The 72,089-nt window shown below is 33.1% G+C and overlaps 1 protein-coding gene across 1 annotated transcript; it reads right to left on the bottom strand.

Annotated features, from left to right (window-relative positions):
- Positions 1 to 27,408: 27,408 nt before the first annotated feature.
- On the bottom strand, positions 27,409 to 54,901 carry LOC123537028 (uncharacterized). Its single transcript, XM_045320569.2, has 2 exons — positions 54,590 to 54,901; positions 27,409 to 29,534 (listed from the first exon to the last, which is right to left on the bottom strand). The coding sequence occupies exons 1-2, from the start codon at positions 54,648 to 54,650 to the stop codon at positions 28,513 to 28,515; spliced, it is 1,083 nt and encodes a 360-aa protein (XP_045176504.2). The 5' UTR covers positions 54,651 to 54,901; the 3' UTR covers positions 27,409 to 28,512.
- Between the last annotated feature and the right edge of the window lie 17,188 nt (positions 54,902 to 72,089).

Here is a 72,089-nt window from a genome sequence, read left to right as displayed (position 1 = left end):
ACATCGGTTTCATGAATCTTTGATTGAGTTTTTTGGGGGGTTTAACGTTGCTACGACACAGTTATAGGTCACGTTGCGACTTTCCAGCTTTGATGGTGCATGAAGACCCCTGGTGCCCCACCGTGCATTATTCCATCACGGGTAGGTACCACCGACTTTCCGTAAGCCAGCTGGATAGCTTCCTCACATGAAGAATTCGACGCCCCGAGCAAGGCTCGAACCCACATTGGTGAGGTGCAAGTGATTTGAAAACTTTAGCAGGAAAATACACGTAATTATAATTATGATAAAAAACGATTCTACTATTCAATAATTAAGTATTCAGAGCTGACATAGTGTTTCAAAGCATCTGTTTAAATGCTGATAATCATGTCATCAATCAGAACGTCATTTTTCAACAACACTTTGTATAGTTAGAGCTTTAATCAAGTTTTCAATTCACCTTTTTCCATAAAATGTTAAAAGTGGATGTTACTAAGTTATCTTCTCAATGTTATTTTATTGTGCTTGGAAATGATAGTATTGAAGGTGCTGATGGATTATGGCTGTTATGGAGTATTTGAACATGCAATAAAGTGACAATATCATTGCAGTATCTGTTCATGCATACTTATATCTTGTAACTACAAGATATGTGATATCTTGTAACTACAAGATATGTGATACTTTAAACATTTCTGTTTACTCGAGTTCCCAATAAATATAGATTTAAAACAGAAGAACCCGCCTAGGGTATGGCACATGTACTTTGTAGCTGTTGATAACAATGATCGATATAGTTCGAAATATAAAAAAAACCTGAAATCCATAAAATCACTTTACGGATGTCGAATCTTATTAAATAAGAAAGTATAAATTTTAAAGTGGTGGTAAAAGTATTAGCATTCTTGCCGCCATGTTCTAGTAAAACTTTCTATACAGACGTAAAATATTCTTATATAGTCGTTTTTAAATTTGTTGTGGTGCAAATGGCTTAAATTATATGGTAAGATAAGATCTAAAAATGTTTTGTAAAATATGTCTCAATATTTGATCATTTTTGAAAGAAAAAATGTTAACTAAGACAACTAGATTTTTTTCGAGTTTCTACGATGCTTCTCGTTAAGTCTGTTCCCCGTTGACAATTATTTGCCCTGCATTCTACTTTTTCATATGGCAAGTACACAGTTCTAATATTGTGGTATAATTTGATCTTTATTGAAAGTTTTGGCGTAAGATTAAAAATAAATACCGATCTTTGTATTTGTTTAATTCGTACCCAGATCGTTTACTTCTCAGACATGTAATAAATGCAACTTCAGTACGAAGTTAAGCAATACATAATTATAACAGTGATCACCGCTTTTAAAAAGGAGTAAAAAGCCTTTGGTGTGATACCTCAGTAATGATTAAGAGATGTTGAATCAGGTCTCAATGAATCCCTGAATTAACTTGAGTTGTGTCAGGTCGCGTCATGATTATTTTTGTACTCCTGCGACTTCGTTAAGCGCCTATAATTAGCACTACCTAGCTTCTTAGTCAAATACTTTCGTTGAATAACGTCGTTATAATTCAATTAATGCCATTGTCTTTCCGTTTCCTAAGTTGGCAGATGTTTCAATGCTTTTCCTAAGGATTCTTTTGTTTTTTTCAAGTACTTATGTGTTCTAGGTTAAAAGAACACTAAATTTAATTATTTCTTACAGTACAATGTAATCTTTTGTACGCTTTGCTACTGTATTTGTTTGTTCAATTTTTGTACTATATATTTTCTTGTCCGTTGCGCCTTCTCTACACTACTCCTGCAAACATGTATTTATGAATCAGTCATTCTACTTGATGTGCTGTTAGTTAGTTAGGACTAGGGAATTATTTTGTTTATGTCTGAATATTTCTTGGGGACAATATTTCTGTTTGGGTATAACCCCCTTTGGCTTTTTCGACACTCTGCTTCATCGGGTATTTTGTTGTTCTGTGACATTTGTTGTGTTCCACGCCTGTTTAATAATATGTATTGTTCTGTGACAATTTTGAGTTCCTTCTTTCTAGTCTTTGGAAGTCTGAATTTATTTTATTTGGCGTATTGAGGTTCTTACTCGTATATCTCGGTTTCAAATATGAAAACAATGATAGACGGGAAGGAAATGTTGACGCATTTTCTACCAATATTCTTCTGAAGTTGTTATGGTGCAAAAGTTGTTTTACTTGTACATAATTTTTATCATTGATGAGAACTGCTCTCGCTAAAATCATCGACTGTTCCTATGTTACAAATAATTGTTTCAGCGTGCTCCTGATTTAACCGTTATTGCGATAATACTATGCAAAAAATATGAGACAATTCAAACGCGCTTGTATTCGACAGTGATCCATATATTTTTAACCATTATCATGCTGATTGATTCTGCCTTTGCGACCAGTGTAGATCATGATATATACATTTGTTTAATTTTCGTTTGCACTGTTAGAGTAATAATAAATAAGGTTTTGTATGACCCGCGGTATCCGAATGAACTAATAGTGATAGATGTATAGCTCGGAGGCAAATTTCTTACATTATATACTCGAAATAAATGAAACAGAAGTAACGTTCAGAAATAACTTTTGTTTAATAACGCATGAACATCTATAAGCGAACAGTGTAATAATTAAACGATTTCTAAAAGTTGCGGGTATTTTATGGGAGTAACTATAACTTATTGGACAGTTATAGCCAGAGATGTCTATACAAGGTGAGCTATAATATTAGTTATCATCAAAATGAGTTTTATCCGTCCTTACGCCCATTTAATTCATAGGTGTCATAAATTGTGTTGGTGTTACTCTATACCCTACAAAACAATAAGTGTTCATATTGTCGTAGAAATAGTACCATGTTATTTTTGTAATAATATCCGTGAAAAATGCAGATGAAACCTTGCTGTCGAAATTGTTTTATGGACATAAGAAAGGTTCGCATCGTAGTTCGTATTTTCACTACCGTCTTAATGACATGTTATATTTCATAATTCTTGAATTAACCCATCTCTCCAACTTTAGTATGATTTCATAATCATCTAATATTCTAGCTTTATGTCTTATAAGTATCTTGATATAAGTTTTATATAGAACTTGTTGTCTTACATTATACCACTTCTAATTTGATAACGAAGACACTGGTATAGTTATAAATATTGCAGGACGCACACAGAAGTGACATTTTGGTGGGTGTTATCGTGGAACAGTCATTGAGCCAATTGTAGTATGAACTGGTATTAATTTAACACTGGAGAATCAAAGCAAATAAATTGTGATACTATAAACAGTCACTGAACAATGCATATATACCCCCAGCAGTCTTAGAGTTTTCTGAGTTATGTGAATAGGTCGCAGAAATGATTGGATCGTCATTTGTTTGATTTTTGTTTATTGTTTAATGAACTGCTTTCTGTTGTCAACCAATTATCAATTACCTAACAATACCATTACTCAAGGAACCAAATGTTATGAGTGTGTTTAGTTTAATGTATATGTCAATTTACATTTTAGAGTGGCCGAGTGGTTAAGGTTTGTTAAGGTCGCTGACTTTGCCCCTCAACTATGTGGGTTCGAGCCTCACTTGGGCGTTGAAATCTTCATGTGAGGAAGCCGTCCAGCTGGCTTACGGAAGGTCGGAGGTTCTACCAAGGTGTCTGCTCGTGATGAAATAATGCACCGAGAGGCATCTGGGATCTTCCTCCATCATCAAAGCTGGAAAGTCGCCATATGACTTATAATTTTGTCGGTGAGACTTTAAACCCAACGAAATAAATAAATTAATAAATTGAGACGAATACACACCGTGTGATGTCGCACGAGGGACCTTCCCACCCATGTCTGGGAAATTGACAATTTCAAAATTTAAATCGTCTTTTTTTTCGGCGACGCCGTCTAAATTCGTTTTCGTTTTCCTATGCCACGTGACTTCAGTTTGCCAATCAAACTACTTGATAACGCATTATAGATAATTTATCAAAACGGAAGATTTATGCAACACTCTGCCTGATTGGACGATAGTGTCAATTTCTTTCACTCTGTTGACTGTGCTACGCTGAGTGAAATGTAGACAAAGCGTTTATCCTAAACGACGCTGCTCACAATTTTAAAGCCAACTTTGGCTCAGTATATTTAGCAAGAATATTGATATATCTCAAAATAATAATTAAGTTTAATAAATATGATAAAAACCTGTTCAAATACCAACATATATCAAATTAAAGAAAGAGCTGAATACGGTCTGCGTATCACATGAATAAGGGTGTGATAAGAGTCTTTTATGTAGAGAAGTGATTTTTAAAAGATTTTCCTTGTTACAATTGTCGTCTGTATATGAAAAAATTTCTTGCTTTTGTGACTTAATCAGTTTGCATATTAAAATGAGTACTTGTTTGCTTTGATATATTTGTTACAAATTATTTAACTGATTTGTTATATATGAATATTTTTTTTTAGTATTGTATGCAAGTATTGAACTCAGTTGAAATCTGTTTCATTATATATATGCTATATAATGACTGAATCTCATTTAACACTGAAATGAAGGTACGTTGCATACAGTTTATCTATGTGATATAACTACGGTCAAACTTTGCTTATGAAACAGAAATATTGAAATAATAACAATTGTATGTTTTGCTTGACCTTTACTTTTTATAGGTGTGACGTCATTGTCCAAAGATTCACGAATAGCGAATATGCATTTGTTAAAGCGGGATCAGTTGGCCTATTTTAGAAATAAATAAAAATAATAAATAAAAAAATCCTTTAATTGATTTTTTTCTCATGTATTCTAATCAAACTTGATTTGTAGCATCTTTATTAGGCCCGCAGCCAACTTTGTTCAGCTGGGACATTTGACCCCTTTTAGGGGCTGCTAGAGCTAAAACTAGAAATGCCTTTATACGGCGTCTCATGAACAGCTTGGTGGATCTTTGTCATACTTGGTCTGGAGCATCATTATAAGGTCCTCTTCCAAATTTATTTATATAGGATTTTGGGCCCTATTAGGGACCACTATAGCTAAAAGTAGATATGCCTTTCTTCGCATTAACCACTAAAATGTAATGGATTTTTATCAAACTCGATGTGTAACAATATCGTAAGGTCTCCTGCTATTTTGTTACAAATGGGGATAGGGACCAATTTAGCTAAAAATATAAACACGTTTAATGACCTCTTCTCATGAACCGCTTTATGAATCTTCATCGAACTACTGCTGTAATTATTCGTCTAAGGATAAACGAAACAAAATTGCAACCCTACGAAACCTTTGCGAAAAATTAAAAGAGAACCATTTAAATTGTTAAAGTGCGGTGTTTAGTTTTGCAATTTGAAAAATGTTAGATGAAAGATGAATGTTAGATGAAAAATTTATAAACTTCTTTCCTTATTACAATTCGCCGACCATCATTTAAAAGATATTACTTGTTATCACATATTTTTGTTTGTATAGTACTATTCACAGTTGTTAAAAGTAAGTCCAGAAATAACGTTTTTAAATATGTGGTAAAACCTTGTTAAGCTGTAATTCGTTTGGACAAATGACCATTTGTTTTTCCTTTGTTGGTACGAAATAATGTAACAGATGTACTTATCATTTTACCACACTACACTTCCAGTTCCTGTCATGTTGGAAGTATTGAAAACAGTTCACATCAGATAGAACTTAATATTAAACGAGATAGACAATTTTAGAAACATTTCTGCATGTTTTTTCAGTTTTTAAAAAGTTATGAAATACCGAAATATTAAATGTAGAACGAATATCTTAGATAACCTATAATTTTATAAATCGTGTATAAAATAGTAAAGGTCTGTAAAGAAGCATTAAGCAGTTCAAATTATGAAATAATTCTAAAGATGATTAAACTTTAATTAGGTTAAGTGTAATTTGTACTAAACGACCACACAACTACATTAAATAGAAACATTAAAGCACGTATTTGGTGCTCTACTTTGTATTTTATATTATTGAAATCACACGTTTTTATTTGTCCTACAATATCACTTTGATCTCATTAATCATATAACGTGAGAAAACTCTTCCTTAATAAAACACGTTTACATTACCCACAATTTAAGGTTGTTCTGCATGTTGTTTCTTGTATGACGAATCAATGAATCATTTGTCTTAAAATGTTTCAGACCGCTGTCAAAAAATAAGTAAAATATTTTTCTGTACCGTTTGTTTGTATCAGGGAAAAAAAGCATGGTTGGAAAACCATTGTGCAGTCACATATAACTTACGTCTATTAGAAATATAAGTAAAGGAGTGTTAAAAAAAGATTAAGTGCTTTTTCACATGCTGAAATTCAAAGGCAACTATATATGAAAACAGTTTCTGACGACTGTCTAAATTGTTATCGCAAGCAGTTAATCTAATTTTTCCAACTAGCTTTTATTTTAGACATTTTAGCTTACCAAAGACATTTGTATAGATTAATACCTGGCCAAGTACCAGCATTTATTGTTAACAGTTTCTTATAAACTATTTGCTGGATCGCCGTTAGCTTCCGTGTGTCATTTTAATATGCATCCACATTCTGACTCGACTCACCCTTTAACACGTCACATGCTTCCAACCATCTGTTAATCAAACAGAAGTAAGTTCTGTAAGTTCTGCAAATACTTATATTCAGAGATTACAACTTCCTTGAACTTTCTTGACATCATTTTATGAAAATTAAATGATAACATGTATATGGGAGCGTAAAGCAATAGTATTGCATACATCTTGCTTAAGGTAGTTCTGCACGTTTGGATCGAAATTATTTCTACAATGTAGAATTTGATTAAACTTTTTCAAAACTTCAGAACATACCTAGAAAATTCAGCAAATAAAAAAGACAGGGTCGTGTGCATTCATTTTTTGCTAGACTGATTTGAAAAATAGGGACCTCATGCAATATTTCATAATGGGACTCTATGGGAAAGTCATAACTTTCATAACATTTTCGCGAATAGAAATTTTTCTACAGTGTAGATTTTGATGAAACTTCTCATAATTGTAAATAAAGACATGGCCTATTATTTGATGAAATAAAATGTATAAAAAGTTCGTGTGCTTATTTATGAGATATCTGACCATGATTAAAGTAAACCAGACATTTCACGCCAATTTTAAGACATAATTTTGAATTATTTAACGTGTGATATGTTTTAATATCATATTTTGACTTAAGAAATTTAGCAACAGTGCCACTGTAATGAATCTACTTACAAGTTGCGATTAATTCTTAAAATGATTTTTATTTCCGTACGCCGAATCCAGACTTAATTCTACGTTTTCCGGAAGATTGACGTTACGCCATCACTTCCGGTTTATCAAACGTGCAGAACTACCTTAAACTTTATCAAGCTTCTTTTGTGAAATATCTCTGACAGTGTACGTCTCCAGTTATTGCATCTACTATACTTCAATATAAATACCAGGCCAGCAGCAAAAGTTTTAGCATGCTTATGCCAGTCAATAAAAGACGAAACATTATGTTTCAGCTAAAATCGTCCAGGTACAATTATGTGGCATATATTAAAATTTATTCTATCACTGCAGAAGATATTAATATATATATTTGTTTGCTGTATGGAATAAAACAGTATGTTATTGTCCGATTTCTACGTTCTGTTGTCCAGCAATGCTCATTTGTCTAACCATTCAATTATACAGGAAACAAATACCATGTTTGTAGTTGATGCATATGTCAAACTACATCAGAGGTTAGTCATTCGTATAAATTGATTTCCGTATCACTTAAATCGATTTCTGCTTAATCTAGATCCTGGCGAAAACATGACTTCTTGTTATGGCACGAGACTACTCAAGTGTGACTCTCCATGATGATTTTCTGCTAAACCCTTCATAACGAGCAGAGGATGTTTATGACGCATTATTTCTATTTTTCATTTGAACAGGTTGATCTATCAGTTTGAAATTATGTTAAGAAATGATTGTAAAATTTCGGTTGTATTGAAATGCTCTGATCATAATGGAGTGAGAGGGCCATAGTGTAGGAGCTGTGTCCTGCCATACATCACGGTTCGTGACTTTGGCAAAAAGTAATGAAACTGAGACTTTTAATCTTATATCTGACGTTATGTACAAAATAAGGACCCTATTTTGTTCGGGGAGTTGACAAGAAATGTGGATTTATTCGCCCTTTCGCTCGTGTAAACAAATACTGCCTGAAATTGTTAATTCAGTCTTTTTATCCTTGAATTTACGAACATGAAATAAAAAGTCGGGAAAAGTTGACGCGTCCTGGCACCTATTGGAGAGGTAGTCGACTAGGATGTATGGATAAAAAAATCTTATCGTGTGAATATGCCCTACTTCCATTTAGAAAGTAAAATAACAGCATTTTTTTACATCATACCATTCGCTTATTTGAAGCTCAACTTCCGACCCGTTGATGACAGTAAAATGCCATCCTAGTTAAAAGACGTTTTGCACATTTTTTTCTAAACTGGTCTAACAATGGCCACCAAAAAGGAGTTTAATTAGTCCAAACGTGTAGATACAAGGATATTAACAAGGGTCTTGGTAGGCCAACCATTTATAAAGATATTTCCAAAAAAAAAAAAAAAAAAAAAAAAATACAGACCTGGAAGCAATGCACATGTCAAAATGCTCATGATAACCTTTCTTATGACTCATTGTCATAGGGGCAAAAAAAATCAAAATGACTTTTTGGCGTTTTTTTTCTTAGAAAACATAATTATTGTAATATATTTAAGTGTATTTTATGGCGCATGCACCCTTACTGTATCCTAGGTACGCTACTGCCACTGCCACCTGTGGGCTGCGTTCCATGCTTCGAAAGGATCCTTCTGAAGATTTTGTTCACTTAAGTAAATTGTTCCAATGATTAGCGTAGGAGTACCTTTTGAGGTATATTTCATGGTCAAACCAATCATCTTGATAAATGTCAACAAATCCCAATACTGCTATATAAGATAAGACAGACAGACATGCATCGTTCATTTTTAATTTGCTCATAGTAGGATATCGAGGCACTGCAAAACGGTTCTATTGTCAAATTTGAAATATCACATACAGTCTGAACATCTCGGGCTAGTGCGTTCTCTAACTCATCTTTCAAAACTAAGTATCTATACAATGTATGTAGTCATGCACACTTTTTCTTGTTTTTGTCTGGGTAACTGTTTGGGGGTAAGAGTTATATATTGACAATCAAAGATTATTTTCTAGTCATAAGACGATTTAAATGCATGCTATGCTGCTGTCAGCCTGCTACATCCATCAAAATTACGCTTGCCAAATAATTCAAGGCTTACGCTTTCGACTAAGCACTAAGTTTTGTATAAAATACAATGAAGACAAATGTATTGTCTTGTAACATTAACTTTCTGTTTGCAGTCATTTAGATCATGCAAAACCTTTAATATTCTAATACTGCTTCAATGACACAACTTTACGTGTTTTAACAGATTAAACTAACGTAGCCAAGACAACCAGACAAAACGTTGTAGTGAAAATCGGATTTACATATGCACCTTTTTGCTAATTAAAGAAAATATGCACGCAAGACGCAACGGCCACAAGTGTAATTGCTGTTTACACTTAAAATCAAACATCTGCTAAGTGTTTATAGCTATTCAGAAGATCATTTTCTTAGTGCATTGACATAATATAACGTTAAAAGATCTGTTTCGGACAATAAATCGTATAAACTCTTCAGTCTGTAATAGTTAAGGGAAATGTATTCCTTGGTCTTTAATTCAACTGTTGTTTCTGTAATTGTATTGAGAAGTAGTGGTAATTGAAATCGTTAAACATTGTTTCTGTGCTAAAGGGACGTAATGCAAGCACATATAAATAACGTCTATTAGAAATATAAGTAAAGGAGTGTTAAAGAAGATTAAGTGCTGAAATTCAAAGGCAACTGTGTATGAAAAACAGTTTCTGACGACTATCTAAAATTGTTATCGCAAGCAGTAAATCTAATTTTTCCAACTAGCTTCTTTTACGTTAGACAATTTACCTTACCAAACACAGTTGTAGAAATGCATAAGATTCCTGGCCAAGTAGTTTTTCCCCCGTCGCCAACATTTATTGTAAACAGTTTCTTCTTATAAACTATTTGATGGATTGCCATTAGCTTCCGTTTGTCAATTCAATATGCATCCCCATTCTGACTTGACTCACTCTTTAACACGCCACATGCTTCCAACAATCTGCTTTGTTTAATACTTTGATCAAACATAAGTAGGTTCTGCTTTTAACTTTAGTTTTAACTTTATGAAGCTTCTTTTGTGAAGTATCTCTGACAGTATACATCTACAGTTATTGCCTCTACTATACTTAAATCTAAATACTAGCAACAGATGTTTTATCATGCTTATGCCAGTCAATAAAAGATGAAACATTGTTTCAGCTACCATCGTCCAAGTACAATTATGTGGCATATATTCAAATCTATTCTATCACTGCGGAAGACATTATATATTTGTTTGCTGTATGTAATAAAACAGTTTGTGATTGTCCGTTTTCTACGTTGTGTTGTCCAGCAATGTTCATTTGACTAACCATTCAATTATACAGGAAACAAATATCATGATTTTAGATATTGCATATGTCAAACTACATCAGAGGTTAGTCATTCGTATAAATTGATTTCCCAGACAGTATATCTTGAATCAATGTATACTTAATCTAGATTCTGGCGAAAACATGACTTATCGTTATGGTACGAGACTACTAACGTGTGAGTATCCATGATAATTTTCTCCTAAATCCTTCATAACGAACAGAGGATGTGGAATTTCGTCTTTCGAATGGAGTAAATTTTTGATCACGAAATGGACAATTTTAAAAATCCTTCAGTCAGCCCGGATGACATTTGAAATATTACCTTTTAAATCCTACATAATAAAGACGTTCAAAGCGTAGATTAGAAAAATAAACCTTCAAAACTTCGAATATATTTCGTATCTGCAAAAAAGTCAATTATTATCCTGTTGAGACAAATATGTTGTATACTAATTAGTAGAATCAAAGAACAAAATTATCATTATATACCGTTTATGACGCATTATTTTTGTTTTTCATGTTGATACTCATTCGAAAGTCTACAAAACATATTTAAAAAATTAAAACGATTATAAATAATTGCAGGGGCCTCAGTGGCCGAGTGGTTAAGGTCGCTGACTTCAAATCATTTGCCCCTTACCGATGTGGGTTCAAGCTTCACTCGGGGCGTTGAATTCTTCATGTGAGGAAGCCATCCAGCTGACTTACGGAAGGTCGGTGGTTCTACCCAGGTGCCCGATCGTGGTGAAATAATGCACGGAGAAGCACCTGGGGTTTTCCTCTACCATCAAAGCTGGAAAATCGCTATATGACCAGTAATTGTGTCGGTGCGACGTTAAACCCCAAAAAAATAAATAATTGCAACCGAATCAAAGAACTAAACTATCATTATATAGCGTTTATTACGCGCTATTTTATTTTTCACGTTGATACTCATTTGAAAGTCTATAAAATATATTTAGAAAAAAATAAAACGATAATAAATAATTGCAACCGCTTAACACAATCATCAAAGTATAGATATTTACCTAAATAAAGATATAAACAAGTAAGATACGCCCTCGTGAAATTATTCCTCGACGTATAACCTCTTTATGTGTATTAATAACGTTAAATCACGGGTTTTCTATACATTATTTCTTAAATATAATGTTAAAGATCTGTTTCGAAAAATAAATTGTATAAACATTTCAGACGTGATTAACAAAGTATACTGTAACAATTAAGGGAACTGTATTGCTTGAACTATAATTCATTTTGATAGCTGTTGTCACAATAATTGTATTGAGAAGTAGTGGTAATAGAAATCGTTAAACACTGTTTCTGTGCTAAAATGACGTAATAACAATCTGTTTGTGTTTCAACACGAATTTGAAGTCTTGTAACTTTCTCAGCCGCATTTGTCAAAAATATACATACTGAATGTGCGATCTTGTGTCACATGATCGAACCCCTCCCCTCACCCGCCCCCGAAACTCCACAGGTCACCCAGCACGACAAATATGAAAACAGGCTCGGTTCATGGACGGTAGTGGAAATGAGTGCTACCGTCTACGTCCTCTAGCCCAAAAGTTGAGCAGAACTCAACATTTGTACATGTTACTATTACCAAAAAAAAAAAAAAAAAAACAACTTAGAGAAACCCGAAGATTTATATAATTACGAAAGCGTCAAAATGACAGTCGTAGCATTTTAAATACACATTTGAACATCAAAACATATTTAGAATTTGCTGTTTTGTAAAAATGATTGTTAAGCTTTGCAACAAATAGAAACATTAAACTAGTATAACACTGGCTGATTGTCCTAAATATTTGGTGAAGTATTAGTGTTTAAACCCATACCAGATATCTAAATTTCGAATGGCTGTGATATATAGAAATTCCAGAAAAAAGTTACGAACTGTCAAAGGTACATTGTACTTTGTCTGTAGAGATAAATAAATGAATAAATTACTGCAGTTTTTACCGAGGTACATAAGTAAGTCTACAAATGGCCCTCATAGCTTAAATTTGCAAAACAAAGAATTTTGAATTGATTGAATAAGTATTCATTAATACATGTAACACAATTACGAACATAGTTAAGAAATTGTAACTGTTATGAGGAAAGATGCATGTGGATACTTAAATAGAAAAAATAAGAATAAAACACTACAAAAACAGCGTTACTAAGTACAATGAGAAAACAATAAGTAGGAAACAAAGAAATATTGTAAAATACGAGATAAAATGATGCAAAGATCATAGTGATAATATTTTTTACAACTATCTACCTGAGAACTCACGATCAAGAAGAATAAACAATATTGTTGCAACGATGTGGTAGCTAGTGGCAGTTAGAAAATGAAACGGAAAAAAGAAAATATGGATTTTATAATCGTGGCAAGCTATCTCATGTCATTTCTGTCTATAGGGTCTTAAACGAAAAAAAATGACCAGACGATCAATTAAGATGCATAAAGACAATTACGTTATAATACTATAGAGAGTTGTTACAGCGATAATTTAGTAGATAAATGATGTCTGTTTTCCAATATGTATCATGAGATATTGGCTAGATATGTTTACTAAAGAAATAATTTCATTAATTTGAAAAGTCGCAATTACTAAGGGAGTGCATTTCACATCCAAAGACACCCAGCCTTGAATGACGTATTGTACACTGTTTTTCTAGGAATTTTAATATGTTCATGTGTTGGTAGAATATGACATTAATATACTAATGTTTTGCTGTGTTATATAAACGAGTGTTAAGTTAGCAATTCCATTGTTCAGCTTCCTAAGCATGTCAATGATGTTTGATTTTAGGAGTATCCTAGGAGCGAGTTGTAGGCGGGGCTTCCGCCTCATTCAACACAATGAAAAAATGGAAGAACACATGCGTTGAAGTATTCTGTTTTGGTAAAACTTTTGAGTGCATTTTGAGCACTGTTATCACATCTATCTGTTCTTCCAAGTTAAATTATTATGTTTATAGAATACTCATATTTAACGAGTTTCTGCGTGTCGTAGGACATACTCATATAATTTGTTTTGTTATGTGACTTACTTTAAAAATATACAGAGTTGTACAGACGATTTCTTTTTCACATTTACTACGGTAGTGTTTCCCATGCACCATTTATTGAAACGATATGCACTACTTGTAGATTTCTAACAACAGCTACATGCTTTTTATCACCAATCTGACTGTTGTGACTTTAGCTTACAAAAAAGATTTATCGAAATTATCCTTAAAAAGGTAAGAATTATACTACAAAGGTCCTGGTGTTTATTATCTTAGCATTTCAAACTTTGCAAATATATAAAGAAACCCTTTCTATTACATATTACTTGGGGAAAAGACAATTCGTTATTACTTATTTCAAATTAATATTTTTCCATGATTACTTCAAGGTTAAAGCCTGACATAGTCAGGATGACTTTAATGTGTTATCATATCGCATTTGTTGAGATAAGCAAATAAGTGTTTAGTTTCCTGTCTCTCAAATATGTTTAGAATAATAGACAGCATAAAACACGTATGTCACTAATTGGATCAGTAAAGACTTACCCTAAGCCCTCTTTACACAAGAGAAACTATCTGCTTATACAATTAAATTATTGAGTGAACACCGTTTGTCAATCTTTATCCTGTCTATGTTATATCAGTGCAATGGAAATGTAAGCTATCCATGTTATATGATATGCAGGATAACGCAGTCATGCATCTAACAGTCCTGACATTGATTTCTTTGATTTTCTTATATTTCTAGATATTTTTCCCATACTTTGACGAATATGTATTGGTAGCAGCGATTGTTGTCTTTCCAGCAGTAGCTTTTTCAACATATTTTACTTGGTGAAATTCTGTGGATTTTGCCCTTTTTTTTAGAAATATCGTCAGTTTGTTAACAAATTTCACCACAAAAATTTTACACTTTCCCCAGTGCATTAACTGATTTGACCTTTACATAGTTTTCTTTTCAGTCTGCTAGTCCTTGTAGTAAGTATGCATGCCTACAGGTAAAAGGTGCATGATTTGCATGATGTACTAGGTCAATAGTCACCTAAGCCTATACTGTATAAAAGTCTTAGTGGAGTTGTCTCCTTTTTTCCAATTATTTTACCCGGGATAATGTTTAAAGCTCAAATAACTCTTTTTCAGAAAATGATATTTCATTTATTTTTTTCAGACTGTGTACTTTGATGCAATTAATTATAATTAACATCTGGAATAGGTATGCCTACTTGAAGTTTGTACTTTTTAGTTCCACTGCCTAGGATCAGCAGTATTGTAATAAGTCTTAGCAATAAATAAGTATAATTATCGGTTTCCATTTTTAAGATAAATTAAGATTTATTTTTATAAGGGAACATCTGTCATTTTACTTTCTGCTTAGATTAAGTTCTGCACGTTTGATAAACCGGAAGTAATAGCGTAATGTCATTTATCTGGAAAGCGTAGAATTAATCTTCGATTCGGCATGCTAAAGTTAAAAGAAGATATCAAAACAGCTGACACATAAAATAATTCAAATGAAATGTCCTAAAATCAGCTCGAAATGAGCGGATCTCTTTATTTTGGGCAAATATCTCAAAAACAAGCATACGGACCTGTACATTTTACTTAACCATATTAAAGGCTAAATGTTTATTATCGTCTGTTAGAAGAGAAGTTTTATTAAAATCTATATTGTAGAAAAAATATCCGCATAAATCTTATCAAAATTGTGAATTTGCCAAAGACTTCCATTGAGGTCAAATCTAGCAAACATCAAGTAGACGATCCTACCTTTTTTATTTGTCTAATTTTGTAAGTACAGTGCAGCCTCTGTAGAGCAACACCCTTTGGGAGGTACAAATATTGACTGTTATGTAGAAGTTGTTGTTCTGGAGAGGTAAATTTGATAGTATATTTCAGCTTAGGGAATTTTTGATAATGTTGTTACAGAAAGTTTTTTGCTTAAGAGAGGGCTGCTCTAGAGAGGTTATACTGTATATTCCGAATTTGCAGAACTACCTTAATATCAAAGCAAAATATACAATTTTTTATCCCTCATATATAGACCCCAAAAAATGTTCTTCAGCTGAAACATCCAGAAGGAGTTTCTTGTATACTGTTACATCGATATTTCCAAAAAACGAATCTTTAAGTTTTATAAATCCAACAATATATCTAGAGTCTCATCAATCACTTGAATTTAACAAGATTCTATTCACGAACCGTCTCCTCTTTTAGAAATTGTCTATTTTGCATTGGGCAAAATTTCGATGTATTTTAGTTTATTTTATTTGTACGTCTACAATATCAAAACTGCTTTTTAAAACCTAATCTCTTCTTGAAGGATAAATCAGTGAATAAAATGCTTTAGACAGTCATTTTAGTGGGCTTTCAGAAAATAAGAAATAGGTTTTTCCGAATCGTGTATTTCTGTCGTTAATGGAGAAAATTGTAAGAAAATCTAGTCTGTGACACAAGACTTACATTTAGTCGGAAAAAAGCGAAGGAGTGTTAATATATTATATATATGGCTTATGTACACGCTGTTATTCCAATTCAATAGAATCTGGCTTATTTCCTCTTGACCTATCACACTACTCTTGCAAGATACATACATGTATGGATTGTTGTCTGCAGTAAGATTTGAAATATGCAATCTACTATGTTACTTTTAGCTACATTGAAAATCGTCTGCAGAACTATTTTTTTTTATTAACACACGTTTTGAAGTAAAAGTTCAATTTAAAATATCTGAATCAATGCCAGGGTATCCTAAATAAAAGTGTATAGCTTGAAGGTAGTTAATCAGACTTTGGTCAACTAATGGATTTGTCCGAAATCTAACTAAGTGATCCCTTATTCTTATTTCTGTTGACCGAGTTCTTAATACACGTCAGATTTTCACTGAAAGTATTTTTAAAATTTGTTTTTCCTATCATGGTTGCCCAACCAAGATAGTGTTATTTTAGCATACATATAAATTTAAAACATATTTTGCCTAATGAATAATATGAATATAAGCACTATTTTATTAAAGCTGTTAAACATTTGCATTGGCAAATACATATTTTGACAAAATCATTAGAAATACAGGTTTATAAATCTCTAAAAGAATACATGTATATAGAAACAGAAAAGTGTCATAAAATGTTGCTTAAATATCTACCTTTAAAGATAATTTTTTTCAATAAATCAAATCATCAGTTAATAGCCCCTTGAAAAGTGTGTTGAAGCTTAATGTTTTTATACAATGAAAAAAACTTATTTCTTCTCCAAGTATCCACGACTGGTATGCATAAAGGATTATCTTTGCACACCTTGCCAAATTAAATGGAGACGGATTATCAGGACCACAAGATGGGCCAACACAAGTATTAATGTACATGTTACACATTCAAGATGACTCTGTGTACAATTTAAAAAACAAACGAAAAGACCAACTGTGCGTGGCAATTTTCTTAACTAAAAAGTATACAAGTCCCTTGACTCAATCTTTAACTTGTTACATTAATGTTTTAATTAGAATCCAAATTAATTATTCGCCGATAGTTGAGAAAATAATATTTGTACGTCCTATTATATGATGTGCGTTTAACAGACGCTGAATATAAGTGGTCTGCCAATGAAATTAAGGAATGCGATCAATTGTAAAAAAACATGCTGAGATATTACAGAATATAAGTCAGTAGAGCTGACAGAGTAGTCCTAAAAAGCGATAGCAGGGTCCGGTGGTAAAACGTGTTTTGTCGCTATCTTGCAAAACGAACATGATACGAAGACTAAATGTATTGATGACTTAACGATTCCAGTATAATTTTTCATTATCATTCGAGCCTCACTCGGGGCGTTGAATTCTTCATGTGAGGAAGCTATCCAGCTGGCTTACGGAAGGTCGGTGGTTCAACCCGGGTGCCCGCTCGTGATGACGTTTGTTTTTTTCCATTACTGCTCATGAACAGACTCAGTCAAACCGAGTCTGCAATTTTCACTGTTTGCATTGTTCTCGGTGCTTCCGAGGGATTTACTTTTCAGATTATATTTACTTCACAGCAGCGGGTGTTAAGTGCTATGTGGCGGACGTAAAAAGTCACCCCGACTTCATCTCAGTGTTGTTATATTTTCCGGTCCTTCGGATTCATTGATTTCAACTCATTCAGATTTGAAAATTGAATACTTTTTAAGCCGGTGCTAGGGGGCGTGGGCAGTGTTGCATTTTCCATTACTGCTCATGAACAGACTCGATCAAACCGAGTCTGCAATTTTCACTGTTTGCATTGTTCTCGGTGCTTCCGAGGGATCTACTTTCCAGATTATATTATATAAATTCTGTGAGATTTTACATAAACTTAACGACTGACATTTCAAAAAATCGTTGATACGAATCCTAAACATAAACAATCGCACAAGTTACGTCGCCGAATCGGATGGGAGTAAGCAAATGGGCAGATCTGTATGGGAGATGGCAGTGCGTTTGGAGTTAGTATCTTTTACAGCAAAACAAACTATGGATTTGACTGCTTCATATATGTTACAGGAAAAGATTTTTATGAAGGAAGTAAGGCTTACAACATTTTCGTTTTTGTCGTGTTGGGCGACCTGTGAAGTTTCCACTTTTTTCTATTTTAGATACAAGCAGTCTATCTGCACACGAATAAAGTACAATGTTCACATAAGCTTTATTTGGCCTACACAATATGAACAATTTTCAGTTTGTTGATAATTGAAATAATTATTAGTCCCCTACTGGTTGAAAACCAGTTTCGGGGACTATAGGGTTGCGCATTTCCGTCCGTCCGTCATTTCGTTCGGCCGTTCGTCCGCAATTTCGTGTCTGGTCCATAACTCTGTCATTCATCAAGGGATTTTAACATTACTTGGCACATATGTTCCCGATGATGATTCGACGTGTCATGCGCATATCCCGGAACCCCAGCCTATAGGTCAAGGTCACAATTGAAGGTAAATTATCAACAATGAAGATTATAGGTTGTCCATACAATTTTTTTTGTATTTAAAATATCATCAAAGTACCACGAGCTTACAATAAAAGCTTCAATAATGTCAAACTTGGTCTCAGTGGTCAAACTGAGCACGCAGTATCCTGCATCACAGTAAAAGACTAAATCAGCAACGCAAGGGTCGCAGTAAGTCCCCTTACGGATACCAATTACTTGTTTATATATTTCATTGCCAAATTTAATAAATATGTTATCCGATACAAACCGTTTCGCTTCACAAACCTGATCACAAATTGTTTAAATTTAGTGTAAGAAATAAATGCTCTAGCTTCATCTCATGCCAAATAAATAACGTTTTTTTTCATGCAAATATTCTCTCAGTTAAAGCTACCATTTTTATGGTAAATTAATATAAAGAGTAGAAAACTCATAAGTACTTATAGTCAATCATTTTAAGTGAACAACTGCATTTAGTATTACATCACGCTATCTGGATGATATTCCTAATATGGATAATCCGTTGTTTTTTTTTTTGTCAATTGGTGGATACTATTTATCCTAGGGAGCTTCAGTTAAATAAAACTAACAATTCGGATACTGATGCTTCATTTTTAGATTTACATCTCTCTATTTATGACAATATTATACATACCAAAATTTATGACAAGAGGGATGATTTTAATCTTGATATTGTAAATTTTCCCCATTTTGATGGAGATGTACCTCAGGCTAAATCTTATGGGGTATATATTTCTCAGTTAATTCGGCTTGCCAGAGCGTGTAGTCATGTCTAGGATTTCAATTAACGTAATCAATATATTACAAGTAAACTTCTTCAGCAAGGCTACCGTTATTACAAATTGCGTAAATATCTTGATAAATTTTACTATGATCGTAATTCTGATTTGGTTTTAAAATTCAGTAGTAATTTAAAGATACTTCTGCGAGAAGGTATTTCAAAAGCCGTTTTGATGGGGATGTGGTTGACAAACTTCGTAAGATTTTGGGTCATGGTAATTTTCCAACTGTATCTGGTAAAACTATAAAACGTTTTATTAAAAGAGGTTACAACCAAACTGTTTTGAGACATACCGCATGTTTAGTGTTCAACCCAAAGAAGAGAAATATTTGTGCACTTAAAATCAAGCTTTATATGGGGTTTTGTGTAGTTAGGGACCCCATAAAAAGTAGAGCTTCACTGATCTTCATCAAGTTTGCCATTAAAACGTATACGTTGATCGACATGATCTTTTACAATATTATCCGATATTATTCTAAGAATGAGTTTTAATGTTATGTCGAATTAAATATCGATAATTCTCTTTCTAAGATTCCATTTGAAAACTCGTAACTAACTCCCTAGGCGTATTGTATCAAGTTTATTGACGTTAAATTATTTCTTTCCAGACTTATTTCCATTTCGACCATACATGACGTGTTTAATTGTTTTCTGTTGTCCTTAATTTAATCATCATTTGTCAAATGCCCGAAAATAAGTAAAAACTTACGCGATTTCTAGGTCACCCTCATTTATAAATATCTCAAAGAAACGTACACAGCTCTTTCTGTAAATCAATAAAAATAGTGTTTTAACCAATACTACCGACGTGAAACTATTACTGCTTTAGCGTTTTAGATGTTACAGCAGTATTATGGCAGTAACAACAGTATAACTGCAGCGCCGTAACTTTTGACAGTTACAGCAGTAACAGCAGTATTGAAGTTGGAATAGTTGGAAATTGTACGAGATACATTATGAAATCAGTTTGAGCAATTAGTCTAAAAATGTTCAAATCATTTTTTTTTTTGTATTTTCAAATCCTGTTACTACAGTAGTAAGAGGGGGTTTAGCCCATTTCCTGAGACATAAAAATACTATTTAAAACAGATTTGAAAATTCATTTTCGACGACAAATAATGGATTAAATGCTAAAATTGATTTCATTATATATCTCGTACAACTTCGAACTACTGTTGTTACTGCTATAATTGCTAATAGTAAAATCAGCAATACTGTTGTTACTGCTAAAACTTTATAACAGAAACGGCAGTAATACTGCTGTGACTGCTATTACGTCTGCTGGTCAATACACTTGCTAAATCTACTGACATACATACTTTTAAAACTGTAAACAGTGTTATTCAGGATGATTACACAGTCAATGAATTCAACCAATTAGCAAGACTCTTTCTAATAGCTAAATACCTATTATACGTTACCAAGCAATCTGATTTACCAACATCTTAGTGTATATCATGAAAACAAGCTTAATATGGCTTATAATCACCCCTTGGATATGGTACCTGCTTTTGTCTTTTGGTAGTTCCTGTATATGCAGGCTCCATAACCTCAGATCCCCTTTCTAAATTACAGTTTGTTTAGTTCTGCTCATCATTGTTTTCTTGTTTATGGCAAACCCATTATTTTACTGGTGACCATACGCCGCTTTTCACGGAATTACACGCTATTTTATCATTGAAGGTTCCATGTGCATCGCCGTATGAACACGTCTGTTGATGTCACTAAATTGTTTTTTGTGCTTGTAGCAAGTGTAAATGTTGAGTTCTGCTCAACACGAGACTATAGGGCGTGGACGGTAGCATCATTTCCACTGCGGTCCATGAACAGGCTCAATCAAACCGAGCCTGTGGAGTTTCCACTTTTTCTGTTTTAAAATGATATGAGCGGACACAATTTAAAGCTATTTAATGTTTGACCTCTTGGTTATGCGTTCTGCTCATCGTCTAAAACTGCACCTGATAAATGTAGCACACCTTGTTTCTACAATAGACAAGTAAGACACCTCGAAAAAAGTATTATTAAGTAATGCTTCCGTTTTGCTTGAACACGAGTAATTCTTTCTAACACCGCAAAAAGTCTGATTTGTTTCTCGCGCTAACTCGCGCTAACAGCGTGAATAATTATAACATAAAAAAGAAAATGTGTTTCTTTTCTCGTGAATATGTGATAAATCTCAACTCAAATGAGACAAATACTCACGTTTTCAGTCAAGCTTAGCGCTTGTAAACATAGATAAAATGACTCACTTTGCTATGAAATATGTTTAAGCAACCAAAAAAATCTCTGTATCATTGTGAGTATAAATCAGATGCAATAATTTACAAGTAGCACAGCCAACAAAGAAAATTTAAAATTAATGTTCACGAGTGAAGGTAGATCTTTAATGAAAAATAAACACTTTTCCAATTTATTTCAGGTCTTATGATTTATACCAGTTTTACCCATGCAACTAAAATAACGCATAATAAACAAAGCTTATGCAACAATTGTAACTATAAGTAGATGTTAATACACGGTTTGATTGTACCTTCTTGCCGTAACGGTATAGTGCCATAATTGCCCGATGGTATTTGCCCCCTGGCCATTTCGAAGCTAGGTGTGATTGGGCCAGAAGGCATATTTCTTCCGTTTATTGACCTTTTTGTTACAGGCATTCTCTTCAGTTTTTCTTGATATTTTCATTCTTAGCTCACGTGCTCATGGTGAGCTATTGTGATCACGCTGTGTTCGTCGTGCGTGCGTGCGCACGTGCGTCCGTCGTCTACAATTGTGTTTAAACGACATCTTATCCATAACCACTGAATGGATTTTGATGAGACTTGGTTAAATGTTACTTGGATGATCCTCTACCAAAGTTGTTCAAACGGTTTCGCTTGTTTGCACATAGGGGCCGCCAGAGCTAAAAATAGAAAAATCTTCAAACGACATTTCCTCCTAAACCGATGGACCGATTTTGAAATAATTTCACACAAATGGTCCTTAATGTCACCCTCTACCAAGATTGTTCAAATTATATCAATGTGTCAAAAAACATGGCCGCAAGGTGGCGTGTCACTTTTCCTTATATGTATATCATGGAAATTTAAAAAATCTTCTTTTGTAAAACCGCTGGCCCGATTTTAAAATAATTTTACACAAATGATCTTTGTTTGACCCTCTATCAAGACTGTTCAGATTACTTTGATTCGTCAAAAACATGACCACTAGGGGGTATGGTCACTTTTCCCTGTAAGCATATAGTAGAAACTTAGAAAATTTTCTTGTATAAAAATGTTAGCCCGATTTTTAAAATAATTTCCCACAAATTGTTCTAATGTGATCTTCTACAAATATGTTCAAATTTTTCTGATTCGTCAAAAAACGGGGCCGCCAGAGGGCGTTGTCTCTCTTCATCAACAGTTTCTTTAAACAACATCTCCTCCAAAACCACTGAACGGATTTTGATGAAACTTTACACAAATGTTCTCTGGTTAGCTCTCTTTCAAAGCTGTTCAAATGATTTTGGTTCATTGAATATATGTTTCTTTTGGGTTAAAATAGGTTTTCAGCTGTCAGACTTTAATAATCTTTTTCTCTAGAGCTTTGATATTTGGCATGTGATATAAAGGTTTGACTCTCGACCATTAATGTCCAAATTATTGCCGTAAGATCAAAAAAGGCCACACCCCTGTGTGACATACTTACTATAGGCTTATATATAAGAAACTTTGAAAATCTTCTCTTAATCAATAATAGCACTAGCTTTGATATTTGCGTGCGTGTGATATCAAAGTTAATCTGTCTACTGTAATTGTTTAAACTATTGCCCTAGGTTCAAAAATGTGTGTGACATGCATATAATATAGGCTATCATAGAAGAAACCTAACTCTGTACTTGTACCATTACTTTATACAAACATATTTATAAGCTAATACACAAACACTACAAATACCTGCTCCTCAATCGAGAGGTCGAAAGTTCGAGCCCTGTCAGAGACGGGTCTTGTTTCTAAAGAGAGACCGGTTGCTAAGCCGCCAGATAATTAAATAATATTTACCGATTGCTCACCTGTCTGGTGCCTTGCATTAAAAAAATAGGAATCGGGAATTAATGCTGTTCAATGTATGTAGCTGGCCTTTTTAGTAGGGGCGACGCTATAATGAACAAACACTACTTTATTACCTTTATTCGACTATAAATACTTACGATTGTTCTAACTATATACTAATTTACTACATAATTTCATAAACGAAAACGTGGCAGCGTTGATTGAGAAAACTTTGCAAGAGAAAACGTTAATTATCTATAAAGTTTCTATTAGATAACACATTTATCAAATTTGGCAATAAAACTTTAAGATAAGTAATTGGTATCCCGGTGGGGACTAACTGCGCCCCACACATTGCTGAATTATTCTTATAATGCGGGTGTTAAGTGCTGTGTGGTGAGCGTAAAAAGCCGCCCCGACTTCATCTCAGTGTTGTTATATTTTCTGGTCCTTCGGGATCATTGATTTTAACTCATTTAGACTTGAAGATTGAATACTGTTTAAGCCGGTGCTAGGGAGCGTCGGCAGTGTTGCATTTTCCATTACTGCTCATGAACAGACTCAATCAAACCGAGTCTGCAATTTTCACTGTTTGCTTTGTTCTCGGTGCTTCCGAGGGATCTACTTTTCAGATTTTATACTATTATAAACGAGATTTCATGCTTTGTATGTCCAGTGAGACACAATTTGAAATTATTGAAGCTTTTAATGGAACCTCAAGATACCTTGATGATATTTTAAATATGGACAACCTATATTTTCAGAAACGGTGAAACACATTTATCTAAAATAATTACAGCTTAACAAGGCTAATACCTCAGATTAAGAAGCGTCATTTTTGGACTTAAATTTGATAATTGTGAATAGTTATCTAGAAACGAACATATATGATAAAAGAGAATATTTGAATTTTGAAATTGTCAACTTCCCCCACCTAGAAGGAGATGTTTCTTCAGCGATATTATACGGTGTCAATATTTCGCATTGCTCAAAAACAGAGGATTATAATGATAGAAATCTTTATATCACCAAACAATTTTTTACAACAGGGTTACCGATATCATAAACTACGGGAGGCTTTCACTACATTTTACTACAGATTGTCCGAACTTTAAGAAAATATAACACAAACCTTAAAACACTTTAAAACTTGGTCTTACACACCCGATATACTAAGGAGATGTAGTTTATAAAACTCGGAAAATTAAACATAACGCTTATTTTAATCAAATATTTGTAAAATGAGTTAAAATATTTATCAAAAGAGGATACAATGCGAAAACCGTTACAGTTAATCGCTACGCTTTCATATTTGATGGCACAATGACTAAAAAGTGTAAGACTCCTTGATGCTTTTCTTCTAATTCCTACAAAAACGGACGGAGGGAGTGGAATTTTGTCTTGTAGCTTGCTTAGTTGTGCCATTAAAAGAACCTTTCTCAGCGGGGAGCGATTGTAAATACACTGTCTTGTCTAACTTGTTAAAAATAGGATTGGCATGCCCTAAACGCGTTTAAACCCCCAGTTTCCTTTATGTAGGTTACTGACCATTCCAAGGTGGTGGCCCTATTTTCAACTTGTGTTCTGTCCGTCTCGTATCTTGTGTCGAATGTGTTGACTTGTTTGTTGTTGGCGTTTCTTTCCTCTTTCTCCTCACAGCCCCCGTCCCATCCCTTCCCCTTGCGTTTGCGCTCCCTTGCATCTGCATCCCCGCTCCTTTTACTATGAGTAACTTTACTATGAGTAATTTGTCGTGCCCGCCGTGGTTTTGACCACCGGCCGTCCTTGGGCGGTGCCCGACTGTTGTTTTTTCCTGCCTGTGTGTGTTTGTCTTGGGCGGTGCCCCACAGTGTTGTCCTTTAATTCTTACTTTTCTGTTTGTTTATCTGTGTATGTTAGTTATGTGTATGTTTGTCTTTTGTACGTGCGTGTCTTCGCTTGGATATGCTGCCTGCTTAAAAATTGATCTTTAAGCAATTTCTGTGATACGCAGGCTATTGAGCTTCAGATACCTTCCCTTAATTCCAGTTTGTTTAGTTCTGCCTATTGTTTTCTGGTTTAAGTCCATTATTTTAACTGGGGCTCTTACGCCACTTTTAATGGAATTGCACTCTATGTATCTTTGAAGGTTATATGCATACTGCCGTATGAATACATTCGTGGATATCTATAAATTGTATTTTTGTACTTGTAACGTGAATAGATAGATGACCTGAACAGTAGCGCGCATATTAATAACCGTCCGTCAACAAGCTCAATCAAACCAGACCTGCAACATTTTCATTTTTGTTTTGTTGAGTGACCTGTGGAGTTTCAAGTTTTTCTATGTAATAATATTTTTATTATATTACTCCTTATAAAATCGCCGGTCAATAGTTTAGCTATATGACCGGCCTATATTCAAAATATGTTTTCTGAGATAAAAAGTAAAAAATGTGAAAATACAACTGTGAAAATTAATTCATGAAGGCATGTATTAAAACACTTATAGAATGCCTTGCCGGTAAACTATTGCCCGAGGTCCGAATTTCTGACCTGTCTTTCCTAATGTGTTCTCAAAATACTAGAAATATTCATATTATAATTATAATCCTATCAGCGATTCGCGTTTGTACCACATGACCGTCCAAGATATTTCCGTATTGGATACAATGTATCCAAAAAATTGACGATGCAACAAATTTGGTTCGAATCCCCATGTTAACTAATGGCCGATAGAAGTATCTGCATGTCTGCATGAAATTAATCATCAATAAACGTTTAACTAGATGTTTCTGTAAACGTTTGATGAAAACGTATCTATCTGAACTGCCCTGCGGATTTAATGAGTACAATATACATAGAATAAAAAATATTAAATATTGTTCTGTAAAATATCGGCTACGAATAAGTACTTGCTCAAACATATCGTCGTAATGTACAGAGCCATGTGAAATTATCGAATATTAAAAGCATGTGTTATATATATATGCGAGTGTATTAATAATTTTTCGGTCATAAGCTGACCTCGTGCGGTGTGTGTTTTCAAACATATTATGACGTCCAAATGTCTAAAATCCTAAGGTTCATTTGTTTTGTTTACGCTGACTTAGTTCATTAATGTACAGTGTCGAAACACCGCCTGTATTGTCTTTTGATACAGCTGTTCAATGAACTGACCTCCGCAAATGTACCATAGACGTAGGTGTATTTTGTATTTTGATCTGCCCAGCATAAGCGTTTTCTTGTTCGTATGATGAACGAAAAAAAATGTAGTTGGACGACAAAAGTAAAATTGTCTGAGGTTCCACTGTAACTTAACGGAATTAAGAATGAGAATATAAGTTAAAGAATATTCTGTACAGTTTACAATGTGTTGTTCTGCTAATGGAATGTTTTGACAAACTCCTGGATGACCCCTCGTGGAAGATTGAATTGATATGAAAAGACAAGAATATTCTTTTAAACTGAGGTACAGTTTTGCACGTTTCTCGTTAACATTTTCTGACTAGTTCAATTTACCTTATGCACTGGTATTTTCAAAGGTAATGCTTTGAAATGTGTTTTATTTTCTACTTTTATGGAACGCTGTTCATAAACATCTGATATGTGTTATAGTTCCATTAAAAAGGTCTTTCTAGGGTTATTGCCTCACAGGTCAGTATTTCAAAAAGAACTTTCATTTGTCTATGCAATGCTATACATTACTTCCCATTTTCATTTTCTTGGGCTGTTTTGCGAATATGCCAAAACTGAAACGAATGTTTTGTCCTCCAAAAACGTTGTTATATCTAAAATGCTTAAGTCTGAAGAATACAGTAACTCTCAATGTCTGATGACTAAACAAAGGTGAACAATACCGATCGAAGACCGCTAGTTTATTGATATACCGTTTTGTCAGTAAGCGAGCTTTTAAATATTTTACAAAAATGCATTTTAGAATATATTTCCTTGCTTTACTATGCCTATCCATGTGCAAATTGATAAAATGAAGATAGTAGGGACAATTGCAAGGACGCAGCCTTGCCATAATAGAATTTCAAATTTTACTAAAATAACCAATGAGGTGTTGAAGCTGTTGATTCGGATTATACACAAAAATACCAAACATACCGTCTGACTTCTCTTTATTCAAAATACAAATGTTGGAATGTATAGTATCTGTTCTGCTGATAACCAAAGCTCGTCAAGAGCGAAACGACAAACGTATTAATGAAATAGCATTTTGTCTAACATGAAAAAAAAGTCTAAAAGACAGAAAACTTAAGATATTGGTCATGAATAAACAGTGTACACTATATTTTTCTATCGCAAATTGCATTTTTTTTGCTGAGAACATTTAATAATAAATAACGAAAACATTTCTACAATGTTTTTATCGAGTTCATTTGAACACTTATGCATATATGTGAGCAACGTTTTACACATCAACACCACATTTGCTCATAAAAGAAAGTTAGTCACACCGTCACTGGCTTCCATTCACCTTTGGAAGGATAAAATGTTTTAGATTTCAGAAGATCCGTAGCTTGAGTCATCACGTTACAAGTCACTCACTATCCATATCTGTTTTGCATGCAATGTTATCAGATATATTCACAGAACAATTTCTACTCTAAAATAGAGGCACCACTTTTGATAAAAAAATTGAAATGGCGTTAAATCAAACAGGAGCACGTTTAAATGCCTGTAAAATAATTAGGCTAATAAAGACTATTTTCCATTCCTTTATCATGTAATTGGAAAGTTTACAATCCATTAGAATTTTAAAAGATTGTGTTGCAGGTATTTTTGTTTATTTAATACAACGATAAGCTTATGAAGAAAAATGAGGGTAAGCCTATTTTCTTTATTTATTTTCTTTAAAATAGATTGTAGATCATTTCAATATTGTGTCATTCAAAAAAAATTGTCCTGACATTCGCCATGATAATATATAAACCCGAGCGTAAATAAAAAGCTGTAAGTATACAATGATAAAAATTAAGTTGACAATTGTAGAACATGGAGGGTGTAACAATTATCTTCTTCGATATTCGACCCGTTTGCAAAAACAAATGCAATCCTAACTCTTAAAGAAACGAAATATATTGAGTGACGACTTAAAAGAGCAAACAATTTGAAAATCTAGAACCTGCAGTAGAATTGAATTTCACAATTTATACCTTTGAATTATTTATAACATTTAGTACACATATCCTCAAGTTTTAAGTATTATCTCCCATAGAAGGCTGACCAGACTTGTGAAGAGCGCTTCTCCGCGATATCTGAAGTATCATCGGAGCTGTCAACATTGTCTGGGACAGTATTTTCAACTTCGGATGTCATGTCATCTGCGTTTCGTTTCCCATAAACCGCTTGCCACATAGGTGCACGCTTTCCGTAGAAAGCTTGCCAACCTTGTGATCGTTTACCGTAGGTAGCGGTCCATGGAAGACGTTTTCCGTAAGTGACTGCCCAAGGAGCACGTTTACCGTACGTTACTGACCATGGAGCACGTTTGCCATAAGTGACTGACCACGGAGAACGTTTTCCGTAAGTGACTGACCATGGAGCACGTTTCCCGTAAGTTACCGACCATGGATCACGTTTTCCGTAGGTGACTGACCATGGAGCCCGTTTTCCATAGGTTACCGACCATGGAACACGTTTTCCATAAGTTGCAGACCAACCAGCCATACGTTTTGCAGGCCAGGTGGGAGGATTCTGAAGATCGTCCATATCATATAAATTTTCAGACAATTCTTGCAGTTGCTTGAAATCGTGAAGATCGTTTTGTCCAATGTCAGCATTTGTTTTTATTGCATCGATGTCGTATCCTTTATCTGTGTCGAGAAATCCATCGCTCCTTTTCCCATACGTTGACATCCATGGTTGAAGTCGTTTAAGATTTGAACGTTTTTCAGCATCTAAGTTTAATATTTCATCTTTCTCAGATAATGTTTGTTCAAGATAATCATTCATCCATGATCGTGGAAATGCCACTTCACCAGAATCCGAATCGTTTTCGTCGATTATTTCATCGTTTTCTATATTTCCAAAATCAACACTCTCGTCTTTGTGGATTTTGCCACTATTGTGTAAAGCAAAGGATGGCTCACCCGATCGTTTTCCATAATACACTGACCAAGCTGGTAGTCTTTTCAATGCTGTATTCCTTTTAACTAACGTCAGTGCTGGAGATCTTTCTGAGATCGCATCACTATTTGCTTCAACAGGCGATATGTTTGTTTCCTCTGAAAAAAAAATAGAAGAAAATATTTTAGCGATTATTCATTTGTCATTTTTGCACAGATCCGTTTCGGTACAAAATAACGGTTATATCAAATACAGAATGGATGGTATCTTGTGATGACAGATAATTATTTCTTAGTTTTTTGCAGTATAGTTTCTGCTTTACTTCAAGGATATGTTTACAAAAGTTTTAAAACTGGTGTTTAGAATGTATAGAAAGAGCTTTCTAATTTACTCTTATTTAACGGTTTATATTATAAGCAAAGCAAGTACGTGTAAAATCCAAAACTCAAAATATGAAGATATTTTTTTACGAGATACACCGATATCGAATACTTTTAGTCAACCTTTCCCTTTTGTCAAATATTATGTTGAATAGAGAAATGGTGTTAAGTTTAATAGAAGAGTTTTTTTTCTCTTTGTAGGAAATGTGTTAGGTCTTTACTTCATGCATTGTATTTATCATAAATAACTTGATTGTGTCGTCAGTCGCTTTTTGTGCAAGAACGTTTCATAAAAGGTATATATCTAGAAATAATGAGTACGTTTCCTAAAAAAGTTTGTATACTAAAGTGATTTGATGCATTTGGTAATACCAGAAAAAAAAGCATCTCTGCCCAATATCAATAAGATAAATAAAACTGTCCTATTCAAATTCATTTACAAAGTAAAAATCTAAATACTGAACAATTCTTCTATTTCCATTAAAGGTTTTATTACCCGTCTCATATCAATAAAAATGCTCGTCGTGTCCAATTAGGTCTTATTCAAAATATTTAATCATTGTGCATCGCCCCATGTCATGTAAATTCCAACAGTAAATAAAACTCTTGGCTAATAATTTAAATGTTGTCACCAATTAGTCCTATTTTCACACGAGTTTCCGTTGCTCTAACGGACGGCGGCTAATTACAAGGGATGTAAGTGAATACCGAATTCGTCATGACATACGCCATTTCTGTCGCAGTAATTCATTCTTGTTAGCTACTGTATATAAGATACATTTAGACTAGAGAGAAAAATGTTTAAATATAAACTATTTTAGAATATCCAATAACTCGCGACGAGTTTTAGAAACGTTCAGTTCAATAAAGGATTCAATAATTCAAATACCAGTTTATCTGGTTATCTGTATATGTATGTTGTCATCACGTGTAGAATATAATTGTATTATATATTTCTTCAGGTCATAGGTGACAATGTGTCTGGCATTGTTACATTTGTTATAATCACAGACATCGAATACTTTCAGTATCATAAGGTTGTAAGACTCAGTACTTTATATGTATTTCATTTTGTTCAAAAAAGGAAAATTCAAATTTTCTTTACTATCTATTCCATGTAATTTCCGGTATTGAAAATGATAAAATTGCATTCTACTAGTGATGAATATCTTGTACTGAAAATATCACTAAACTTGCATACTACCAGTGATGGATATCTTAAGGATAATATATTACATTTATTTGATTACTGTAGAGTAAACAATAAAGATAGACGGATACGTGGCAAAATCACACTATACTAAAGCGGCAACAATTAGGTGCGTCAGAGCATTGACGTTGCTGCGTGTTACGGTGGTCAGCAGCGACCAGAAACTTAATTTAACTATTGATCGTTTGGTCTCAGATTTCTTTCTAATCAAATCTAGACAGTTTCAATAGACTGCTCCTTAGATGTACAATGCTTATGTTACAATCATTTATTCTGCTAGATTCTTGCTGGGCGTCTCGTTTTACAATTGTCATATTCGTAATAATAATCTCTAATTATAAAAAGTAATTAAAAAGGGAAAAGAAAGGGAAAAAGTGTTTATATGAAATGAATAATTTTACTTTTATGTCATCACAAAAAAAACAACTATTAATTGATAATTGAAATAGGATAGCACGGAAGCTATATTATTTGTCTGGTATCACAACGTATTTAATACCAACAATATTTACAACAATCCTGAATAGCTAACTTACGACCAATTTACAGCATTACATATTTTTCATATCCTTTGAAGCAAGAAGCTTTTTAGCAGCAATCTTACGAATCTTAAAACAAAATAAACATTTTTTCGTGTATATTAATCATTCTTACAATAAGTTCAGTTAATTCACATTTGTACAATCGCCTTGTTACGGTGGCACAGAGGTGACATAGATGTTTTTTTATATTAATACGTGCGCACGTAATAACTAATACGTGCGCACGTACTAGTACGAAAAACATCATCGCACATACTAGTACGTGCGCAGGTACTAGTATAAAAAACATCTTCTTACGTATGAAGTAATACGTACGCACGTAAAAGGTTTTTACGTGCGCAAGTTTTAGTTTATGCGTGCGTAGATGTTTTAATAAACTAATAAGTGCGCACGTAAAACCTTTTCACGTATTACTTCATACGTACGAAGATGTTTTTTTTAACTAGTACGTGCAAAAGTACTAGTATGTGCGATGATGTTTTTATACTAGTACGTGCGCACGTATTACTATATACGTACGAAGATGTTTTTATACTAGTATGTGCGCACGTAATAGTATGTGCGATGATGTTTTTTGTACTAGTACGTGCGCACGTATTAGTTATTACGTGCGCACGTATTAATATAGAATACATCTACGTCATCTCTGTGCCACCGTACCTTATTATCTCCGTTTTGTTTTTATTGTTGATCAAATAGATGAGTTGATTTGATCTCCAGAATCTTGTTTTTTTAGTTTTGTACATAAACTGGTTTCACTCATATCATTAAAATAAATCATATTTTGCTGATGTAAACACATTGAACACCGATGTACACTGTTTGTTAACAAATTCATGCATACTCTTTTTAGATAACTATGTATATTTATGATGGACCCCTTGTTTTGTGCATGACAAAAACATATTTCTTATTTGATTTGACTTGACTGCAGACATTTTTGAGTAAATGAATATATTCTTCACCATTTGTATGTTTTGTAAAGACGGTGACAATTTATATTTCTTATTCATCAGATGTTTGACGTCGCGGGAGTGTAATAAAGCCATTACATGATAATAGTTATACACTAGCGTAATAAAGTTTTGACGTCGACTTCGTTTACAGTATAGGAGACGTTGGTCAAATTGACTTGTTTATATAGTAAAAGAAAGTAGAATTTTTGATTTTTCAACTGGAAAAGCTAACATGTGATAAAACAAATATTACAATAGTGCCTTCTCACATTGGATTTTTTTAAACTCGTTGAATAAAATTGATAAAATGCGAGGCTCTTTTATTATTTTATTCAACTCGTTTAACAAAAACAATATGTAAAGACACTCGTGTAATATCCTCTATATAAGATTTTTTCTATATCTCTGAATATAAAACATTAGCTTGATTTCATACCACAACCTCTATTATGTAAAAAAAAAACCGATTTCATATAACTGTTATGATATATATCCATTATGATCTTAATGAATTATTTTCCTTCGACCATTAAACTGTGATTTATTTAAATTACGCCCCATTAAACTGTGATTTGTTTAAATTACGCCCCCTTTATCAGAAAATCGGGATGGGGAGGCGGCAAAATTAAATAGATATCATTGTTCCTACGCAAAAGTAAATAAATGTTCTGGCTTCAGTCTGAAAGTAAATAAATAATTGGACAACCTGCATTTATTAAATAACTATTCCATGCAGTTTCTATGACCTATACATTCCTAAACAACTTCAGTTCCCAGATTATAGTTGTTATTTTCACCTGGCTTCATTAGAGATATTTTATAGTTATCAGAGAAAAGGGTTTGCTTTGCTCGCAGTCAGTATTCTAGTTATTTTCTTTGCTATACTACAGTTTCTAAATGCATGTTTTTCGAAAACGCTAGTACTTTTGTATTTCGAAGCAATAAGTAAATTGCCTACTTTTAAAAGAAGCAGTCGGCAAGGTAACACCATCATATCAGTTTTCAGAGTATCTACCAAATGCTCGAGTTAGCAATTTAATTTTTCTTTACTGAATAGTACAGACTTGTCCTTAGCTATAGTGTGACAATGATTAAAGCATTTTTTTAAATAGATGCTTGTCTGACAACCTCATTTTGCACTGTCTGACAATCTCATTTTGCTCTGTCATACACGATTACAAATCATAATATCATAGTGATGGTGCAATAAGGACATAACTTTCAATATAAATTCTAGCATAAAACTGATGTTTTTTGTCGTTTTGAAGTGGTGTACTAACAGGAGAGTTAATGGAGAGATTCTCGCCCTCGTGGGCTGTTAACACACTGTTTCATCTATGCGCGTTCCGTGGCATGGCGTAAACATATCACCACCCTATCACGGACAATTTGAAGCGTGATAAAACAATACTGACATTCCTGAACATTTCATGGCTTTTTGATAACGCCGATGAACAATATATTTATTTTCAGCGTTTCACACGTTTTATGTTAGAATAGTGTTAGCATACGCTCATTTCCTCTTACACTTCTGCAGAGCACGAAGGAAACATGCGTTATCCCTATATTATACATATAATTCATCTTCTGTAGAGATTAAACTCAAAATATTAAAAAATGACATGCCCAGTTTGTCCTGGCGGGAATAATACGATCAGGGTTGTAGATGTAATATGATAAAAGAGATATACACTTCCAAAATGATTCTTATTGAAACCTACATCAACAAGGATATCAGTAAAAGCCAGAAAATAGAAGAAATAACATAAATGTGTTATATAAGCTCGAATAGATGTCTTTATTAAAATTAAAAAAAAGACTGATGTAACTAGCATACTTGTTTTTAGGTGCATGTTTCCAATATTTTTATCAATTATTTCTATCTCATATATTGAGATCGCTTTCAATGATATGTCTTCGAGTGAGCAAACATTTTGATTAACGACTAATTAATTAGATATTCACCCAAATTATCAATACATCGGTGTCATTTCTGCATACTTTTTCAATAATTTTATTGCAGTAATGACATAATATATAGCATCCAGATATTACAGATACTAAACCTGTGCTTATTAATTATGTCGTCGAGGACTAAAATTGTTCATGACGTAATTGTTTAAGGCAACCATTCACTGAAAACATAATATTTTCACAAAATAAATTATGTGTATCTAGTAGAAAATAACATATTGCAGCATTGCTGTTATTATCTGATCATGGATATGTAAAATAAGTTCCTACTAGATAGTATTGTAGAACATTTGTTAGTGATGAGTGTCATGAATAAATTTTGTGAAATACACATGCCTTTTGTAATACGTAAATACCATTACAAAAAGTGTTAACAGAGGAAAGATAAATAATAAAAATTAGGAAGGTAACATACATGACACTTGACTAGGAGCCATCGATGTTTCATACAATTGAAGTGTTTCTGAGGAGGCCATATCATGCAAACATGATTAATTCATACAGAAATACACCGATAGCATAAAAAAAAAAACGATGTTAGGGACAAAATTAGTTAGGACCATATGTTGTGGAGTCAATCACTTATATATATTCATAGATTAAGTATCAAACACTCCTGATGTTTCAGTAGTTTAGATATTCAGAGAATATCGGCAGGTATTACAGCCTGGCTTACCTAATCAAGGGCATAAACTTTAAAATTTGTTTTTAATGTAATAAAATAAAAAAAAAAGAATAAATAGCAATCCTCATGGGGTAACTACCATTAAAAATAGGTTCCTTTTCAGTCAGCTAAATATTTATAGTTTAATGATTGCTTTATTTCTGAGATCAAACACTCTGACGTGTGACCGCTAAATTAGAGCTAAACACTGAATGGTTGGATTTGCAACACTTCCTGTACATGTATTGCTTTTCAGAACATAATCCCGTAAAATATCAAGTCTCATGGGATAACCATTAATCGTGTTCCTTCTTAATAAGAATAAACATTAGTATTTTGGGATATCTTAATCGAATGCTCCATTTAAGAGATCAAAATATCTGAAATATGGCCTCTGAATTAGAGCTAACTGTCTTCTAAATGCTCATATTAGATAATAAATGGACTATTAGCACTACTATAAATTACCTCGAGGCGATATCCAAATGGTTAATATCAGCAATAACTACTTGCTTTTTGAAATCAAAAATAGAATCACACAACAGAACTGCCCTCGACGTAGCATGTTCCTTTTCAGAAACAAATATCATCAACATTAACGCCAAAAAATAATTCTGGGCAGGAAACATTTGGAATGGATTAATGACATTTAAGAACATCATTAAGATATTTTATACTACTGTGGCTTGCACGCGAGTGGCTGGGATCAATTTTGTTGTGTGCCGTATACTTTCGTTGTCATTATCCCATATTGAACAAGTATGGATCAGTAAAATGAAACGATTTATCTACAGCAGGGAGTTCATTTATATAGTACAACGCGAGATGGTTTATGTTCAAAATATTTTCTTTGTTAGATCCAGGGATCAGTGGTGTCTGCACGTCGTTTGTTCGATTACTTGAAGCTTAGCCATATAGTAATAAAAGACAAGAACGCATCATTACCAACAATTTATTCGTTTTGTCCTGTACATACACTGGAAAAATGTTTTGAGACAAAAATTCGGACTTAGACTTAACGCTTATTTTACTTGCCACTTCTTTTTTTCGCATTTACTGAAGGCTTACTTATTTTAGCGGTGTACCAATAACAGCGCTTTAAGCGCTATCACACGTGCGCTAATTCATGTCCGCGCATTAATTTGTCCAAGCATTTTCATGTACATTTTCATTTGTAAGTTTTTAGCTAACGGATTTTTTCGACTGCGTCCATTAGACCTGTAAGGCGCCACCCTGTCATGACTGATTCTTTTTTCACATTTCTGTGTGCATCGACCAGTCACGCAGCATGATAGGTTTTAGTCTGCTCAATTTTAAGTTTACGTCAAGATTTTCATAATCAGTATGACGTATAATTACAACAGAAACACATTACATAAAAATTGCCGATGGTTAAGTTTATTTCCGAAAATCTTCGTGAATCTCCGTAAATCTCCGAGAGTCTCATCTCGGACAGCGCTAAAATTAGAAATAAGCGGTCTCGCGAGAGTGCTAATTCACGTCCACGCATTAATTAGATATTTCACCAAAAATTGCGTTTGATCTAAATTTTTGCCGCGCTAATAAATGTACGCCTACAGTATAGTGTTTATAAATCCGGATATTGTTGCTCTTTTAGGAGCATTATTCGAGTAAAATGTCTTTGAAATAAAAATAAAGTAAATATTTAGATCGAGATTGATTCTGAGTAACACCCATCTCAAACATTGAAGTTGTTTAGCGACCAATGTATAGCCAGTATTATCTGTAATAATAATTTCTCTTTTCTTTTGTAAACAGTATTTTATGTAATATGCAAAACGAAAGCCAAATCAGCTCAGATAACATTACTTGGAAAGATGCTTATTTATGAATGTTGTATACGATGTAAAGTGAGACCTGTAGTGTGTAAAAGCTACAGCGTAATGCGTTGAACTTCGTGCAGATTTTGGGTGGCATAGAAGTCGTGTGAACAATAGCAAAAGACATGTGATAAAATGATCTGCTTACACCATTTTGTCACCTTAAAGATTTCTAAGTCCATTTGTATTTTTCTTTTATATTTTCTATCTCTCGTCGAAAAATATATACTTGTTTTAAAAAAAAAAACAGTTTGAACAATAACGAACGTACACAATAAATCATTTGTCCATATTAACGTTTGTGATACATGTATATAATAATTGTGGTTACACCATTTTGTCGACTTTCTTTCTTAGTACTGTTGTATGTCTTCTCTATGATTCCGTTCACTCATCGATGACCATATATTTAAAATGGTGTTATGCAATAATATTCCACATATAGCTTGACTGACCATTGGACGAAATACCAAAATAGTATTTACTCAGGCAACGTTTTTTTATTTCGGTTAATGAAATTTTTGTATTGCCTTTTCATTGTGTAGCAGGTCTGATTATTCCCTTATACAGCAATAAAAAAAAAGAATGATATCAATGACAATATATTTTTCGACTTTATCGTATCCGTTGTATTACATGTACTTTAAACTCAAATACAAACATCAATGTGTTTTATATATATGTATGTGTTTACTTAACTGCATCAAATTTACAATCTAATTAATTTTATACTGGTCGTCTTCCAGCAGAAAAAAATGAGCCGTGCCATGAGAAAACCAACATAGTGGGTGTGCGACCAGCATGGATCCAGACCAGCCTGCGCATCCGCGCAGTCTGGTCAGGCTCCATGCTGTTCGCTTTTAAAGCCTATTGGAATTGAAGAAACTGTTAGCGAACAGCATGGATCCTGACCAGACTGCGCGGATGCGCAGGCTGGTCTGGATCCATGCTGGTCGCACACCCACTATGTTGGTTTTCTCATGGCACGGCTCAAATGATCCCAGCAATTACATTTGGAATCCGCTTAAAGTCACTGAAGGCTTTCACGACCACATAACAATCAGGCATTTTTATCATCAGAAAATTATTCATTTTACGACATCCCTGATTACTACAGATTCAAATAAACAATTTGGATATTAAAATAAATAGATGTAGAAAATGAAGAAGATCTTACTTTGATATCAAATTATCAGCATGTAGAACTTGAACAATAAGCATATTGGTAAATATTTCAATAATGAGGCACATTTGATATCAAATTACCAATATATGGAATCTGAAAAAACCCCACACTGTTTGGATAACAAATCACCAATATGTGGAAACTGAACAATATGAGACTAATGCCAAATTAACAATTTTAGGAATATTAACGATAGAAACAGCTAGCTATAAAATGAAAACTCTTAATAATAAACGATTTGGATATCAAAATACAATTACTATTACCTTGAGTCAGTACAATAACGCGCTATTTTATATACAGCTTTAATTGCATATAAAAGAATGACCTTATCATAGAATATATTTTTGGATTTCATTCCTTTTTTCATAAAAGAGAAAGTTATTTGCGTACGTAACTATATAGATGCCAAACGGTAATAAAGCATTATATCACTCTTGATATCTTGCACTGTTTTACGGTATGAGTGTTGTAGAGTTTAGGAATCGATATTAAAGGTATATTAGATCCGAATTTCATATATAAAGCAATAACTGTTTAAAATAGTACACACTGTTTATGTATAGATAAACACGATATAAATATGTACTTCCACTAAAAAACTCGCTGCTTTTTGTAACAATCAACTGTTACTCCATTACATTTAATTATGAATGCATTACATTTAAATATGAATGTAATTCCATATGCAAACTTAATTTATATATTGAATAAAGTTAAATACCTTAGATGAGAATTTTATACATTTGAATATAAAATATGTTAGTGAAAGTTCCCATTGGATATCTTTACGGAAAGACTGTGATATCAAGGCTTATTTAACTAATTATTTAGGTTTTTGAAACTTGCATTCAAGGCTCAACCATTACTATAAATTATTTCTATCTCCCATATCGAGATCACATTCATTAATTATGTAATAGAGTAAGACAATATTTTGATTAATTGAACAGTCGATACCATTATAAATATAAAATCTGTATCCTTTGTACCGATATTTTCATGGAAGAGCTAATGTAATGTATAGTGTGCTATAGTGCATCTTAAAAAGTAGAGATGTGCTAACGGATCGGATGAATGATGCCTGTGGGCATGTAAAGTTCAACTAGATTGTAAAACGTTTGCTAATCATTTGTGTTATAAATACAATTTGTGTAATACTATAGTCATTTGTACGTTGATATCATGGTAAAAGAGAAGTTAGTAAGACATGGTCATTCACTGAAACATGCACTAACATACTGAATGATGTTTGATCATGTTTATTTGGGGATGCGTTATTGTGTTAATATTTGGAAATTAAGTTCAAGAACTCCTTGCAGGTTATCCGGTAATTTCATACAAATTAGTCGGAACATATATTCCTTACAATACTTTAAACATACAAAAAATATTACAACCATAACAAAAGATAATACAATGAATTATTTAACTCTTCCTGAACCTCTAACACAGAAATAATCGGAAATTAATATCACTATTATTTCCATACATTGTCTAAATAGATATTTAGCTTTGTAAACGAGATATCTTTTTATAAAACATTTATGGAAAGTAACTATTACCACGCATAAAATACCCAAAGAGCTATGAATAGTGTCTCTTATAAGGCAATTATAATAACAGGTAGTTGTACGAGGATTGTTTATTTTTTGACATAAATACATTTTATTAGATATCAAAGGTGAAATGTTTGTAAGATAAATGTATAAATCTATTTGGTTTTCTTTCGAGTGTAAAGTTATATATCATATGGCGACTTTTCAGCTTTTCATAGTTGAGGAAGTTTAACGTGCCCACCGGGCATTATTTCATCACAGACGGACACCTTGGTAGAACCAACGACTTTCCATGAGTCAGTTTGATGGCATCCTAGCATAAAAATTTTTACGCTCCTAGCGAGACTCGAACCCACATCGGTGTAGGGCAAGTGATTTGTGTAAATTTGGATTTCATCTCGTTTTCAATTTGCAACGTTACAGAAGTTTTGCCGTTAATTGAAATTAAGTAGCTACCTAAATTAAGCAAGCGATTTCTAAAAATATTGTAGAAAATACTACTTGAAAATGAACGCTATTTCTAGTTTTGGATTGACACTCTTTGTACACATATCAAATGCTAAGGTCGAAAGAATAAAAATAAAAAAAAAAGCCAAAAAAAAAAAACAAAAACAATCCTCTTGGGACAATGATTTATCGTGTTCCTTAACAATCTTTATAAATAGTAGTTAGGATAATTCAAATGATAATGTTTCATTTCAGAGATGAAAAAATCTTTAATGTGGCCACTAAATTATAGCTGAGTGTTTTCTTAATGTTCATATTAAGCACTTAATGGATCATTGGCTTTACTATTATTCTTCTCGGACCGAACATTTTCTTATTTGAAATCACGCAACTAATGTTCTTCACGTAACAGTTCTTTTTTCATACATTAATATCAAACATTAATTCTTAGCAAACAACATTCGGTTAACATAAATGGCCTTAAAGAACCTCGTTAAGATAGTTTATAGAACCTTGGCTCGCGCGCTGTTTATTTGAAGTTTCGGTGTTATTGTCCATATTGATAGAAAAGATCAGTAACATGACGCCTTACATCCCACAGTCCCTACGTAATCATCGTATTTGTTTAGTTTATTACGATGAATTATACTCCATTTTAGAATTTAGCAACGTTCTAAGACATGCATTTGTTGTGTACACGTAACTAATAGCTTTATGTTTTTTTCAAACTGTTTAAACATATGTACACAATGTATTTCAGTCAGTTTTAACTAAAATACAAACATCATGTAAGCAAACCTTATCTTAAAGATAGCTTCGAAGCTAAGTGCAGCTAACCCTGCTCTTTAAAATCAGTCTTCAACAGTCATTGTCTAATAACTTCAATAACAGTATCTAAAAGCTATAACATTTTGGTAATTATTTAAAGCGAAAGAGATACGAAAAATAAATCAGAAAATAAACCGTGTTTCAAGTTAGCTCATATAAAATTATTGCTTTCACGATCAAAGCTGTTGATCTTGCGCAGTTACGAACACTATGTCGCCTGCGATGTTATTTCAAGGCAAAGTATTTTGTAGCGATCCTATGGTAATTCGTTTATTATTTCACGAAAATGTATACAACTATCATCAAACTCAAGATACATAATTGTCAAATGGCTATACAAACGAATTAATGTGGCCATAATGTTCCTCTAAATTCTTAGCATCTGCTTCCGGATGGACATGCACATATCGTAAAGAATATTTAGGGTAATTGGCGTATCGGCACAAGTGGTTGTCAGAATTTGATACATTAGTATTATAGGATCTGTATTTTTAGATTATTTGCATATTTTGTCATTAATCTGTGATTAAAAATTAATCTGTGATTAAAATATTCACAGATTTTATGTGAAAATATCATTGAATTATTTCATACAATTTCATTCCTTTTGTCGATTGAGACACTGACATTGAATTCAATAGATACGCTTTCAAAACTGAATTTACTTTTAAAAATGTATACTTTATTTTATTTTTTATTTACGTTTTTGGGTGGTCGGGGTGGTGTAGGAGGTGTTTGCTAGCAGAACAAAACATTAGGACAGGCATTTAAGTTTACAACATGATGTAAATAAACAGCAGTGCGAATAAACAGATAAAGAAGACTAAGAAAACAGAGAAAGTATGTTTGTGCGTGCATGCGTGTGTGGTTCAATAAGTTCCCGTATTTTAAAGAGGTCTATTAAATAACTATCTTGCCTTTAAACTTGATACGCACATTCTGGTGTTGAAAATATCTAGGTGTTCCAATATCACGACTAAATACATTAGACACATGTATTTTAAGTTATCATATCAAAATAGTGTTTTCAGTCAAAGAATTTCAATCTGTAGTTGTATACATTATTTTTCACTTTTTTCCGTTTTCAAAGATTTACTCCTAACTAATGAAACGATCTCAATTTCATAACGCGACCACAAATACCTCTTACATTTATATGCCAGATGTCCGACTAAGATTCAAGATTCATATCAATTCAGAGAAAGGAAAAGAAACAATTACAATACACAAAACTGATGTTTCGAGTTTGGTGAAGTTCTTATATTCTAATAAATTCGTGCTCTGATTATAGGTATGCTTACGTCATGGTACTTTATATCCGGTCTTTTAATTCATTTCCCTTACAAACGGAACTTAATTGGCAGAATTGTGCAGAATATGATTCATTACATCATTTAATAAAAAAATATCTCAGAAGATGTTCGACCTTATAAAACCTTGTTTCATTGATTTTGTATCTCCCTATCATTTAAAATGTTGTGTGTATGATTTTAACATAGCAGAGAGATGCAGTCTCTGTAAAATATGTCTGTATATAATGAATAATATATATTTATATGAAGCGGTCATTAAATTATTGAGATAGAGATATACAACCTGATTAAAATGTCTTTTAGGAGTCTGGCTATTTAACTGCGTTCTGGAAATATACGTATAATTCAGAATACAACTCTATTATTGCTTAAATCTACATCGTGCTCAGAAGCAAGGAATGGTATTCCTTCATAACTCTTGAAATTTGTTTGAAAGGAAACGGTGAACGTAAATGTAATTTCAAAAAAAGATATTCCAGTTCAAGGTGCAATGTGTCATTGTCCTGACTCGTTAGAAAATAAAACACACAGAATTGGAAATAAACAATACATAAAAGTATATAGTTTGTCGTGATTCTTAATTCTAAGCAACCCGGGGTATTATTAAAAACTCTATATGTCAATAAATAACCTGTAGTCCATTGATGATCAACAGTCGAGTGTAACCACTCAAAAAATAAGAAGATGGCAAATCTATGCAAAGATCACAATTGTAATCGAATTCTTTCCAGCCTTTTTTACATGTCTGATTCCATTAATTTTTCTACATGTTGTACATGGTCTGAATTGGTTTTATATCTTAGGGAATATGTAGCTTCAACCGTGTGTTTTAATAAGTATAGTGTATGGTTAAAATAGAAAAAGTGGAAGTTTTTTGTTTTGTTACAATGTACTCAGCTATTAGAATTCACCGAGTATATAGAGTAAAGCTAGCTTGAACCGCTTAACATAATACTTTACACAAGGAACCAGGAGGAACTAATACCCAAACAACCACCGGGTAATAGTTCGTTTATTACAGGAAAAGAATGTATTTTGTAGGTAGATATGGAACTGATATACCTTTGTATACGGTGCCTTTGTATACGGCAATGATTTTGCAAGAGCGATGGGATATATGGTCATGTTTGCTCCTGGTTGAATGGCTGTACCATAATACAGCACTGATGATCATGTTTCTTTTGTTTATGACCGCGATCATGATGATGAAATATATTTACTATATATATTGAAACGAAAATTACTGTATGTTTAAATTTGTTTGTTTTTTCTGTTTGTAATTCAAGTTTTATCACCGAAACATTTGGACTTTATGCACAGGCTTCGGCGTCATAACCCAAAGTTCCCGACATGGCTGCAAGTTTTACGTTATTATGGTGATGGTACGGCCAAAACGTTACAGTAATTGCCAGATTATAGTCACGGCATGACGTATTGCTGGTAATTAAAGTTTGCACTTCCCATTTATCCTTTGCGGTATCAAACACTCCCCCACCCCCAAAGTCTCTAAAATGACGTTTGTTTTGCCCTTTTGATGGTGTTGAAGAATGTGTTTAGCTAAATATTACAGCAAACGTAATTAAACTGGAGTAAAGCGGATTATGTGATCAGTTACGTCGACTTTCTTTTATTAAACCAGTTTGGACATGTCTACACAAACATACTACTTTGTCAAAGAATCATTTGAAGTATGTAGTGGGGGAACCCTTGATGAATTCAACATTCATCGAGTGTAGTGTGATAATACTTAATTAAAATTATCTCTGAGAAAGAGGCTTAATTATAACTTCGCCAGCAGCTAAACAACCAAAACCCAACTAATCAGATTATTAAGTGCTACTAAGACAATCTTAAAGGAATCTGCCTTGTAAAATATCATTTATGGTATCAATGTAAGACGCTCCATGTCTTTGGTATTTGGCTAATAACTTCGGATTTGTTTGACAGGGAATACGCAATTCTGATTCGATTTTGTTTGTGTGCAAAGCTAGCCATTTTACAAGCTACATTTGGAGCAGAAAGCAAATGCTGCCTTAAGGCTTTATTCTCAAGTTTTTTTTTGTGTAATCGGATAAAGAATAATCTTAACGAATTTCGAAATTTTAGTGAAATACGTGACATGACTTGCCACCTTCTTTACAATGTGAAGAATTTAAAACAAAACAAAGATGCAGATTTGTAACAACAATTTGTCAAATGCGAAAGTCAATATGATTTAATTATACTAGCATTTTATCATACAGAAAGAGTTGATGTCTTTCGTGTATGCATATTGCCTCCGTATAAACACTTTATGGTATTTTAATATAAAATATTACGCGAAATACGCATTTGCGCTAAATATTGCGTATACACAGGAAGTTGTTCCTGTTGTAACTGCTCTAGACAGAATTAAAGAGAATTTCCACAGAAGGTCAAACATTTAATAAGTCAAGCAAAGATTAGTGTTAAAATAATGAAAAGAAATATTGAAGCAGGTACTTGTTCTTGATATATTCTTATTAAGAGTGAGGTTAGGTGCACCATAAACCGGTATAAGCTCCCCGGTGGTGTTTTTGCCACTGACCGTTCCAAGGCGGTGGCACACTGTGTTCCTTTATTTGTTTGTTTTGTCCTTGTGTGTTTGCTTTGTGTAGTGTGCGTGTGCGCGCGCGCGCGTATGTGTGTGTGTGTTGGTCGTGTGCGCATCCGCGTGCTGGGTTTGCGTTTGGGGAAGCTGCGTTTTTAGAACGTAGCTTTCCCTGTTGGATATTCATCCTTGTTTTCATATTCTGCGTTTTCTGCTAAAATTCAAACACAGTTGTTGATAATACCAGTAATTACATTGTGGATAAAATGATCATCGGCAAGTTATAACAGGAGAATAACCTGAGTGAAACATATGAAATAAACAGCGTGGCTTGTGTGACGCGCGACATGTTTTCTCGTATGATGCAAGGTTTATTACCTGGCGATAACGATGGATTAGTATTTATTATTATATATATTATTACACCAGATTTATATTTATAAATATATTTTCATGTACATGTAAGAATGAAAATAATCTAACCCTTCCAGTAGTTTAGTCTGGCGTGCTTTGATATTTCGCAAAATTCCTGCACACCTGAACTCTGCAATTCGTGGGCTGAGCGCGAAACTATTGTACCTTGTTCTTTATTCATATACAGTTACAATAGTTTCGCGCTCAGCCCTCGAATTGTGATATATCAATAAGTAAATCTTGCAGAGGCTTTAATTATTTAAAAAACGTCAAATTAACAGATGTTATCTAAACATTTATGACCTTCCTTTCTAATGTAATTAGGACTACTGAAATTTACATATTTACATAACATTCTGATAATAACCTTTAGCTTTGCGTGCCTGGTAAGACATCAGGTCTAATGTCTTTACCATTTGCGTGTTTACATTTGCAAAAATAAAACAAACTTCTAGAGTTAGATGGTTATGAGAAGATAAGGCTAAAAACACAAATAAGAAAATGAAAACATTATTGCGTTTTCATTATAGCTTTATCAAGGTCTACCACCTAAGTAGGAGTGGATAATTATTTCAGTGATATCAAATTGATCGTACGTTTGACAGCCGAAGTCTAAGAGCTTTTGCTGTGATAGTTGTGCGTGCACTCAAATTAGCAGAGATCTTTAGATAATAACGTTCTGTGTAACACACGTTGTATTTCGACAGGTTAACTACTTTGTGAGGTATTTCGTCTGTTATTATTTTTAAAGTTTCAACATGATATTTTTTTCGAAATTCATCCAAGCTTGTTTCTAAATATTTTTACGCAGGTTTATAATTATAAACGTATTTTAAAAATTATTTAGAACTATTTTACGTACATTCTGGTGCCTAATGACTAAATATTATTGCGTTCAAACGACGTCACCGAATCCATGATATTACGAGCCAATAAAAGCGCAAAGTTAGTACCTTTATCCGTGTAAGTACGTGATTCTGAGCGATGTTTTTTGCTTTTGTTTCGAGCTTACTGTAAACATCAATGAGCTGCTGATTTTTTACGAGTATTCCGCTTAGAGCATTGACCGAAATGTTGTAGATTATTGGAATTAAAGTGCCGTGCAGAGTATAAGGAAATAATTGTTTTTTCACTGATTTTATTTAGGAGATATTCGGGTGTAATACAAAAACAAGTTGGGCAGATTGGTTTGTTATACGTATTCTTCAGTTTTTATTGATATCTTGGTATTTAGATACTAATTACTATGCTACAATATCTTTTTTATTTCCATTCATTAAAACAAATATCCAAGCTTAAACTAGAAACAAAAATACTCCTAATATGACGGAAGAGAAGTCATTTGTCTTGCAATTATTATACTAATTTATTGAAATACAGTTATAAGATTAGTCCGTGTTCCTAAACAGGTCAGTGTCAAAGCCTCTGAATTTTGAGGTTAGATATATAGAGTGTCATGTTTTGTTTCTTTTACAGCATTAATTTTGTTTACGGGCGTTTTCTTCAGTTTACGCTACATTTATCTGCATCCTGAAAATATCTATATTACTAAACAATCTACATAGTTAACAGATAATACGATGGCTTGGTGGTATGATGTCTGACTTCCACGCACGTTATTATGGGTTCAAAATCACCAAATACCATTGTCATGAAAAATAATGTAATGATATCAGTATTGCCTTCTTACATTATTTTATGTAACATATTTCACAAAATCAAATTGTTTTCTCTTGTAGTCATAATTTTTTGGAAACGCTGGTGAAAAGTCATTTGTTATCTAAGATACTTCTAAACACTTTATTCGATACTTTCTACAACTGTTAACTTGAATACAAGCTTATGAACCACAAATATCATGATGAGTTTGAAAGATAAGTGTGGCAATTTTCTTGGCTTCAATAATTGCAAATTAAATTTGAAAAAAAGATCTGGTTAGATTAAGGAGTCGAAACCACAACCCCAAGATTGACAGCTTAAAATTTTGTCCGCACTGCACACTTAGGAAATATATGCAATTGCTATATCGCTATTTAACTGCTGACATCGAAAATAAATTTACAGAATAAAATACGGAATATTCAGGTGAATACTTAAGGACAATACTTCATTAAGGACATATTTTCAATTATTTAAACATTTTTTTAAAATATGCAAAATGCCAGTTGTAAGATCGATCTTACTACGGTTACTTCAGAATTTAAGATACGATAAGGTACGTTGTTAAAATTCACTATTTTGTTGGTTTAAATATATTGTTATTTCCCAATATGTACATTTTATACATTTTGTTCATGATTTAACATTGTACTTCATTCAGCTGAAAATGACATTTAGGCCGTCGAAAACCTAGCTAGTATTTAAACTTGCTTTAAAACGAGAGCAAATGCGTTACCATGGAAACACAAGCCACGCGGCAAGTTTTTGATTAGAATACAAATACACTCCCTTGTATCATTATTAACTACGCAGACCACGAATGAGACAAAAATGCTGAAATATGCTGAAAAGTGTTGCATATCCATCCTTCTGTTTTCAATATAAAATATACATAGAGGGTCATGCACTTCAAGCCTGTATAATACTTACTTGAAGGGAAAGATACAAATAAATACGATTCCTTTTCTGCATTTAAAGAAGTATACACATCCTCTTATCAAAATGTAAACAAAGTCATTACATTTCCGGAACGTGCTTTACCTTTCAGCATAGACAATGTAACATTGTGATGCTTAAGCGATATAAATAAAATAAGATAAATTTTCTTAAACAGACTTTCAACTATTTTAATCTGAACACTAAAAGATAAGTAAACATTGTCAAATATTTTAGAAATTGTCATTAAAGGACATTTAATGGAACTGACAATTATTTCCAAGGGCGCTAGTCTATAGAAAATTGCTCTACGGTTCAAGCCTTTGGCCTTAATAACTCCTGCATAACTCCTCCATGAGGTTAATATAGGATCCAAGATTGTTCATGACATTTTAAAAGAAACAGAACGTGCTCAAATGAATTTCAGTAAGGACACTTTTCGGCAAAATTTGAGGAATATTTTGCACACCGGTCTTGATTGGATCAACTGTTTGTATACAAGTTTTTTGTTACAATTATTGTGTTATTTGTCTTATCCTTATCTAAATGAAAGCTGGTATATCAAATTATACTGTATACATCCAAAATATATAAAGTTATTGCTTTCAAATTTCAAACTAATATTAAACTCACATATCGCATTGAAATAAACATACAAAGCTGTGGGTTTTTTTTCTGTGAGACTGCGTCTTTGTTACATACACCATCTCTTCTATCGTTTGATCTTCGTTTGAAAAATTTATATTTATGAAGTATTAAACTATCTTAATCACAAAGCTATAGAATGTGCTATTACTTATAATTGCGTTGCCATGGCATATAATTTAGAAGTGGGAATATTAACCTAATGTATTCCATTTAGAAACCACCAACATGAAAGGGAATCAAAATAGACCATTGATCATCTAACAGATACGCCAAACGAAGGCACTTAAACATAACATATGTGGATGGCAGATTTCACTTACAAGGCGGACGAGATCAGTTTATCGAGAAAAAAAAATGTCTTTATCTGACATTTATTATCTGTTATTGTGTGTATATAATCATGCTTATAAGAGTAAATGATGAAATCTATGGAATAAGTGCTCTTCAATATAATTGCAATGATATTCAGTAGATAATGCGTTTGTTAACAAGGATATATTGCCATGGTGTGTGTGTTTTGAAGTATCTTATGTCAGTCTTCTACATTATATATGGCATTTTAATGTTAGGAAAATGCTGTTTTCTGTTTCTTTCTTATATATTTATCATACAGAAGTTCATGTATACTTAAATATTTTGCACGAGTCATTTACCTTAGATTAAGCAATACTTGATGTTATTTTCGATTCAATCTCTTTCTTATAAGTTTTCATTTCGTAGTGGATGTTTACTTCAGTTTATTAATTTTGAGAGCGGAATGCAAACAATTTATACAGCATATAGTGTCACCTACCCTTCTTCAAATTAATTTTATACCCTTACCTGTAGAGGGAAATACAACGCAAAAAGTCATAAAATAGAAACAAATAATGTTTTATTCCCTCAATCAGAGAATACTGTATAGAAGACAGCTGGCTATAAGTACCTATACATTTTGGAAATGCCAATTAAATCTCTGAATAGATAAAACTCAACAGATCATATAGTCTCTGACTACAAAAAGTGTAGATGACTAAAGGGAATTTAATATCGAACCTATCATCAATTTGGAACAGTGCTTGCTTACATTTTATATATCTATAAATATAATTAAAAATATATTTACATTTGAATATGTTTGGCGAATATAGCGTCACCTTTAATATTTTCAATCAGTACTATATATTGTAATTATCGATATTATGTAGTTATCGCTTTATTACATATTTGAGCCGTGCCATGTGAAAACCAACATAGTGGCTTTGCGACCAGCATGGATCCAGACCAGCCTGCGCATCCGCGCAGTCTGGTCAGGATCCATGCTGTTCGCTTTCAAAGCCTATTGTAATTAGAGAAACCGTTAGCGAACAGCATGGATCCTGAGCAGGCTGCGCGGATGCGCAGGCTGGTCTGGATCCATGCTGGTCGCAAAGCCACTATGTTGGTTTTCCCATGGCACGGCTCATTTATCATATAGTAGTGTTTGTCAACTAAATGTTATCATTCATCTCACTACATTTTATACAACATTTTAATAGTGAGATGTTATTCTCATCTTGCTCATATAATTTACATATTAAGTTTTCTAAAATTGTTCATTTAGTCCTCTACATTTTTGCTGGTTCTTATAGTTTTCAAATTGTGAACTATGTACACTAGTACACTCAATCCTTGGCCGTTATTCATTTTAGGGCAATTAATCCATAATTGCGCAGAATGTATTTAATACCTAAGTCTTAATTTATCAACAGGCAACAAAATTTAACTAAATTTCATATGAACAATTTTAGCATGGAATAAGTTAGTAAACAGATCACGTAATATATGAACTACGTCATCAAAAAATAGACAGATTAGCATGTTGCTGACATTGCAATATTATGTAGTTTTTTATGTTTGTTTTTTTTTTTTTAAATGTAGTTAGACAAAGTAAGTTTTAGCACGCAGATAGAAAGTTAGTTATTTAACAAGAGGGACTTAATTGCACTGCAGCTTGGATTTGGACATCACCATTTGGGAATACTTATTCAAATGAAAAGAAGCTGATAGGCATGAAAGGGGGGTACATTCAAGAAAGGGAACTGTTTTACTGAGAGCTGGTTATTAGCAATGCTAACAAAAAAAACAAAAACAAAAAACAACCAAAGCACTGATACTGATATCCATCATTGTCCCTAACGTGAAAATGTTCAGTGGGCCGTTATGACTAAAAATACCATGTACGCGCCAGATTTCTGGAATGAATACAGTTTTTACATAACTATTTTTTAAACATAGAAAAGCCTTTCTGTTTTTTCTGTGAGTCCCCTTGAAAGCAATAAAATGTACCCCAACAAAACGTTTGAGGTGTAGAAGCTGAATTTTGTTTGGAATTATATTTGTTGAAACTTCTCTTACACATGTATTTAAAATACTGTCATTGTCCGGAGAATATCAAAGCCACACATTTTCTGACCAGATAAAAATGTGTAACGTAACTTCATTATGTTGTATTTATATTGTTAGGAGTCAATATTGTTTCCAATAGGCTACAAACCACATCTGGTTGAAAAGGTAAATCTGAGATCAGTCGATATATACCAGGACAAGACAGACTAACAAGCTATTGTAATACTAATGTCATTTCTGTATATATACTTTCCGTATACCAAATGTCATTTTGATTTGCAGCAGCTGCTGCCTCAGAATGTCAGATTTAATGAAAATATAACAAATAATGTCTATAGTACTATTACGATCTGTGTCTCTGTTTATAGTTATTTGATGAAAATGTTAAAGATGAATATTTCAAATAGAGTGAGTTGCATACAAATTTCATTGATAAAACTACAGTAATATTTGGATGATATCAAAAGGCATGAAAAGTAATAATATCATATAACTTTAATTTTACATTGAACAGTGGCATTTGATCCAAAGTGAAAACTATGTTTTCATGCTCGTATGTCAAGCACGATTACCAATATCATGAAACATCATTTCTTATACTTGTCAAGACGAATTAGTTAAAATTAAGTAAAGTTCTGTAGATAATTTTCCTCAACAAGATTAGTCCGTTATCAAAACTTAACATATCATTTATGCACTAAGACTTTAAAATTCTTCAAGATTTTTTTCTTGATATTTTGTTATCAATAGAAAAGAAGTTATATTCGTATAGTTTAAGACACCTGATTTTAATTTTCCTGGAACTATTACATACCAGGCTGTATCATAAATTTACTTAATAAAGGAAAAAATCTGTATAACTGTTAATTTTGCTTTTGTATTTAGTTATTTATCTCCTCCGTCATTCAGACTGATATTTCCATAAAAATGTTAATTTGACATGAAATCGTTCTATGTAATATTATAGCAGACACTACCAATATGACATATCAAATATGTCAGTAAGAGAAAAAAGACAATATTATCTATATTGCAATTAATGCATATTGTTCGTTTGCACAGTATGACAACAGCGGGTGATGTCGTACCAATTTGTATCTTTGTTATTTATCTGCCAATAATTTTATATAGCGGCTAATAAAACAATGCTTTATTGTTATTTTTGTTACATATTGCAGAGTTTACATAGACGAGTGAGCAAATATGGGTAACAAGAGCAAAAATAGGACGCTGGAACGCTGTAATGGGATTTAATTTTTTCAGATAACAAACGACATCGCGGGTGAATGTGAAAAGTATATTTCTCCTTTCTTCATATGCAGTATGCATCCTCGAAAGGTACTTTAAAGCTGTTGAGTAACTGTATTTTTACAGATATATAAAGCTTATAAGATTATAAAAATAAAAATATATACGTAGGTTTAATAAACTTAACCTTTGCTAACAGGCAAAACAAATGATTATGAGCGTAGCTTTGAACCTCTTTCTCTTTATCTTGGACATTCAGCTTTGAAATTGCTAGAAAATGCAATAAACGCTTTTAATGTCTTTGACAGCGTGAATTTGATTACAAGCATATTATAAAACATTAGTTCTCTTGATTACACTTGTATTAACACAGAAAAATGTTTTAACGTTTTAAAAGACATGCAACTACCAGAAGAGTGATTTGCCTGACTATTTCAGATATTCAAATTGAATAAATACTTTTGAAAAAAAAATGTTTCTTTCGATATTCAGTATCTAAAAATTGCAGTAAGTCTTTTTGTAATTAACACATTACGTTCTTTGCTTCATGCTTGAATTAAGGGAGAGTGCATGTTTTTTTTTTGTTTGTGCTCGAGCCCAGTAAGGGCAACGAAGAGATAAGCTTAAAAGACACTTACTTCCAGATTTTGGCTAAAATGATCTTTTTTAAAATTGAAGTTTGGTCATATTATGAACATTAGAATATGAGGTTTCTAAACTATCTTAAAAATCACGAAAAAAATAAAGATGCCCGCGTCGGGAATCAAACCCGGGCCGCCGCGGGAATAAAAATTTTCCGCTGTCTTTACAAATACCGCCACAAAGGATAATGTGCTTGTTTGAAATCATGAATATAAGTTAAACTTATTTTCACGAGAATGCACTTAAAAGAGTTTTTTCATAAATTTATTTCCGTTGTTAGTTATTAATGTTTCTAACATAGAGTTAGTGTGATATTAAAACAATGATGTTAGATAATAAATATGTGTCTTTTTTTTAATATCAGCTAAATGAATATTGAGGTTTTGTGCACAAATGTAACATGTTTTGATTCGAATGTCAATTCACTATGCTACTCTTTACTTTTAGGAAATAGAAACAGGAGTACAGCTTAAGCAACTAATTAAGGCCGTGTATTTTTAAATCATCCCTTATCGTTTACGCATAATATGTTTTTCTTGTTTTTGAATGATTCTTTGCAAACTATGTAAGAGGGTTTTCTGAGCATTTCTTGTAAAAGTTACAAAAAATAAACATGAATGATGCTTCTTTCTAAATATCTTCAAGGGAGAAAACAATTTTTTTTTAATCCTGAAGATATCTTTAACCATTTTAATTGTTATGCCAAAACTGTAATTTTCTCATGAAAAGTCCTTTGTGAAAGTAAAATTGGACAATAGAAAATTTAGAATTCTTTAAATGTTTAACAAGGTTGTATATATCATGTTGATTTCATATTTACTAAGTTGTCCTGTTCCTACAGCAGCTGATTAAAATGATTTTAGTGTCCAAACTTGCGAAACTTTAACTTGCACCGTAGTTGTTTAACTAGCACTGCATTTATATGAACTTTTAATGTTTTTATCGGAAGTAATACAATATTAATGAAACAGTTGTTAGCATGCTATACTTTAGAATTATGCTGTATTACACGAGCATAGATGGCATCTTGCTTTTTTAAATTAGATTTATGTCTTACTTTTCGAAACATAAATCATGATTTTATTACATAAAATTGTAATTGTGAATCACACTATAAAAGCTGCAAGATGTATGAAAACCTATCACAAGCGTTGATCCAACAATCAGGAGGTGACATGAAATAGAACGAATTTAGCTTCATTTTATATTTTTAAAATTATTGACGTTGCCAAGCGACTAAATATCAAAACAGAAAATTATATGGAGGCACATTCCTTTAATCGTACTTGCATATACCTTTTCCTTTTATGTCAACGGACATTTTATTATCACTTGTCTCTTAGACACAGCATTTTGTTTTAATGCGTTAAGACATTTGGCTGTGCCGTGAATGCGAATCAGAAAATTAATATAAGTGCTGGACAGACAGTATTTACATGTCCTGTAGTCAGTCAGTACTTATTACAGAAAAAATTGTACTAAATTGATAGTACAGTATCTCACTAAAATAGTTGAAAAATCAAAATTAAGACAATTTTGTTTGTACATTCCGAGATTAAATGATTTATCAGTAATACATTTTTGATGATTTATTACATTTTGAGATCTAAATTCATTTCAGAGGTTCAATTTTTAGAGGCATAGGAACTTTTCAGTGTTATAAGTTGCTTTATGTTGGTGTGGTAAATATATCTCTCAAATTAATTGTAAATATTTAAATGTTGACGAATGTAAAATACTGAATTATATAGAATAATGAGATAATCGTCAGAATCATGAATAAAAATTAAGACAACTGACATAATTAAAACAATACTTTGTTTAACTTACCAATACAAAGTCCTGTTTCCAGATAAATGTACAGAACTGACAGAATTGCGAAGCCTTTCATTTCAAGTGAAAATAAGTATCCCAGTTAGAGTATGCGTTGTTCTCTTTGTCTTCTAAAATAAACGAAGAAAAATAAAATGTAGCCAGAGAGAAAAATTACAGTGTGTTCCTGACAAACTTCTGTTAATTCTATTATTGCTTAACCGATTACAGCTATTTTATAAACCTCTGCCAATGAAAAATATATAGCGCGCAAAATTTGCAGACGATATGCTGCGTCACAAGTCCAGCGCGCGCAATGACGTTATCGGTGTTTCTCTATAGTATGTTGTTGGCGCTAAGACTGTATTAGATTGATTGGTAGTTGCCAAGTAGGTAACTGAAGGTCCCAGCTAATTTGTGCGTGACATTTATGGTTTAATTGCTCTGGAAAAAGGTTGTAATGAAATTCTGTTAATAAGTTTATCGTATGTCGTAGGCGAATTAGAAGTGTTTAATAAGGCAAACTTATGAAATATTCAAAGACTGGTGTATATAATTCGGTCTTTCAACAATTGTTTGAAATAAGAGCTGGTAATAAACTAATGAAAATTAAGCGAAAATAATGGGGAAATGTGCATTTGAGTGTAAACAAATTGCCACAGAAGTCTAAACGATGAGATGATTAGCCAGATAGAAGCGTATGAAAGATCATTTGATCTTACCTAAACACAAACAACGTTTTATTTAGTATAGTCAGTAGTTTTCGCCAACTGTAATATCCATTTGATACGCATAAATAGTGGATAATATATTTAACAAAAACAGTGTATGAATTTTGATAATTCACTCAGAATATTTTAAAATACATTTTATTTTCAAATCTCAAATGTTAACAATTAAAATACAGATTTTGACAACATTGAACACGGATCCTTTAAAGAACTATACGACAACAATGCGGATCCTTCAGAATGTATACAACATAATTGTTAATCCATGGAGTTTCGTTATTTTAGAAACGGGCCTAGTCAAACCGTTACAACCAGCATATTATGTTATATGCTCATTATTATTATAGGCACGGAGAGATGCCTCACTAGAATCACGGGCTTTCATAAAGCTATTTTGATAGCTCTCAAATGTAACAATACATCTGGCTTAAATGTGGTCAATCTTTTTGAGCACATTTTGTGTTATTTCCTGTTTCCATGCCTGTATTCTGATAGTGAATAAAATCTGAAGACTGTCTTACTCTAACGGAACAAACTATACATTAAATAGAGCTTAGAAATGTGTTTTTGCCTTCTAAAATGGTTACTCCCATTTAAGGATGATCATAGGCAAGAAAACATGTGGGCTTCTTTTTATTTCATTAGAATTTTCAACTTTACGTTTCTATTTGACATCTAGATTGCTTTTGTTTTCAACAAAATTAACCAAATGCAAGTTTCAAAAATGCTTGAATTTTCTGAGATATTTTTAATCTATCTTAATTGCACAAGGAAGATTCCTCAAAGTGGCATTTCGAATAAATTTATGCTAAACATATAATTAATTGCATGACAAAAATCAGACTAACCACATATAGTTATTCGAGAAGAACTGTTCGTGCGTTAGGTATATCCCTAAAATAGCTCGCATATTATGTTCGTACATTGTCGCAGTATGATACTATAATATACAGTGATTAGCTAAGTTTTTCAGGTCAACGATCTCATATACATGTTTCATTGATTAATAAATAACATGCAGCGTATGAAAATTTAAGATGAAAACGTAAGATGGCTTCCCGTTCTTGGACTTGGTGTTGTTACCTTTTTCGATTCTTTGAGATAGTAAAGTCCATTTAATATTTTTAAATAATAAAGTTCCGCTTAATCTCGTGCAAGGTGGGCGTGAGGGTTCTTGCATATTTCAATATATCTTATGTGTAGACTTAATTAGACAGAACCTTATTGTTTTGCTTAATGCATTTGCTTCCAAAATATCATCTTAAAGAATTTATTTATAATCGTGTATACGTAGTGGCCTCAAAATATTTATCTGTGTTATCTTTGATAAAAAGCTTTCTTTTATACCACATATAAAATACCTGAAAGCCAAATATTTGAAGTCATTGAAACTTTTAAAGGTTGGGGAGCAGATCGCAAAGTTTTGTTAAGACTTTATAGAACTTTAGTTAGATCTAAGCTAGATTACGGTTGTGTTGTTAATGGTTCAGCAAGAAAATCTTATTTACAAATATTAGATACCATCCATAATCAAGGTCTTCGTATTGCTCTCTGTGCATTCCGAACATCGCCAGTTGAAAGCTTGTATGCTAAAGCAAACGAACCATCTCTTTACACACGCCGAGAAAAACTTTCATTGCAATATGCTTTAAGAGTGGCTGCAAACAAATCTACTCCTGCTCATAAAATCATTTTTAAAACCAAAGTACTTCGATTCATATGAGAAAAAATCAAAACAAATCAAACCCTTTGGATTTCGCATAAAATCTTCTATGAATGAAACTGACTTTGTATTCGATGTTATTAAAGAAATTTCAATTCCAGATACACCACCATGGACCCTTAATTCCCCTACAGTTCTTTTTGATATGAAAACAGCCTTTAGAAAGTTTGAAACAAACCTGAAATATTTAAGTCCAAATATAATGAAATCAAGTCAACTTAAGGTAGAACGCGACACTTTGCGAACTTTCGAGTAGCGTCTTGAAATTTTGCATGTGTAAAATTGACCATATTTCAAACAAGATGCAGTTGATTTTATACCAAAAGAGCCAAACAGTTTTTGTACACGAGACGTCAAAGTTGGCCACCAAACCCCGTTTTTGAAACGGACGTTGCCGCGTATCCTTGGCAACTTTTACGGGTACTACAACGGCACAAGCCAACAAATTTTCTTAAATTATACATTATTCGACGAGAATTAACTTTTCCTTTATGGTGATGTAAAAATCATTGTTTTACACCGACAAATATTTGAAAAATGGAAAGAAAATCGCCGTTTTTGACTAAAACTTGACGTTTCAGTTTTAAGTTTGCCCTCCACGAGAGTAAAGTTTTTCTTGATATTATCCCTTTTCCTCCATAAGTACACACGCAGCACGCCCGCACATCCCAATGTCATATATGCTGGTCGTAAATGCACTATGTTGGTTTTCCCATGGCACGGCTCAATAAGAGGTATCGCTTTGAATACTATCCTAAAGTTACATTAACGCATAAGCGTAGCTTAATAAAATTATGATGAGTAAACTGCTAATTTGTTTGAAAATTGTTGCATTCTGAATGTTGATATCTCAGACGCTTATTAAAATAAAAATAAATAAAATATAAAATCTTACACATATACATAATTTTATTTTTTTTACTGGTACAAATCCTAGTATCTCGTAAATACGAAACTAAGACCAGCAAGTTTGAGCCGTCGGTCCTATGTACAATGTTACGATTCTTGAGTCGCTCATATAGATAATTACAACATAGAATTATACATGTTTAACCGCTGATGAGTTACAGCGAGTTTCTATCACAACCACTGTTTTCTGTGTTTCTTTCTTTTACCCCATCCGCTTAGCTCAATTCTATGAATCGCTTTTCCGACCCCGGGGTAGGGCGTGACAATTTGGTAGAAGATATTTATCCGAAATCATTCGTCCTCCACCTCCGATTTTATGTGGTGAAGTTGAAAGTTACTTGTTGAGGAATACTGGTAAGGTTAACTGCCTATCTTAACAGAAAACAGCGCTAAACCTAATTCAAACAGTTTTCTTTCTTTTTGATTTAATGGAATATTTATCATTTTTAGTGGAGTATGTACTCGTAGTTGTTATGTCTGATAGGTCTCTAATATTAGGAAAAATATTATAATATAGAATATGTTTCTATTATGTGTCTATGAATACAAGGATAACCTTTCTTTAAACACATCTCTGGAGAGCTAAAACCTCTTTGTAAAGGATGGTGTTTCTATGTAACAAATTAACCTTTTCAGAGCAACAGCCTCCGTACAATGAATATAAATTCTGTTTCCCCGTGGCTGCACTTTATTTGAAATCGGGTTGTCTAACTACTCTTAAAACAATCGATATATTTTCAAAACGTAAAATTTATAATAAAGTTAAATAAATTTGTGATGTTTATTCCAAAGATATTAGGGCTTTTATTTTTTTTTTCTTATTATTTTTGTAAATGTTTGCAATGTCGTGTGTATCAATCATGTATAATCATGAACTTCAAGAAATCCTTGCAAAGATGTAAAGGACTCTGTTGACTAAATTCTTCTTAAAATAGGTTTAAAATTGATCACAAGACGTACGAGAACCCGTTTAATTACGTATTTGTATCTGGGGTAGGGGTAGAGTAATATAATTCAGCGTAATAATTTCGCCCACGGTACCGAGTTTTAAAGGCCATTTTGGTAAAAAGGTAAAGTTTATCTTAAAATGAAGATTTACAGAAACAAATACTCATTGCAATTAAATAAAGTGTTTATCATCATATTACTTTTTAGTCAAATTATATTGTTTGGGTTTTACATTAGACAAGATTAAAGCATATTTTCTATTCAAAACTCAACGTCATATTTGTCGCTCTGACGTAACTTTAACGTAAGTATCGGGTCTAAGGTTAAGTGATCTCCACAAATTATATACCATTTTAAATGCAGCTATTTGTTGACTGAACAGAACGATTTACGAAAACAGTCCGACGGACGAGAAATCACGGTTCATCAAAAATGGACGTCTAAGGTTTGCGGAGAAAAAAGTTACAGAAATATCAAAAATGTAAAATACGCATTATATGAGAATATGCTGGATTTTAAATTAAACAAAATGTCGAAACGGAACCCACTAACTTCTGAATTTAGACGCATTCCTCCTTACTTATAGCAAATTGTGTCCACTTAACGCATTTAAAGATACCAAAACGCTTCGGATTTTTGTTTTTTGCACCATTGACACGTTATATAATGTATTGAAATGTACTAAGATTTCACTTTTTAATACGTTTTCAGCATTGTTTATATATAAACGTTTTGCCATGGAACGAAATGTTTGTTTTTGTTTTGTATAAAGTTCTTTAAGAACCAGCAAAACACTAAATGGTGCAGCTGATAAGCTAAACACAATGGCCAAATCATGATGTCTCAAACGTAACTGCAGACGTCGAATTATGGTACAAAATTTACGCATGGGGGTGGGGGAAATAAAATCACATGCACCGAAAAAACTAAGTCAGTGACCCCCCAGTTTTATTTATCATTTGGATTCGGTATACATTTTAAACACCGTTTATTGAAAAATATCAAAAATTTAATTCAGGGATTTTGTAATATGTTGGTTTAAAGTCGAAAAATGCTGCGAAACTGAACGTCGTCAATTTTTAGTCAAAAACGGCGATTTTCTTTCCATTTTTCAAATATTTGTCGGTCAAAAACAATGATTTTACATCACCATAAAGGAAATACTAATTCTCGTCGAATAAATTATAGTTTAAGAAAATGTGTTTGCTGGAGTCGTCACAGTACCCGTAACAGTGTTGACAAGGATACGCTGCGACGTCATTTTACGCAAGGGGGTGGGGGAAATAAAATCACATGTACCAAAAAAAAAAAACTAAGTCGGTGACCCCCCAGTTTTATTTGTCTGTTGGACTCGGTATACATTTTAAACACCGTTTATTGAAAAAAATCAAAAATTTAATTCAGGGATTTTGTAATATGCTGGTTTAAAGTCGAAAAATGCTGTGAAACTGAACGTCAATTTTTAGTCAAAAAACGGCGATTTTCTTTCCATTTTTCAAATATTTGTCGGTGTAAAACAATGATTTTTACATCACCATAAAGGAAAAACTAATTCTCGTCGAATAATGTATAATATTAGAAAATTTTTTGGCTGGTGCCGTTGCAGTATCCGTAACAGTTGCCAAGGATACGCGGCAACGTCAGTTTCAAAAACGGGCTTTGGTGGTCAACTTTGACGTCTTGTGTACAAAAACTGGTTGGCTCTTTCGGTATAAAATCAACTGCATCTTGTTTGAAATATGGTCAATTTTACACATGCAGAATTTCAAGACGCTACTCGAAAGTTCGCAAAGTGTCGCGTTCTACCTTAAAAGGACTATTTTGCAATTTACACAGACGGTTCGGAAGATGAATTAAAGGTTGGGTGTGCTGCTGTCAGTCACCTTCATCAATCAAAATTACGTTTGCCAAATAATGCAACAATATTTTCAGCCGAGGCAAAAGCTATTGATTTAGCCCTAAATTGTATATCAAAATAAAGTGAAGAAAAAATTATTATCTTTTCTGACTCGCTTTCTGCTTTACAGTCAATTCATAACCGAAATATGGAAAATCCTTTCATTCAAAATATTCTTCTCAGGGTTAATGAACTATCTTTAAAAAAGTCTATCATATTTTGTTGGATTCCCAGTCATGTTGGTATTGATGGAAACGAGGATCTGATACTGCAGCAAAGAAATCCCTTTCATTATCACAATCTAATTTGAAATTACCACATACCGATTTTAGGCCCAATATAAACAAATACATTTTCTCTAAATGGCAATCGTCATGGAACAATGCTTCATTCGTGATATCAGACCTACTTTAGGGAAATGGCATCAAGGGAACAGATCCGTTCGCAGGGAGGAAGTTCTTTCTCGCTGTCGAATAGGTCATACCCGTTTGACTCATTCTTATCTTTTGAATAAAGAAGATCAACCCGAATGTATACCATGTCAAACACCGCTAACTATTAAACATATTTTAATCGACTGTGTTGACTTTGCTCCACAGCGCAGTACATACTACGTTCAATATTTGAAAGCGTTTCAGTCGGAAATATGTTATCTTTTTTAAAGCAGGTAGGGATTTATCAAAAAATCTGAACATTTCATATTTTTATTCACATCTTTTGCAATATTGTTATGTCTGCAGCTGATATTTTTAACACATACGTATATATATTTTTACATAAATGATTTTAGATATGCTTTACATTTTTACATAAATGAGATATGCTTTACATTTTTACATAAATAAGATATGCTTTACATTTTTACATAAATGATTTTAAATATGCTTTACAATTGGCGTTTCCAATATAACATCTTCTCTGCGGTATATGACCTTTATGTGTTATTTCGCCGTAAAACCCAACTCACTCACTCACTTTGAGCAAGTGTACAAATATATTTTGATCCTTCGGAACCATTGAGTTGATCAAAAATAGCATTCCTGTTTTGGCGTGAGAGATGTTGTATTTTTTTATTTACTCTCATGAACAGTTATAATTCGGTGCCTCAAAAGGTTCTTTTACAGATTTCATTATTTGCCGACATAAGATACCTCTATCAATTTTTAGACACGTACTATTGTTAGAAACGTACTAGGAAGGTTGTTACCTGTGCCAGAATTACGATACATTTACCTCGGAATTTAGATTTAAGTATCCTAAGTATGGTAAGTAAAATTAATGTTTCTTAAACTTTCAGAATCGATAATGTGTTTGTTGTCAAGGGCAGTTTTGTTCTTGTAATCCAATTTGTTTTCATTAATCTAATGTTTTACGGAAAATATTAACTAAGATGTTCCTGCTTTGTAATGAAATCGTTTTCCGTTTAGCATAACAGACATATATACAATGTGTCTTATATAAAAATACGAATTACGTTGTTTGAAGAAAAGAATATGTTTTCTTACTGAGCAGCAAATAATTCAAATCTGACAAAAACTTGTTTAAAATCAATTCATACTTAAACTTTAAGGACAGACTTGTAATTATTTACTATCACTGGCGTAATACTTTAATCAGGTGACAGTTTATGAAAATATGTCAAAAAGGTCTACCTTGGAAAATAACTAACAGGCAACCGAAGTGTTGTTCCGAAATGCGAACATTTGTTCATAATCTATGTTTTACGGAAAATATTACTAGTAATTCCTGCTTGTAAAAATCTTCGTTAGCATAACAGACATATAACAATGTGCTATATATCAAAATGAAAACTGAAAAAAAAATGATACAAAACAAACATTTGTTTATGAAACTCCTTATCGGCAGATTGTTGCTAGGCAACACGTTAGCAAATATATATCAATTATATTGCGTAAGGATTAATGATATATCCGTATATAAATAATCCTAGTCAAGGATAACTGTTTACAAAATAAAACAATAATAAATGAACTTGCGAAATATCTTATGCTTGGACAATAATAAATGAACTTGCGAAATATCTTATGCTTGGGATTTGTTTTCTTTTATCAATATGTTTCAGTCATAGAAAACGACAGTATCTACTTGTAGCACTAAGCCTAACTAACAATGCTGCTTAACTATAATATGACGCCGTAAAAAGTGACATGCTAGCCAACCCAGTAACATTATACTGACCTCGGTCTAAGCATTCCTAGAACTATCCTTATAATGCTTAGTACCAAACGATGAAGTTATAAGAACCATTTTTACATCATTTGTATAACAGCGCCTGGGAGCGACCCACGAGCTCCCGCACCAAACGTGGGTGATCTTCCACAAGGGTACATACTACATTTCCCATTATGCTTCATTTTATCATTTTTGTATTGATTACTCTTTAATTTACTGTAAAGCCTGTCATAGTTTTGAGAAATCATGTATGTCAATGAGAAACTTATATTCTATGGTTTTCCAGAAGGTTCCACCAAGTGGGTGCATGTTAACGTTATTTTAAAGTCTGGATTATTCTGTGTTTTTTTTCCAGAATCTTCTGTTTAATTTTTGGTGGTACATGAAAGTGCTGGAACTTCCATGATGCTTTCAATAGGAAGTGTACTTTTCAAAATAAACTTTATTATTGTTCATAGTTGTTGTTTTTTTTTCTGTTACCTATAGTTTATTATGTAACAAATATATGTTACCTTTAGATGGACTCAATACTTTTTTTCTCTCCCAACTATGTCAAGTACAATAACGATGAATTACTGACCACTGGGCAAATAGAGTTTGTGTTCTTTCTTAAAACAATAGTAGCTGTTCTAGACTTACTGCTACAGAAAGAACGTATTCTGTAACTCATTCTACATTTCTGAACGTTGCCGTCATCAATTCTTCAAATGAAAATATTATCTTGCATATATGCTACAAATATACTCAACTCAGAGCTTGACGAAACTTTCATTTATATCTTTGACTAGAAATATATTTAAGAATATCTAATTTGTTGAGTCTTCAATAGATTTTGTTTTGTTTTAGTTGGGTTTAACGTAATACCGACATACTCATAGGTCGTATGGCGACTTCCCAGCTTTTTATGGTGGAGGACGACCCCAGGTGCCCCTCCGTGCATTATTTCATCACGAGCAAGGACATGGGTAGAACCACCGAACCATCCAGCTGGCTTATGGAAGGCCGATGGTTCTACCCACGTGCCTGCCTGTGATGAAATAATGCACGGAGGGAACCTTGGGTCTTCCTCCACCGTCGCCATATGACCTGTAATTGTGGCAGTGCGACGTTAAACCCAACAAAATAATTTGAGTTCTTCCTATTAATATCTCATCTAGTGACAACTTCCATTGAATAAACGTTTAACAATAGAAATGTTTGAATTTGTTTGTTTTGGGTCAGCTGCCGTTTTCCTACAGTATATCAATTATACAATGGTTGGTAGTTGAACTAACCACTGACCTGGACTCTGTATCATTTCTAGAATGTCCTCCGAGGAAGTATGTCTCCGTCATATCTTCACGGAGATCATACGCCTCGATCGAACAAGTACCCGTATGATCCGTAGGTCTGCGCCCTCCCTACTAAGATAAGCAGGCGGGGAAATATTTTAAGGATCATATTTCTTGCGATAGCAAACATGAAGAGATACTATTTGAACATTGTCACATTCAATTATTTAACAGCAGGCAATAATCACAAGAACAAATCAATAAGACCATTTCCTCGCATCAATAAATAATTATGAGATTCCAAAGCAGGATAAAAATATTATCACGTGACAGCTGGAGATTTACGCCCTGTCATCGAGATTTGCATCGCCGCAGGATGAGACAGTCATAAAATTTGTACGAAGGATGATCTATAGAAATGTTATTTAGTAATGTAAGGTGATATCCCAGATACACTGAACATTCTTTAGCAAATACTGTTTAGTATAGCATTTCGTAATTATTTTCTTGGTTCAAATTACAATAAGTTCATTAGTATGTGTGCATGAATTATGCATAGAACTCTCTGTCTCACTTTGATATCAGTTTTATTTACATTTCTAAATGTCATAAACCCGACCATTCTGCAATAAATAATACATTCACTTTGACACGAACATTCTGCAATAAATAGCTTAGTGCACATTTATTTGGTGATTTCCAATTTGTAATAACTAAACTGCTTCCACTAGGACATAATCTTTCTGCTTTAACTCAAAGCATTAATTTGAACATGACCATTCTGAAGTAACATGATTGCATTTATCCAGATACTTGCTGTTTTTGAATTTCATATTAAGACACACGCACAAATTATAGTTCTTGAAACTTATATACTAGTAAGTGCAAAACACATTGTTTACAATAGACAAAAAATCAGACCCATTTTTCTATTACGGACTTTCGGCATTATTGTCGGAATGAATTAAGACCATATCAGCATCTCAACGAATCGTTTATATACTCATTGGTTGCGTGCAACTCTTCTCTAATAACATCAAGAATGTTTTGTAGCATTATTTCTTAGCGTCTACTTCATGGGTGCCATTTAGTGGGGGAGTTTGAAGAACCTTATCATAATGCACACGTATCGTCATTACGGTATCTCAGCGAGGATTGTAAGACATGTAGGAACATTGTAAAAGTACAAATAAACAGATGCATTAGTTTTCTCTATATCATAATTGTTGGTGTTCCTAATAGTAATACTTCTTTATTATTTTTTTATTGGAAATATTACACTTTGAAGAGTTTTATTTAATATAAATACAGTTATTCCACTGAAAGTTATAGGAGGTCAAGTTACAGACTTAAGCAAACATGTCGTGTCACATAGATATATAACTCTTGTCTAATCTTTGAATACTAATAACAACAGTTAAATTACATATAGAGTCGCAAGGAAAAAAAATATCTAAAGTAAGGAATAGCGTAAATAATAGGTCAGTTATAGCAAACAACTCGGCATTTATACTCGATCATCAGTATCCTAAGTATAACCAATGTTTCTGAACCTTTCGTGGGACATTTTATGATATTATTTCATTATGTTTTTGTTTTCATTATAATAGTTTAAAAGCTTATCAACTACAAAATATTTCTGTCCAAGTCATATTATTTCTTAAAATGCTGTTTGGATTGGTGAAAAAACGGTAGATTTCACAGCGTACAAATGCATAGATCTTCACAGCTGGTTTTATCATTGTTAATAAGTATATCATTTCTAATGGATTGAGGCTAAATCTGTCAAAACGTATGTTGAAAAATGTATTGCAATCTGCTTTATATTTGGAAGAATATAAAGTCACTACCAGTCAGTTTATTTATTTTATTTTATTTGAGTTTTACGGCGCTCCAACACAGTATAGGTTATATGGCGCCAAACAGGACTATAAATTTTAGTTTCATATCTCATATACATCAGAATAAAAACATGAGGTATGGAATCAAAATTTGCATACCTGCTGGAATCATAGAGTTACAGCAAAACCAAGTGTTAAGGCCCTATTAGTCGCCTCTTACGATCATGCAAGACGATCTGTGTATGAAAAGAATTGGAACCACTGCCTTACCACCAGGCAGTCCAAATGCAGATATTTGGTACAAGAGTTAACCAAAACTAATGCTTTACCAATTGTAATCAGTTGTCTAATAGAAAATTGCAAAATAATCTATATTTGTTCGTAGTTCCATCTGTTAAAATGTGAAAGATTCGCTTTCTGTTTCCCCATATTCATGTTCCTACATTGCCAGGAGTTTCACGTCCAATTATGTTTCTTGATATATGTCCGATTTCAGACTTTATAGGGTTGGCATGCCCTAAACGCGTTTAAACCCCTAGTTTTCTTTATATAGGTTATTGAACGTTCAAAGGCAGTGCCCATGTTTTCAACACGTTTTCTGTTTGTCTCGTATTTTGTGTTGCGTATGTTCTCTTCTTTGTTGTTGGCGTTTCTTCCCTCTCCTCACTACCCCCAATCCTTTCCCCTTGCATTTGCGCTCCCTTGCATTTGCACCCCTCTCCTTTTACAATGAATAAGTTATCGTGCCCGCCATAATTTTGGCTGCCGTCCTTCCGTAGGCGGTGCCTGAGTATTGTTTTTTCTTGATTGTTTGTGTGTGCGTGTCTGCGTGCATGTTTGTGCGCGCGTGTGTGTTTGGCGGTGCCCCACAGTGTTGTTTTTTCTTACTTGTTTGTATGTAAGTTGTGTGTGCGTGTTTGACTTTTGTACGTGGATGTCTGCGCTACTGTGGTTTACTTTGTATTGTTACTGCGTTTAAGGAATGTGGCTTTCCCTTTTGAATATTCATCCTTCGGCCCAACCCTCTTTTCTGTATTTTGCATATAATTAAAATGTACTTGTTCGATTTTTGGAGCAACCCGTCTACAATATTTTTCCGTTACAACATCTTTTTGTTGTGGGCCTACTTTGCGATGCATGGCTCTATGGCTGTGTTTGGGGTGTTCTGTGCTTCCAGGAAATCTAATCTAGAACTACATCTGTACCGCTTGAACTAAACTTCTACAGTTTCTATCAAATGCAAATGAAAACTGTTATTCACATTAAGATGAAGTGAAAAATACATATTGTAAGGACTTTTCGGTATTTTTGCACTTAATAATATGCGTGTTTCATATCCTTTCCGCAGCCTTAACGTACTAAAACGTTTTAGCGTCTGATGGCCCTTTCACGCTTCCGCAGAAACAACATTTATTACACGATTTTTTTAAAAAATATTTCTGAAATGTCTAGGTCTGCAGCTCTCAAATACGGTTACATCTTACATCTGAGGCATATACTGACACTCTCAGACAACATCAAAAATGACCTTTTGAGCAATTTGATGAAGTTCCAAAATTATCAATGTACCCTTGGTCCGTTACGGACCCCTATGGGATTTGTGTTTATCCCGAGCTCAAATGCTTGTTTCGTAGATGAAAAGCTGACATGCCGTTCTAAAGCCCATTTAATTTCAATTCGTAAGAAAGTGCTGAAAAATGACTCCCCAATAGCAAAAAAAAAAAAAAAAAAAAAAGAAGTCCACGCGCATACATTTAGACGGGGTGACCCCTGCGCTAGACCCCTGACTACCTACGAATCAAAATACGGCTTTCGTTTTCAAGTTTAACATTTCTTCTTTCATTTTCTTTACTTCCGGAAATAGCTGAAGGTCGAGTGACGTCATTTTCTGTGTTGTCAAAAACATATATATGCCTGGCGAGATTGCATAAATATGTGCTGGCCATCCTAAGGATATACAATTGAAATCATTCTCGTACTTACAGTTTTGTTCAGTTTCAGTTTTATTGTCATTTAAGTCAAAATTTGATAACAGTAAAATGTATTCTCATGTTCAACTGTATCTATTTTATATTATGTAGCTCAGTTTTCTACCAATAATGTAGTGGTGTTGAACTCGTCTTCTGTTAATTTGACATATGATAGAAATGGCATTTCTTTCGCTCGAAAGCTATTTATTTCATATTATTAGCTAGTTTTAAATCTAGAATCGAACTTTATTTTAACTGTCTCCTGTTTGAAATAACGTATGGGGCTAATAACAGTATTTACAAGACGTTCTTCATTATATCATAACTAAATTTTAACACAATTGCTTGCGTATCTGCTTTTGCTAATATTATGTCATTGACCATTGTGCCAAATATTGTTCTGTAATTCAATAACACTTTACATCAAACAAGGTATTGGCATTGGAGCAATTATATCTATATTGAAAAACACTAATTAAGTACTAAATTCATAAAATGATACTCAAATTCACTTTATGGCTGATTCCTGAACAATGTCGAACCATTATTTAGATAGCATTTTCAAAATACTCCGTAAAACATTATTACGAAGTTTAATAGATATTATTCCTTTAAGAATGAGTCAGAATAAGTGATTGCTTTAATAACCTACGAATATATTACAAATAAAATGGTCAGCAAAATGATAATAGTATAAAATGTATACAAATGACTGCAGACTAATTCGTTGATCATATTAAAGTCAGTGATTTAGTGGGCGTTGTTTGACGACATACAATGTTCGTTCCAAAGTTAATATACAAAGTAATTTTCTCGAAAAACAGTTTTCATACATACACTGTACCCGAATCGGTTGTTATTATGGTGTTAAAAGACCCAATAAATGGCAAAAAAAGGCCCAACAAATGGAAATTGACCCGGCAATTACGGAATGAATCTCATTTGGGACGCAGTTAGTTGTAAGTTATAAATATTTCAAGAGATGAATAAATGTAGACATAAATAAAAATTGAACTCTGACCTAGATCAAAGATGGCTTGAGTTTTCTTACATGTATTTCTTACACAGTTGCCAGTGATTTGACACATCTTCAGTTGTCAGGTATGAACTTTGTCATATATTTTTAGGTTCAAGTTTGTTTGTTTTGGATTTAACAGTATTTCAGTTATGTAACGGCGGGCATTTAACCTAAGCAGTGATCCTGGATTCTGTACCAGTACAAAGCTGTTCTGTGCCAACTTTCCCACATGTTTGAATCAAAGGCGGAGGACAACTGCTTTCAGACACAATGTCTTTTACCAAATCGTCACTGAGATCAAACTCACGGACCCACGATCTGTAGATCTGTGCTCTCCCTATTGAGCAATTCAAAGCGGGCGGACACAAAGTAGTTATTTCGTTTTATTTCATTTCATATATATTATTATACATTGATATAAATATTGAAATTAAAATATAACTGAAAATACTTGAACATGCTGGATGAGGATTTATATGTGTCTGTGCGTCAATAAGCTTAAATAAATCTGTGAAAAAAACAGTTTTTTAAAAACGATACACCTCAGCTTTACACAATGGTAACAGTATGAGAGCTCTCTATGTTTGCTCTGATAAGTGGCAAAGTTAGAAAAGAGTAAGGAAATGCCGTGCCACTTGACACACGGTTTGACTTTATTTCTTTCAGTATACGTTTATGCCTTTTTGAAGGTATATTCCTATTACGTAACTAGAAAGATAACATTTTTTGTCAGCATGCATGAACAGATACCTTTATTAAATTGTCACTTTATTGCTTTTTCCATAGTTTAATATCAGCAAAACCATTAATCATAAAATACAATAAAAACATTAACCTTTCCTTACATTGTTAAATAATTCTGAAATTATCCTTAAGCACGATAGCAATGATACCAAGATCATGTGACAGCTGGGGATTTACGCCCTGTCATCAAATCTGATATTCCAAGATAAGACACCAGATACATTCCCGATTTGGGAAGAAGACTCTTTGTCTATGTTATTTAGCAAATATTGTTCAGTATAGCATTTCAAATATTGTAATTGTGTTCTTGACTAAAATGACAATAACATAAATTGTCTACGGGCATGAATTATGCAGAGCTAGTAATTAGATTAACATCCCACACAGAGCTAACAAGATACAGTCAAACTGGGATATAAAGACCATGCGTTGCATGTTAAAATACACTGCAAATGTTTAACCTAGAAAAAAGGTAGCAGTCGTGAAAGCCAGACGGTCACAGGTGGTCATGTGCTTAAGTGTTACTTTATAAATGAGCCGTGCCATGAGAAAACCAACATAGTAGGTTTGCGACCAGCTTGGATCCAGACCAGCCTGTGCATCCGCGCAGTCTGGCCAGGATCCATGCTGCTCGCTTTCAAAGCCTAATGGAATTGGAGAAACTAATAGCGAACAGCATGGATCCTGACCAGACTGCGCGGATGCGCAGGCTGGTCTGGATCCATGCTGGTCGCAAACCCACTATGTTGGTTTTCTCATGGCACGGCTCAAATCATTGTGTTATACTGTCGTTCTGCGTCGACTGATTCTGTTGTGACTTACATACACATTTTCTGTAACTTTAATTATTCATATAAGATGACCGTGTAAATGGTGCTGGTGTTTTCTAAGCGAAACACATGCCTGTGTATTTTTCAAGTTATTAAATTAAATTGTATTTAAAATAGAATAATAACAACAAAATAATATATATCTATATCCAAAAACTGATACAAATGAAGTAGATATTCTATGAGTATTAAATTTGCTCAACTTACATTTGACCAAAATGTAAACATAAATTTCATTGAAACACATTTTCAATTTAACAACCTTGACAGCAATTCATCTTTGACTAGAACTGGCGATTTAGGAATTTATTCATAAAAAGCTGTGAGGTTGACAAGCAAAAGATAAATACTTCTATATTGAACCGCTTTTGCAGAAATAACTAATTTTAAGTCTTACCTACCTGACGTTATTGTTCTTAGGAAATGGCAGTGGTGTGCAGCTTATTTCGTATATGTTAGTAAGTGAAACAGCCAGCTGCAGTGATGTATAACTAGATGCAATGTTTAAATTGAACTCTATTTTAGAGCCAAACAAAGACATAATACAAAAATAGATAATAATACCCCAAGTTATTTTAACAAAATTTTATTTTTCATATTTTGACCGCTCTAGACTCAGATGGGCAAAATGAGCGTTTGTGTTTCTTGAGAAAAATATGAGAAGGGCATCTGCTAAATCATTTACTCCTTTTTGTCCTTATTCAGTTAGGGTATGAAGGTCGTGCACACTGGCTAAAATAGGAGTTCAGTGATTTGCCATATAGGCAAAAATGTTTGTACATTTCAAGTTATCAATGTTATCTAAATTATCTTAATTGCAAAATTACTTAAATTTTACATATATTCAGATACAACAGTATATGTTAAATGATCTTAAGTTGATATTAACAACTTTTCTTTTAAGAACCTTAACAGTAATTAATCATTTTGCAAAGCTTAGAAACTAACTCCAAGGTTGTATATTGTTCGTCCAGTTTCTTCCACTCGTCCGTTAGGTCAATTTTCAGTCGAGTTCAGACCTTTACAGAGTTCTTCTGCAGTCGTCACTTCAGCACTTACTATTTATATTAGACCATATAGAATGCATTCGGAAATTTAGGAATTTATTCCTCGGGGTTGTGAAGTGATGTGTGGTAAGATGAGCTGTATCGATTTGATACCCTAGTTAAGAAAATTCATCATGAAACAGTCTGAGGATATTGTTAATACTGGAACCTTACTTTTAGTTCTTGTGTCAATTGTTCGAATCTCATTTTCCCCTTTATGCGAGACACTAGTTCAATCCATAAATCTTGCTACAAAACAATCGCGCTTAACGATTATCAGTTTCTTAAAAGTATTGTCAGCTTTTTTCTTAATTAGCTCGACTATTAACGCTAATAGGTTCAAGCAGAACAAAGTGTCATAAAGGGTTTCTATTGTGTACATCACGTTTTTCATTGT

The sequence above is a fragment of the Mercenaria mercenaria genome, chromosome 17 (genome assembly GCF_021730395.1).
Source record: "Mercenaria mercenaria strain notata chromosome 17, MADL_Memer_1, whole genome shotgun sequence".
Taxonomy (NCBI): domain Eukaryota; kingdom Metazoa; phylum Mollusca; class Bivalvia; order Venerida; family Veneridae; genus Mercenaria; species Mercenaria mercenaria.
Note: the sequence above shows the minus strand (reverse complement) of the source record. Positions and strands in the feature narration are given on the sequence as shown.

Excerpts from the sequence above, each read along its gene's own strand:
- LOC123537028 (XM_045320569.2), bottom strand. The coding sequence starts at position 54,650 with ATGAAAGGCTTCGCAATTCTGTCAGTTCTGTACATTTATCTGGAAACA. Across the intron at positions 29,535-54,589 it reads GGAAACAGGACTTTGTATTG|AGGAAACAAACATATCGCCT; the intron begins GTAAGTTAAACA and ends TTTTTTTTTCAG.